The sequence below is a fragment of the Adiantum capillus-veneris genome, chromosome 4, assembly GCF_014529385.1.
Source record: "Adiantum capillus-veneris isolate H3 chromosome 4, ASM1452938v2, whole genome shotgun sequence".
NCBI lineage: Eukaryota > Viridiplantae > Streptophyta > Polypodiopsida > Polypodiales > Pteridaceae > Adiantum > Adiantum capillus-veneris.
The window spans coordinates 56,937,662-57,009,750 of record NC_140934.1 but is presented as its reverse complement, the minus strand read 5'-3'; the positions used below and the strand labels follow the sequence as shown (position 1 = coordinate 57,009,750).

General features: G+C 42.6%; 2 protein-coding genes across 2 annotated transcripts; both read right to left on the bottom strand.

Moving 5' to 3' along the window:
- Positions 1-16,827: 16,827 nt before the first annotated feature.
- Positions 16,828-55,943, bottom strand: LOC147459222 (S-adenosylmethionine decarboxylase proenzyme 3-like; the record flags this gene model as incomplete). Its single annotated transcript, XM_086511562.1, has 2 exons — positions 16,828-17,527; positions 55,855-55,943. Coding segments are annotated over 2 exons (789 nt in total), but the record flags the coding sequence as incomplete, so codon positions are not given.
- Positions 55,944-57,451: 1,508 nt separating this feature from the next.
- LOC147459221 (S-adenosylmethionine decarboxylase proenzyme 3-like) lies at positions 57,452-58,492 on the bottom strand. The gene has a single exon (XM_086511561.1). It carries the CDS (start codon positions 58,490-58,492, stop codon positions 57,452-57,454), a length of 1,041 nt encoding a protein of 346 aa, XP_086367687.1.
- Positions 58,493-72,089: the final 13,597 nt, after the last annotated feature.

The window sequence follows — 72,089 nt, the reverse complement described above, 5'->3', positions numbered from 1 at the left end:
GTGAGCATGTGTTGAATAGCTTAAGCAATCGATCTCCCTCTCTTTTCCCAACATCGTGTGGCTTATCCTCGTTCCCTCCTTGTCCACAACATACATCTCCAGTTGTCTTGCTGACGTGCCTTGTCCTCTTGCCCTCATCGTCGGCACCATCTGCTATCCCTCCCTGGCTTATGCTTGTCGACACCACCAGTTGGCATGTGCTGCCACCTTCCTTGTGTGCCACCTTAATAAACCCCCCCCCCCCCCCCCCCCCCCCCCCCCCCCCCTTCCCCCTTTCATTTCCTTTAGAACTCAGTTAAACGTCCCATAAGTATCTTCTTTGATTCTCTTTAAACAAATGACTCCAGAATCATATAGCATATCGTCCCAACAGTAACTTCTTTGATTCTCTTTAAACAATGACCCTAGAATCGTACCAACATATGTAACATCTTCTTTGATTCTCTTTAAACAAATGACTCCAGAATTGTATGACTCCAAGGAATTGTACCAACATACTAGCTTGGGAGATGTCCCATGAATATTTTCCCTCCTCAAATTTGTCACCTGCATCCACAACCCTCTACCTCTGGCCTTCACCACCTCCCTCTGGCCCCGCCCCATGCACACATACCAACTTCAACCTCCACATCTCCCTTTCTCTCCCGCGTGGGCGGAATCTGCATAGCTTGTCTCAAATTCATTATGGGCAAATCGACACCAATGCCTGGATCTCACAACAATAAGTCAGCGAGAGATGGAGACAAACTTGGCTCGCCCAGACACACACACACACACACACACACACACACACACACACACACACACACACACACACACACACACACACACACACACACACACACACACACACACACACACACACACACACACACACACACACACACACACACACACACACACACACACACACACACACAGAGCTCTGGTGGTGCAACACTAGACATGCTGCACAAAAAAGGCTAGAGTAATAACGCCTCTGAAACCATTCCAAATCAGAGAGGAGATCATCATCCTCTAGATATTGTCTGGTTATGGAGGCCTGCTGATGTCTCAATTGCCTGTTCAGGGTAATAAGCTACAAAGAATGTTGATGATCAACAGCTGATCCCTCATCCTGCACTTTCATTTTCCCTTTAGCATCCCTACTGAGTTGGGACTGATCAGCTGGCTGATTCCCAGTGTGACTGGGCTACTGTTCTTCAGACTGCTGATTACCCGACTGGTGCCCTTCATTCTGGCCTTCCTGCTGGTCTGGCTATGACTGGCCTCCTTCAGTTGGCCCTGTACCCCCAATACCAGATCCTAGAGGTGGAGATGGTGGTGGGGCATCATCATCATCATTTGTATGCCCTTCTTCTTGGTCATCCTCCTCCTTATCAGCTCCGTGATCCTTGTCTTCATCTTCCTTGTCTTCTTCTGCTTCATCCGGAGAAGTCTACTGCTCAATATAATCCAATATTGCTTATTCATTAGAGTAGTATTATACTCGCTCACTGTGTCCTGAAAATCACTCTGCATACTAGACTTCAAATTTTCTAAATAAAAAACAGCATTGCCTGCTGGATTTAGAAGTTCAGCCAAGCTGTTATAAATGTATCTTTCAGTAAGAGAAGCCTTCAGAGATGTATGGCGAATCAACAGGGAGTTGAATTCGACCCGCTTCATTTTGAGCATTGTTTCAGCTAGTTGTATATACAAATTCTAAAAAATTGAGAACAGCCCGTTCTGTAGCTCTCAGTGCTTCATTCCTTTGATTCTTGATTATCATTATCTCAGATTCAGCCTTAGCTAGCATCTTGTTTAATAGCTCAATAACCCTCTCTGAATGAGCTTCCAATACCTTATGTTGTATATTCTGCTCTTCCCGTGCTTTCTGGAGTTTCTGAATCTGATCTTCAGCTTCCTTAAAGTCATCTTTTACCTTTTCCACTTCTTCTGACACGACAGCCTCTAACAGTTGTCCCATACAATTGACAATAGTATTCCAAGAAGAATGTATGAGGACTGAACATTTGTCCTTAACTGTAGCTGGATCAGAAGCAGTAGGCTCATATATTGTTACTGGAGCCATGGAAGGTAAAGTTGCATAATCAACTTTTCGTAGCAGAAGATGCCCTTTCAGTGGATGGGTCTGCATTTGCTGCAACTTGTCTTGTTTCACCAGGTGCAGAATGTGTTCAGTATTTGGAATAGAGACTCCACCTGGAAAAGTTGAAGAAACTGGGCCTTTGCCTTTGTCCACTTGGCCCTTGCCTTTATCCACCGACTGCTCTGCTACCTTCTCAGAAGTTGTTGCCTTGGCCTGATCTTTTCCAGAACTAGTAGCAACTGCACTTTGTCCTACTTACTGGCTAGGCACAGTCTTCTGAGCAGGTTGCTTCTCTGTTTGGCTCACTATAGCTTTCTCAGTATTCACAGTCTTGACTTGGCTCTCTATCTGCCTCAAAAACGCACTGCTCTTCGTCAGTGTAGTCTTTGGCTTCTTTGAACTGCTAGCCTGTTCTTCAGTGGCTTTCCTTTTCAGGTTTGTTGAAGTAGTCTGACTGTCCATTGCTTCGTCATCTGAGGACGGCTCAATGTTCTTGGGCTCAGAAACCGGCTTCCCACTCCAAGCTTTTTTTACCTGCTCATGAACATCTGCAGCAGTGGCCCAATACAAAAATTGCCAAACATACCAAGCTTAAAAAACATTATGGGATTTTACCTTGGCAGTATGCCGGAGCACATTGTGTGACAGGATTTGACAAAGGTTAATAGGAACCTTTGGATCCAATGTCTTGGCCAATAGCATAGCAAAAAGTTTCTCGGATACATACGTTGGATTGTTCTTAAGGCTTATTGCTTCAGCCACAAACCTGTATGCAGTGGAAGCTTCCAGTCCTGCACCTTGACCACTTGCCTTGCGCTTACGTTTAGCCGCTTCATCCTACCTCAGGGCTATACTTATCTGCTGTGGAGTTTCCACAGATGGTTTGGGCTCATTGGGCATCCGGAATGCAAAAGCTATGGTCTCTGATGTAACCGACACCTTTCTACCATTCACCATGGCACTGCCATCTTCAACGTCGAAAGAATCAAGAACCTGCTTATGATATCTGCGTCAAAATCAATTCTTGTAGCTTACAACACAACTCTGAGATCCCATAGTTGTAGCAAAGTCATTTCTTGGTCGATGAATACATAACGCAGGATTTTACTGTACGGTATGATGGGAAGGCTTGTCTTTGCAGCATCAACTATGGCTTGGGTTTCCTCAAGAGACTCCTTCATCTTGTCTGAGCGTTTCCTTCTACCCATACACTGTGAAGACGATGAAACAGGCGTAGGAGAAGAAGACTTACTTGATGTGTCAAAGTCGTACCCTGGTGTCGCTGGCAAGGCTAGCTGACAGTCAAATGTCTCTTCAGAAGTCGAGGTCTGCGGCTGTAGCGAAGAAACCTCCGAGCTTGGTGATGGCGAATGATTAACAGGAGGAAAGAGTCGCGCAGGGGATTTGTGAGGAAAAATGCCAACTCTCCTGACTGTTATACGTGTTCGCGCCATAAAAGCTCCACCACTCGCCGCTCCTAGACTTGTGTGCATCGCTGCTGTCATGGCAGACATGCATTGGACAAGACTGCGACCCATCCTTAAAATGATTACTACTGGCGTGCCATCTGACTGTTGGGCGCTTGAAAATTGAAAAGTGTGTTCCCACTGATACTGGACTGGCTCGATCATACTGGTACTGATTCTAAGATCAGTCTGATCTGGTTCTACTGGTACTGGTTCTGAAATTGGAACTGGTTGCACATGGAAAAGCCCAAAAATATCTGATTCTAGTGACTCTTGCTCAATAGTTCCCAGTTCCTTAGTACCTTGTTCTTGCCCATTTTCTCTAGCCTCTGAATAATAAAGCTTGATATTTTCACCATTATATACTCCTGGCAACAATAATCCAGATAAATCTTTCAGTCTGACTGTACCATTGGAGAAGACCCGGTCTACCTCAAATGGTCCTGCCCAGGCAATCTTCAGGTTTGGCTTCTTTGGACCCAGTCTAGACTGATATAGAAGCACCAAATCTCCTTTTTGAAATTCCCGAACCTTAATTCGGCGATCATGCCAATGCTTCCTTCGTTGTTGAACAATTTCTTGTTCCAGCATAGCCCGTTTCCTGAGTTCATCTAACTGCATCAGTTCATATAGGCAATTTTTCGGATTGTGGTTGAATTCTAAGCCATATTTCATAGCCATTCTCAGACTTGGGATCACAAACTCCATAGGAACCACAACTTCAGTGCCATACACCATTCTGAATGGTGTCATTCCAGTAGTGACCTTATAAGCTGTCCTATACGCCCATAGAGCAGTTTGGAGTTTCAAATCCCACTGGTCTGGTTTCTTTTGCACTACCTTAGTGAGAATAGTCTTGATTGTCTTGTTGCTACTTTCAGCCTGTCCATTGCATCTAGGATAGTAAGGAGTAGATTTTCGATGCTTGACTGAAAGAATATCCAATAGGATTCCCATAGTGTCATTGATAAAATGTGTTCCTTGATCTGACACAATCTCTATTGGACATCCATAGGGGCAGACAATATTCTCAAATAGGAACCTTGCAGTTGACTTGGTGTGTTGTCAGGAAGAGCCTTACCTTCAACCCACTTAGTTACATAACAAGTAGCCATTACTATGTACTTGTTCTTCCTAGGGGTCACCTTCTTAAAAGGTCCCATAAAATCTAGTCCCCATTTCATGAACACTCCCAGTGGTTGTACTGGCGTCAAAGGAGTCATATCTGCAGCTATTGGTCAACCCATTCTTTGGCATATGTCACAAGTTTTACAAAAACTTTCGACATCAGCAATCAGTGTTTGCCACCATAGACCAGCTTGCATAATCTTCTTGTAGGTTACTTCGTTGGAAAAGTGTCCACCAGATTCACCATTATGTGCTCTGAAATCACTTGCATTCTTCCTTCCATAGGGACACAACATCGAAGTATACCATCCACACCCAGTCGATAGAGTAATCCTCCGATGATAGTAAATTTCAGGCTTTTTATGATCATAGCTTTCTTCTGGTTCTGCTTCCAGTCCTCTGCAAAAGCACCTTGGGAAAGAAATTGATAAACATCGTACCATTCAAGATCAACTGATTCTCCTGCTTCTAACTGAAATAATTCAGCGTCCACTGGTTCATCTCTCAAGGGTGATTCTGAGTAACCTTCCGTACTTCTTGAGAGAAAATCAGCTCCACAATGATTCTTGCCAGGCTTATGGAAAATTCTGAATTCAAACTCCATTAGGAACATCATCCATCTTATCAGCCTGCCTTGAATAATGATTTTATTAATCAGAAACAGAAGAGCCTGATGGTCCACATAAAAATGGAACAACTTTCCCAATAGGTAATGCCTAAACTTTGTAGTGCTGAAAACCATTCCAAGGGCTTCTCTCTCAGTAGTTGTATAGCCTTGTTCAGCCTGACTGAATCTGCGACGACTGGAAAAATAAACCGGATAATCAGTCCTTCCGTCTGGCTGAGCTAATATTGTCCCCATTGCCAATCCCGAAGCATCTACATGTACGTGGAAAATAATATCCCAGTTTGGCTGCCTAAGGACTGGTTTACTGATAATGGCCTTTTTCAGATTCTGGAAGCTCTCCTCACATTCAACAGTCCAGTTGAACTTACTGGTCTTCTTTGTAAACTCATATAGTGGTACTGCTTGAGAAGCAAACTTATGTACAAATCTTCTATAGAAATTCACATAACCCAAGAAAGAGCTCAACTCTGAAGCATTTCTGGGTGCTTTAGCTTGCTAAACACACCGAATTTTGTCATTGGCCATCTCTTTTTCATTTCGGGAAACCACATGTCCCAGTAGCTGTCCCTTCCAGACTAGGAAAACAGATCTGAATGGATTCAAACAAATCCGCTTCTCCTGACAGCGTTTGAAAACCATCTCTAGGAATAGTAGGTGTTGTTCCTCATCTGAATAGACAGTAAAGTCATCCATAAAAATGGCAAGGAACCGATGAAGGAATTCATTAAACATCTCCATCATACACCGCTGAAAGGTAGCTGGTGCATTTCACAAGCTAAAAGGCATCACCAGATACATGAAAGCTCCCCACTCGGTGATGAAAGTGGTCTTGGCTCTATCTTCAGGAGTGATCTGTAACTGATTATAGCCACTGTAACCATCCATGAAGCTATACATTTCATATCCTGTGATCTCATCAAGCAACATGTCAGTAAAAGGCAATGGAAATGGATCTTTGATAGTTTGGGCGTTGAGTTTCCTATAGTCGACACAAACTCTCAATTTCCCATTCTTCTTGGGAACGACGACTATGGGAAATAGCCAATCGCTACTGGCCACCTCTGTGATGAACCCAGCCTTGAGAAGATTATTAATCTCCTCCTTGACCTTCTTAGCATAGTTGGGGTTCATTCGGTACCTTTGGAGTCGTACTGGCCTAGCATCTGGCTTCAACGATATTCGGTGCTGACATACCTCAGGATCCACTCCCTTCAGGTTTGTATGTTCCCAGGCAAACACGTCTTTATAGTTCTAAACATCCTGCGTGCCTTCTCCTTCCTTACTGGGTTGAGATGCTTGTTGACCTTGATCATCCTAGGACTATCTTCCGATCCTAGGTTCCACTCTTCCACTTCTTGGTCGTCTGGAAGCAACCAATTAGGCCCGCCTCCTTTTTGTTTGGTCGACTCTTCAGCATAATCCTAGGATGGTCCATTCATTTCTGAATCAGCATCTAATCCATTGGGTGCTCTTCAAAACGTACTGGTTCCTCTACCATACCAGTATCAGCTGATTCCACCAACCTTCCAATTAGCTGCACTGTTCTTTCCCCTGTGTTAATTTCAGTAAACTGATCGGGGAATTGTCTTTTCTGCTTGTCTGCCTACTCTTTATTCAGCAAGACTGCATTCAAGTCAATCTCTGCTACAGGGAATATGTTCATGGCCGCTAACATTCGCTTGATCTTCTTGGCTCTGTACTTCTGACATAACTCCTTCGGCCTCAGTTCCTTTCTATGGTTAATGTTTGGTTTGCATAGTCATGAACATCATGTGTCGTTCTCAACCATGGGCGCCCTAGCAGCATCCCATATGCCCCTTGCACATCCAGAACTAAGAAACTGGTTTTAATTTTTTTCCTCCCAACTCTTATCTGCATATTTTCAATCATACCCGTCGCTTGTACCACTCTATGATCTTCCATTCGCACTTTAAATGGTGCTGGCTTCAGATTAGTGATACCCATTCTCTGCTGGAGATGAACTCCCATTATGTTGACTCCTGCTCCTCCATCCAAGATAACACTTGAGAGAGGTTCCCACTGCTTACTAACCTTGTAGTCCACCTGAATAAGTGGAACTTCATCATCTTGGATGGCTGTTAGGTCCACTGTTCTGGCCTCCGTCTCAGCTTTCCTACGCTGTCTGATAAAGTTGGCCACTTTAGGCAAGGTTAGTCTGATATCCTCCAGCTCTACAGTCAACTTCTGAATCCTATCACAAATTTTCACATAAATTTCTTCTCTCTCTTGGTCAGACTGATTGTCAGAGCTCGAAGAACTGGTATCTTCACACAGCCATTCCTCTTTTGTAGCGCTTCCACTTCTTCCATCAACTCTCAGTTCCACTACAACAAAAAAAGGTGTCATCGACGCAGAGATCGACGCACTGCGTCGATATCTGCGTCCCTGTGAAACTGTCACTATTTGCGTTGATATCTGCGTGGAAAGGCTTTTTTTGCGATGTAGATATGGATGCAAATAGCAACGCAGATAACGACACAGTTATAGACGCAGATAGCGACACAGATATGGACAGATATATAGACGCATATATCGACGACCATAACAGGAAAAAAATTTCTTGGGCAGAGGGCAGGTAGCCTGGCCTGTGCCCATTGAAAAGATGGACACAGCCACAGCCAGACTTCCTGCCCTCTGCCCAAGAAAGCGAGCAACACCAGAATCAACCGTGCTCCCGCGCACAAAAATTTCGGCAGAGTTCCCTTTGTTTTTACATAAACTTTTCAAAAAAAACCATATCATGTATACGCCTCCTACATGCCATCCATGTAGGATCTCACATGAGATTTAAGGCCAATGAAAGAAATGAAATGAACTTTGTGCAAAACCATAATCGTACCAACTTAAAACCATAACCATAACGAACTTAATTTGTGCAAAACCATAACCAAATTAAAACCATAACCGGCCATAACCATATTGATCAAAACCATAATGCAGATAACCATAACCACAAACAAAACAATAACCATAAGCATAACCAGAAAGTTAAACATAACCATAAACAAGCCATCCTTCAGCCATGCTACCCTCAGGACGAGCTCTTTGACGAACGAACCCCTTTAGAGTCTTCATGAATCTCTCCAAGAAGAACATCCATCTGCTGTTGACGGTTCCAGCAACTGCAACTTCATCGACCACAAGCACAAGAAAATGCATTTGGATGGTAAGAATGTTCGTTGGAAAATACTTCTCCACCATACACACTGCTTCGATTGCATTCAAGTGAGCTGCATCTATGCTGTCTTTTCTTATCTCTTTTGATGAGATCCAACGCACTAGCTCACTAATTTTATAAATGGTACATCTGATATCATGTGTCAGACAATCTTTTATGGCAATTGGTAAGATAAACTGTAAAAATTTGTGCCAATCATGCGACTTAAGACCACTAAGATTGTCATCTCTAGTAAAGGTCGTTTTCAAACATTGCATGTACCCAGTAGGAGTTTGGAAAGAAGATATGGTCTTCTTCACTTGTTGCTCTTCAGTACGACTCAAAACCCATGGACCTTTTGGAATAGCATACGCTCCATTGGACTTTAGTCGAGGCCACATCTCTAGCATTCGACCCACCGCCTATAGGTCATCTCTCTGAGCTTTGCTCTCCCTTTTTCTAGTAATGGTCTTCCATATGATCTCTCCCACATTCTTAAAAATGTGCATTGGGTCGAGCAGATGATTAATAAGCAAATCACTCTAGTACGGCAGTTCGTGAAAAATAGACAATCTCTTCATGCCGGGTGGGTTAAAATCTCCACTTTGTATATGCGACGGAAATTGAAATTTGATTTTTTTTAAAAAATCTGAGCTCCCTCCAGTATTGCTGATGCACATACCAACGCCCGCCAATGACGTACCAGTATTGCTGATACACACACACTTCTCTCTCTCTCTCTCTCTCTCCCCCCCCCCTACACACACACACACCTCTCTCTCTCTCTCTCTCTCCCCCCCCCTACACACACACACCTCTCTCTCTCTCTCTCTCTCTCTCTCTCTCTCTCTCTCTCTCTCTCTCTCTCTCTCTCTCTCTCTCTCTCTCTCTGTCTCTCACTTTCTCTCTCTCAGCCGTTTTTTGACCTAGTAGACAGCAGTTCACTCTTTTGACCATAACTTGTTCATCCGAACTCCGATTTAGGTGATCTATAGCCTCAATCGAAGAGCACGAAGCCCTCTACACATTGATGTAAAGAAAGAATTTTTTTGTGTAATGGAAGGCTTTGCTGTAACAGCATCTCAGAACTGAAAAAACTGTCAAAACTTTGCGTTTTTGTTGCCGACTTGAAGGCAATGTCAGACAAAACTCGCAAGGGTGGAAAAGCCACACTCGCCATGGAGAATGATGCAAAATCTCCAAGGAATTTGGATGCTAATCCAACCACATCATCTACAACAACGGAAGCAAGGATCATGGCTTACTTGATCTCGTTACAAGAAACCGTCAACAAACAAGGTGAAGAGTTGCGCGCACTTGCAATGGAGAATGGTACTTTAAGAGTTCTCGTTGTGGAGAATGAGCACCTCAAGAAGGTTCTTGAAATGCAAACAACACACTTGATGCATCTTGAGAATGAAGTTCAAGAATGTAAACGCTCTCTTGTTGACATGAATGTATTGAAAGAGCGCTTGAGCAAAGTTGAGAGTGATCATGTATTGAAAGAGGAAACAATAGATACAATACGACATGATGTATGTGAGATGAGAAATGCATCCAAATCATGGGCTGATATATGTAAGGATAATGTGGTTTCTACATCTCCTATCACGCAAGCCGTTGTCCAAGCAAAGAATGTGGAGAATGTGGACACTCAAGAATTGCACGAACGACAAAAACGCTCAAAGAACATCGTCATTCGTGGAATCAAGGAGGAAAGCATGGAAACACCCCAATCTCTTGCAGTTGCTATTGAAGAGTTTTTTGCTACACACTTTGGCATGTCAGGAATCATGGCTTATGGTGCACATCGAGTTGGAAAACAAGGAGTCCCTCGCTCGGGAGAAAGACCTATTGTATGTACCATGGCTGATGAGGTAAAGAGAAAGATCATCCTTGAAAATGGTTGGATCTACCTCAAAGGAACATGTTGTAATGTATATGAGGATCGCACTATTATGCAACAAAATGTACGTCGCAAAGCATATGAGCAAAAGAAGCAAGAAGGTTAAGGTATCACCTCAAGAAGAAAAGCCACATAAGGAGGATGCAAGTCCACCCAAAAAATAGGGACACATGATCTATGAGACCAACTCACGCTTGCGAATAAGCTTTTGGAATTGTAACGGGTATCCATGGAATGCGGGAATTGGCATTGATGAGCTTACCAATGACTTCGATGTGATACTTCTTGTCGAAACATGGGAGCATGATGCGCAACGAATTCTTGGATTTGACAAATACGATGTGCATTCTTTGATGTGGGCCAAAAATGCAAAGCAACGAAGAGGCCAAGGAGGCGTAGCATGTATGACCAAAAAGGGTTTGAAAGATGTTTCCATTGTCAAAGAAGATAAGTATAAACGCTACTTATGGCTGAAAATCAGCCCACCAAATGGTCAAGTCATGTTTGTGGCCGGTTGCTACATTCCTCACTATGACTCCAACTTTTATGCTTACTTGAATATGGATAGAGATCAGCCCTTTGTTGAACTAGAGGAAGACATTGCTCATTACAAGGATCAAGGTGAAGTCATTGTTTTTGGAGACATGAATGCTCACACAAATATGCTACAACACGACACACAACAAGTAGACATGCCGCATGTCTCAAGAAGAATGGATGACTCATACATGTATAATCGAAGTTCTAATGATGCAAAAGAAGTGGATCACTATGGAAAGTCACTTCTACATATGTGTAATAGTACCGGAATGCTCATTGCAAATGGTGTATCTCTATGGCAAGGCACCAATGACTTTACATGTAGAAAGCACAACGGTGCTAGCGTGATTGACTATATGTTGTTCTCGGAAGCCACTCTAGAATGCATACAAAGCTTTACACTTGGTGAATGGAATCCGGAATCGGATCATAGGATGTTATGTATTGACCTCAAGTGTGGTAAACGGCCCGAGCATGTAGCCTCCAATCATGATGTGAATCATTTGTACCTACGTCTAGACTTCAAACAAGCAGTTATATATGCTGATATGGTGGACCAAATGTTAAGCATGATAGAGAATCAAGAGAGCCCAACATTAGAATGCAAGTGGAAAGTTTTCAAAGAAGTAATTTTCTCTTGCGAAGGAATGCTTTTCTGTGAAACACATGTCTTGCAAAAGGTCTAAGAAGGGTAGCACCAAGAAGAAATGGTTTGACATGGAATGTAGTCAAGCCCGAAAACACTTGCTAAGATTGGATGCAATCAAAGACAAGGAAGTTTACTTGGAATGTTCACACACATACAAAGCAGCTGTTCAAAAGAAGAGGAGAAGGTGGGAAGTCGAAAAACAACTTCTTTTAGCACAAGAGAAAGCACATGCATGTGGCAGGTTTTGGCAAAATTTAAAAGGCAAGCGCGTTGAGAGCTTTGGTGACTTGACTCGTGAGGATATGTATATGCATTGTAAGAATCTCTATGAGCAACCCAATGTTGATAAGATGGAGTGTTGTAGCTCCCTTCCGTTTATGTCTCCCTTCTTTACCATTGAAGATGTATGCCGCGCGCTTGAGAAACTTGCTACTCGTAAGGCAGGTGACCTTCAAGGTGTCAAGGCTGAAATGATTAAATGGACAAGCAAGAAAACACGATATTGGATATGCGATATGTTTAACCTTGCACTTCAGTATGGCATGCCTCATGATTGGAGTGCAAATTGGATCAAACCTTTGCACAAAGGAGGAGATGTAAACAATGTGAACAACTATCGCACTATAATGGTTGGTTCTTTAATGGCAAAGTTATTTGGATATATCATGGAGATGAAGATAAGTGAATGGGCTGAAAAGAATGGCAAACGTGCACTTGGCCAAGCAGGTTTTCGAAAGCATCATAGCACTATTGATCACCTTGTCACTTTTCGAGTTCTTATGGAAGCGTCTCGATTGAAAGGAAAAAAGTTGTATTGTTGCTTTGTGGATTTCAAGAAAGCTTTTGACATGGTACCGCGAGGAAATCTTTGGAGACGTATGCAAAGCCTTCAAGTGCCGAGAGAATTTATGCATGCAGTCTTTCGCATCTACCAAAAAGTGATATGTCAATTACGTATGGGAGATGGAATTTCAGAATTTTTTGCAAGCACTATTGGTGTCAAACAAGGATGCCCACTTTCCCCAACCCTCTTTGGGCTACTCATTGATGAATTGGAATGCATGGTTCTTGACTTTATGCAGCAAGAAGGCATAGAAGAGGTTAAGATTGGAAATGCGGTGATCATGCTTTTGCTTTATGCCGATGATGTAGTGATCTTGGCACATACCTTAGAAGATGCACAAAAGCTTATGAGTGTCTTGGAACGCTTTTGCCTACATAGCGGGCTGATCGTGAATGGATCCAAAACCAAGGTTATGCTTGTAAAGACCCTCAATGATGAAAATCCATGCATTGTATATAACAATGAGAAACTTGAAGTGGTAGATCACTTCAAGTACCTTGGCCTTGAGGTTCCATCCAATCATAAATGGAAGGATTGTGCAATGCGTCGCTTGGAAGCCGGAAAGAGGGCCTATTATGCATTTGAGAACATGTGCAATGCAGGAGAGATCAAGTGTTGGGCTCTCAAAAAGTACCTCTTTGACACATTGGTGACACCGGTGCTTCTTTATGGAGTGGAGGTGTGGGGTGGAAGCATCGGGAAGTCTACTTGGAAAGAGTTTGAGAATGTCCAAAAGCGTTTTCTCACCAACTTTCTCCAAGTCAAGACACAAACACCCTACATGCTCTTACTTCTTGAGTCCGGATTGCTTCCCATTGAGGTCTTGGGCATGCAAAGGGTTGTGGAGTACATGCGTAAGACACAACGTAGCCCTTTGCATCGACTTCCTAGAATCGCATATGAAGCAAGTCAAATGGTTCATGAAAAGACATGCAAGAGCAAAAATACTAAGTTCGGGGTGGATGCTTGATATCAAGAAATGGTTTGGAAGATGGGATGCATGTCACTTGGTCAAGGATGCGTCGATCGACTCCCAAATTAATGAGGCCTTCTTACAACGCCAATGTATCACGGCTTGGGAGAAATCTAGAGGTTCTCACTTCAGCCATTACACCACACACGTTGCCCCAAACTACAAATCTCTCTTCTTCTCGGAACGAGGTAACCGAACCCATTCCTACATCCTTGAGCCCATCCCGTTGAGTGCGATCCGCACCATTGCCTCCATTCGTCTTAGCTCCCATTCTCTACGCTGCGAGACAGGACGTTGGGGCACTGGCGAGGAGTATCATCGACTTTGCACCTTATGCCCTCGTCAAGTGCGAGAGAGTGAGCACCACACACTACTTGAGTGCTCAGCTTTTGACCACATTAGGTCCTCTTTTCCCCATATATTCAGCCATGATCTCTCCCTACATACCTTCCTCTCCCAACCACGATGTGGACTCTCTATTGCGACGCTCATTTCAGCCATTTTTGAGCATCGAGATTCACTTATGAACTCCACTCACACCACGTGACATGTTCATTTGGTCCCATAGGTCATATTTGACCTCCCAGGATGATAATAGAACTATCTATCTATCTATCTATCTCTCTCTCTCTTTCCTACACACACACGCACCGCTCTCTCTCTCTCTCTCTCTCTCTCTCTCTCTCTCTCTCTCTTTCCTACACACACACACACACACACACACATACACACACGATGTAGAGAGAGAGAGAGAGAGAGGGGGGGGGGGGGGGGAGGGGAGAGTGACATAATACCTGCGCAGCAGGTTTCGGCCAAGATTTGAGTAGGCGAAAATGGCCCCTGCACGCAGGTTTCCCTTTTTTCCCCCAATTTTTTTTGCGTCGCAAACTGCGTCGATATACCTGTGGGAATTTGCGTCGATATACGCATGGAAAAAATTGCCTTTCCACGCGTATATCAACGCAGTTTACGATGGGTATATCGACGTGCTCTAATTACGTCGATATACGCGTGGAAAGGCATGGCCGTCGATATATGATGCGTCGATATCTTCATGTTATGTTGTAGTGTTCATTAGCTAGTCCCTGTACCGCAGCGAGCATGGTCTCTGGTATGGCCGGTATTGATTGATCCTTATCAGTTGATTGGGCTGGTATCCTCTGAATGACTCTAGCTTCAGAACTTTCTTGCTGCTCTAGCAGCTTCTTGGCCAAATCCTCCGTGATTTTAGCCGCTAGTTCCCTTTGCTCTTGCCATTCATCTACCACCTTCTCTTTACCTTTGGCCTTCCAAATTTCTCTTTGTTGAGCCCACTTGCTGCTGGTAGGATTGATTGGTGTTTCTGAAGTATCTGGAATTTCTTCAATCACTATACCCTTGCTTCCAGTGACTACCCGTACTGGGACTGGCTCTGGTGCCTTAGCCTCAGTAGTAGTAGTTGCAAGTGCATCTGGGCATTGGGTTGCAAAATGGGCATACTTCCCACAAGTGTAGCAATTCATGCTCCTATTCTGGAAGTTGCCACGTCCTCTACCTCGGCCCATACCCGTTTGGAATCGGCCACGTCCCTGACCATTACCACTGGTACCTGGTCTCCCCTCTTGAGCTACTTTGACGACTTCTACCTTCACTGGTTCAGTGTAGGCGACCACTGACAGATCTTTGCCCTTCTTAAAGTGGTGAATCCTGATGCCACAATTGTTCCATAGATGACCAAAAGCCTTACAGTAGGTACATTGTGGACATTCATTGGAGATATGGTCCTTGGCTTTGCATTTCGAACACCAAGTCTCCATCTTCCGAACTGGCTGTCTTGTGTGGCTAATTTCGGCGATCTGTCTAGCCATTTCTTCAATTTTCTTGGTCCAAGATCCCATCTTTGACTTCTCCTTGAATCGTTCATTAGAGGTGCTCTCGGAGCTACTGGACACCTCACTGGAATCAGAACTTTTAGTAGCAGAGCTACTGCTACTGGTCCTTCGCTTCTTGTGGCTCTTTTCCTTCTTGGCCTGCTGTTCCAGCTTCAATGCCCTTTGGACCAGATCATTGAATTTTTTGGTAGGAATTGGGACCTCTTGCTCCCTAAGATTTTTGCTTCTAAAACCATTCAGAAACCATGCCCTCAACCTCTTCTCATATGGCGGTTCCTGTAACTGCCTGGTTAGCTCCTTGATCTTTTCCACATAACTTCAGACTGATAGATTCCACTGTTTGATTTTATCTAGTTCACAGAGGATATCTTCATCCCCTCTGTTGTCGGAATATTCCAACCTGAAGGCTTTAAGAAATTTGTTGTATGATCTGAGCTGGCAGACAGGGTAATGGTAATACCATTTCCTCGCTGCGTCCTTCAAGGTTTGTGGAAAATATTCCCCCCAATCATCTTCATCAATATTTTTCAGTTCAGCATACTGCTCAAAAGCCTGTATGTGAACGTCTGGATCATCCTTCTTACCTCCCTTGAATATTGGAAAAGAAATTTTTAGGGAAGCTGTGTAATCATTTCGATTACCACTGATCCTGCCACTTCTCTTCTTGGATCCAGAATGGCGCTTGGAAGTCTTCTTGCAATTGTCAGTGTCAGCATCCCAATCAATCTTTGTCTCTGTCTCGATGTCAGTGTCTTCTTTGGCCTGTCTGTTAGAAGTACGGTGACTACCTTTACTTCCCTTGGTACCCTCATCCCCTTGTCGGGACCGAGAACTCTTAGAACTCTTGGCTTTCGGTGCTTCCCAATCCACGCGTCGGCGTCAAGAATAACTGGACTGCTGTGAGTCCTGCGCCTCATCAGCCTAACTATGATCCTCCTGAGCCTCAGTGTCATTTATCTTCTCTTGCTTGGGGTCAGACTCTCTTCCTGACTCCTCAGGAATAGGGTCAACACGAATGGTGGATTTCCGGCCACGACTGGATTTAGGTGCCATTGTTGAAAACTTCCAACTACGAGAAGAGTCTTTCAGTCAACGAGCTTCAGCTCGAGCCACCGTGATCGCCAAAATGGAATTGGAGCTGATCTCTTGAGACAGCTAATTCCAGTGTTAGAAGATTTCAGCTACTAGTGTGAGAAGATTTCAAACAGTAGATTGGACAGAAATCAGAAACTAGACTGGAATTTGGATACTGGAATAAGAATCAGACTTATGTACTAGAAATAATGTTCAGATTCAGATTCACAATATTGGACGAGAAGTAAGTGTAACTGGAATATCTGCCATGATTGGGATTATAGATAAAAGATTACAGGGAATATGATTTACAAAGAGAGTACAACCGACAACAACTGCCAATGATTCTCAAGTACAAGTGTAGCCAAAGTGCTAACACAAATGATAACAATTGCCAACCCGATTACAATGTAATGGGCCCTATTTATACACTTCGGGTTTACTGTAGTAATTACCATAGTAACTACTAAGCAATTCGCTACCCATCTCCTAAGAGAACGTTCCCACATAGTGAAACTATCGAGCCGTCTACACACGGCCGGAAGATGGACAACACTCTATCCACCAGCTCTTGCAGATTGACCAATTGCAAATCATATCCCATCGTCTCAAAGCTCCCATAGCTGTGGGTCTCTTCTGGTGTCACATGTATAGTTGAAAGAGCATCTCCCTCAATCCCATTCATCGAGTATCCACACGGCTCAAACGCAAAGTCGCAAATGGAGGCATTGGTAAAAATCTGCTCAATACCTGAGCTTTCGGTCATTTGTCCGCCGATCTTGAGGTCTGATGCATTGAAGAAATGAGAAGTGAAGCTTTTGCTCAAGTGGCTCATGCCCATCTCTATTGTGTAGATGGGTTTTTGCAGAATGGTGGATGAGCCATAATTGTGCGTTGAAGCTGAGTAGATGTGCCAGTTGGGGTGCCCTTTCTTGCCCATTGTGTGTGCACAGGAGCCCATGTCGCCGAAGAAGGAGTCCAAGTACTTCACCTCCTCTTCAAAGAAAGTGCAAGCGAAGGGCTGATATAGGGGGAAAATGAAGGTTCCATGAGTGTATTTACAGAAGCAAGGTTGCAATGACAAGCCAGATGCATAGCTCAACAACAACGGGATGCATTCAAGAACTTTAGTCCTTCCACAAGTTTTGAGAATAATTCTAAGAGGGTATATAAACAGGCTGTGCGCTCCTTGCCGCACTGTCGAAGCAAGGGACTTGCCTAACACTGTGTGCGAGCCGTAGACGGCTCCAAGCACACAACTAGCTTAACTAGTAAGCTCAAAAGAGGGCAATGGTGTGTCACTCACCGCTCTATGCTCCTGCCATGGAGGATTCCTGGCCACGAAGAAGAAGGAGACGCCGCTACGTCGCGCTCAATCGCTTCACCGCCGTCGTGCCGCCGCAATGCTCGATCACGCTCTCTCTCTCTCTCTCTCTCTCACACACACACACACACACACACACACACACACACACACACACACACACACACACACACACACACACACACACACACACACACACACACACACACACACACACACACACACACACACACAAGGAGGTGAAGAAGAAGAAGATGGAGATGGAGATGGAGCAAGAGCACTCTTCTATTGCACAAATGAGAGAATGAGTGAATTTTAGGTTTAGTTGGCTTTTATATGAGCTCACCCCATTCACACTTGGGCGCCCATGCTTAGCCAACTAATCCCTTGAATGTCCCAGTTAGAGTGCGCCTCTCATCGGCGATCATTCTTACCCTTTTCCTATTGGTCCGACAAGCCCGGTACTTGACTCTACCAAATACATAATACACGTCCGTCGTAGGTGATGGGGTGTCCGTGAGCCGTGAGGGTTAACATGCCCTCCTTCTTGATGTAGATTCCGTCCTCGGAAGCTATTGAGTTGAAGCTCGTTCGTCGAGGTGGAAGAGCATTTGAGATGAATGTTCTTAGCCTTCTTCAGTCACTGCAAAATCAAACAACATTGGCACAGTAATTGCATTCTCATATACAATTAAAAAGCATATGCAGTTTTAGGCAGACAAGTTGATTAGTAGCAGAATTCTAAACCATTTGTCAGTAATAAACATTAAATTGCAATATAATCAAACACATAAACAGTTGGGAAGGTAAAAAACTAAACAAGTTCGGGGTCGCTAATTCAACGGTCAAAAGGCACTAAATATCGATTATTAATACCATGGGTAAGCTTCTTAATTTTCTCTCGGCAATTAAGTTGTTTAATCATGAGAGCCAAGTATTTCATGTTCGTGGGCTGACTAGAGGCTATACCTAGAAGACCTTGTAGTTAAGCTACCATAAAAGGAATTTCTCATGAAATCATCGCCTGACTGATTACTTTTTCTTTGACCCCCCAAAGTCTTTTCACAGTGATTCAATTTGATGTGTGTGCTTATTTTGTATGCCTTGGGTTTTTTGCTTTTCAAGGAAAAGCGCCCACACTGGGAACCTCTAGGGCTCTAGTACCATAGGCAATACATGTGAGTGAAGTACCAAATCAAGCTGAGATTTCTCTTCCAGCTTAAGATTTTACAGTGTGGCACTTTAATTTTTTGTTTGTTGATTTTCAACATTTTAATTTTGTAACTTTGGGGGGTCATATAACACTGATACACCTCCCCAGGCTCATCACACTAGTAAACTCCCTTTATAATACTTAAGCTAAAGGTCAATAGGGTCAAGCCCACTAGAAAGCCCTAGTACATTTCACACAATGCTGCCTAAATCGGATTAAGAACCTAAGTAACCATTGATTATTAGGAAGGCATTCCCCATGGTATTAAGAGAAGATCTCTAACACCTAACTTGGTCAAACTAGCTTAGTCGGACTGCTTGATTTTTAAACCTAGACAAGTGATTATGACAAAAACTTACATTGAATTAAATGTTTGTTACTAAGCAAATGTGTTGGATATTATCCTACCAATCACAATTAAAGCAGACAATCATAGATGCAAAAAAGATAAGGGGCAATGCTAATGGACAAGAAACACCTGTTTGTGTCGATGGTCGCGCTTGATTTGAAGAGTGAGTCGAGATAAAGATTCCATGAAGGTCCAAATCCTATCAATAGCAACACGCTCCTGTACACACGAGGAAACAAAAGGAATACCTCCAGGAGGCACATTAGTGGGAAAAGGTACCAACACTTATTGAACACAACAAAAAACATAAGGAACCCTAACCTAATTATTTGCACTCCCCTAGAGAGTCAAGGGAATAGGATATTGTAGAGGTTGGGGGGAAACCCTAAGGCTAAACCCCTATCCTCGTCGTCGAGATAAACAAAGTCATCATCCATGAGACCATATGTGCCATCCGTGTAGTCCTGTAAATTTTCTTCTTCATCATAGGTGCCCATGTTTACTAAGAAGGTCACTAGACGCCTATAGCCATCTTGCTCAAAAGGGTAGGCTTGTGCAATGGGAGAAACGCTCTCTACTAAGTATGGATCAGACGTGGTCAACAGACGTACCAGCCATTCTAACTCCTCAAAATTCCTCTCACATGCTAGCGTACCTATCAAATCCCATTCACATGCAAGCACTGGAAAGACCATGTGAAATATTTGTGAAAAGTAACGAGGGTACCTCTCACCCAAGGCAGGAGTGGATGACTCTAGCGTACTAGCCATATCTGTACACGCAAATAGATGATGGTTAGAGTGCAAATATTACAAGGGCCGTGTTGTTGTGCATAATTTGTTTTTATGACTTTGTGTTATGGCTCTTGCTCTTTTACTTTTTTATCTTGTTTTTGTGAGTATAAGGCTTTATATATACATTCCCTAAGATTGGAGATTAAGAGGTCAGGGGGAAAGGTTGAGAGGAAAGTGAGTGAGTGATGATTGTCAGCAAACACTCCCCCCTTCCTTGGGTAGATCATACCGTTTGAAATGAGCTCGTCACCCTTTGAAACCAATTGTTCCAGTTGGTAATAGGTGAGGATTTTTGCCAGTAGTCTTCTATTACCCTAGGTGCCTCGTCAAGTTGCAAGGGTGGTAAGGTACTCTCCTAGGATCGAACTAGAAGTGGTTCATCAGGTGATTCTTGAACACTGGGAGGTGTGGATTCTTTTGTAGCTTCATGGAGGTCCACTACTATAGATGGAGGCTGTGTAGGAGCTTTTACCTCTATGGATGTATTACATGAGGAGCTAGAAGCTTCATGGAACTCCCCCCTTCCTGAGCTAGGTGGAATAAATTGGTTTTGCCTTGGAGCCCAAACTAGCTCTGGAATAGGTGTGTAGCATTCTGTGATCTTTCCCTTCCCAAGGTCTGCCATTGGCTTTAGCGTTACACTGTTTGACTCATATGGGTTTGTTGTCGATAGGGAAGGATACATTTTACGTTTAGGTACCCAAATTTGCTCATTTCCATCATAGTAGCCTTGGGCTTCTAATAGTCGTTTTGGAATCCATCGTGATTTGGTCTTGAATCTCCTAGAGCGCGCTCTTGGTTCTCCAGGGAAATTTTTTCTTGAAATGGATGGGAGGTTTGAGGTAGTTGGAAGTAAGGCCTTGGGGACCCATTGATATGTACTCTTAGGTCGTGCAGGTTGAGTACTTGAAATATTACTGCTTGCTGCAACTACAAGTGTTGAAGTGCTAGGTTCATGGGTAGCCGGCAAAGACGAGTTAACCACCTTGGCTTGTGAATGTTGGCTATCCTTCAACTTTGCTAGAGTTTGCAACGTAGGTGACTTTGCTTGAATGATAGGGGTAAGAGTCGGTGGTCGCATCGTGACACTACCAATATCCCAATCAATAGTGCATTTGGTTGCCAACATCCACGTGCGTCCCAGGTTTACGCTGCCTTCCATAGCTCCCGCGGGCATGACTAGAAACCTCTGCACTATGCTTCCATTGTCATAGACAACAGGGGTCTGAAGGACTCCAAGAATAACAATTTTCTTTTTATTAATGCCCTTGACTTGCATCGTACTCGGGGATAGGGTCGGTTTCCCTAATTGACACCAAACTCCATAGGATAACAAATTGTGTTTAGCTCCCGTATCTAATAAGGCATTGTATAGTACTTTCCCATAGGGGCTATTTAGCTCAATTGGGTATCGGAGCGGTGGCTCAGATTCTAATGAGTTGTCATCTGTGTACTCGAAAAATGCTTGCGTGATTCCCAGATTAGCCTTTTGTTGGCGTCTAAGACGTTGTTGTAGTTCTCAAGCCTCAACTCTTACTTGGATTTTTCTAAGCTCTGCTTGTTCCTTGGCAACCTTCTTTTGATGGATGGCTTGCAACTCTTCTTGGCTTAGAGGATCATAATATCTTTTGAATTTACTCCCATTAAGGAATCCAATGGTTTCAACTCCATCTAGAGTCTCCACACGAATGGTCCCTTGCGGGGTAATTTCACACACTCGATATGGTCCCTTACCAGCGTATTTCAATTTCTTCTTTTCATTACGTACCCCGTACATAAGAACTTTATCACCAACCTTGATGTCTTTATCCTTTAAATGGCTATCAAACCACTTCTTTATCCTATCCTTCTCCACTATAGCATTTCGCACAGCTAATTGCCTTTCTTCATCTAGCCTTTCCAAGATATATAAGTGCTCCACTAAGGGGTTACCATCCCAACCTTCTTGAGAAGCTACTCAAAGACTAGGAATGACAAAATCCCATGGCATAACTGCTTCTTGGCCATACAACATCTTAAACGGTGTGCAATTAATAGCAACTTTATACGTAGTACGATAAGCCCATAAAGCTGATGTAAGCTTTAGGTCCCAATCAGTGCGATGAGCCTCAACTGTCTTTGTCAAAATGGAGATGAGAGTTTTGTTGGTACTCTCAGCTTGGCCATTTGCTTGGGGATAATAGGGTGTAGATTTTTGGTGAGATATCATGAAGTTTGATGTGAGTTCTTTTATTACTTCATTTATAAAATGAGTTCCATTGTCACTCACAAGTTCAAAGGGGCATCCAAAACGTGTGATAATGTTCTCAAAGAGGAACTTAGCTGTTGTTTTTGCATCCGCCTTTCGTGTTGCTTTTGCTTCAGCCCATTTGGTTACATAGTCGGTAGCCACAATGATATATCGTGATTGCGTTTTACGTGCAGCCGGACTAATCGGTCCTACAAAGTCTAAGCCCCACTTTTCAAATGGTTGGGTTACCTTGATGGGATGTAGAGGCATCCTATCACTTCTTTGTGGCTTATTGAAGCGTTGGAATTCATCACATCCCTTTGCAAAAAGTGATGCATCCTTAAACAGAGTGGGCCACCAATAGCCTGACTGTAAGATCTTTCGGGCAGTTAACTTTCTTGAAAAGTGACCACCAGCTACGCCCATGTGTGCCTCTTGTAGAATATATAAATACTCATCCTCGTGGGAACAGCGTCTAAGAACATCATATTTTCCTCTCTTATAGAGAGTTCCAGCTAGTAAGCAATAGGGTTCGCATTCCTTGATTAATTTTCGAGCTATATCTTTTCGCAGCTCTTTGGGTGGAAAACCATTAACTAAGAAGTTAACAATCTTTTCACTCCATTCAGGCATTGTCTCAACAATGAACAAAGGAGTATCAGGCAATTCATCATCAACCCTTGTAGGAGCTTCGCCATTAGGGATACGAGATAAAAGATCCTCCATGACATGTTTCCTCCCAGGCCTCACAACAACGGTGAAGTCAAACTCAAGAAGAATTAACAACCATCGTGTAATTCGACCTGTGGAACACGGCTTGTTTACCAAATATAGCAATGCTTGATGATCAACATAAAACACAAACTTGGTAGCAAGAAGGTAATAGCGAAATTTCTTTACTGCGTAAATCATAGCTAGACCTTCGCGCTCTGTAGTAGTGTAGTTCATCTCGGCATCATTTAATTGGCGACTTGCAAAGCTAATAGGGTAGTCCAATTTATGTTCTCCTGGTTGAGTTAGAACACACCCAATAGAAAAATTTGATGCATGAATATGCACATGAAAAGGTACATTCCAATCAGGTGTTCGCAGGATTGGAGCACTTGTTAGGGCCTTCTTTAATAACTCATAAGATTGATGACATTCTTCCGTCCAGTGAAACTCGATAAGAAGCTTGTACAATGGACGCGCTATCTCGGCAAAGTTTAAAATAAACCTTCGATAATAACCAACATGGCCCATAAATCTTTGAACTCCTTTATAGTTAGTAGGTGGTGGCAAATCGGCAATGGCTTTAATCTTACTCTCATCTGTGGATATCCCGTTCTTGGACACTATATGCCCTAGAATGACTCCATGCTTAACCCAAAATTGGCATTTGAAAGGGTTCAATGAGATGCGATAAAATCTGCATCTTTCAAATATTTTTCGTAGATATAACAAATGCTTCACAAAACTCCCTTAGAAATTATTTAAACGCAGTGTTTATTAATCATTGGAATGTAGCAGGGGCATTCGTTAAGCCAAAAGCCATAACACGAAATGCAAACACTCCAAACTCTGTGATAAAAGCAATTTTAGCTTGGTCCTCTAATGCAATTGTGATTTGATTGTAACCAGAGTACCCATCTAAAAAGCTATAAGCTTCCTTGCCCGCAACTCTTTCAAGCACATGTTCTGAATATGGCAAGGGATAATGATCTCTCCTAGTGGCTGCATTAACTTTCTTGAGGTCCACGCACACTCTTAGTTTCCCATTTTTTTTTGGCACAATGACTATTGGAGAAACCCATTCTGAGTGCTCAATACGGTATATGAATCCACATTGGAAAAGTTTTTCAATCTCCTCTTGTACAATTTTGGCGTACTTAGGATTCATTGGATAGGGTCGTTGTTGGACGGGTTTAGCAGTGTTGATCATGGGAATTGTATGTTGCACCACAGAAGGTGGAACGCCCTTCATGTCATGATATGTCCAAGCAAAGATATCCTTATATTCCTTGAGGAGCTCCTTAAGTATAGCCTCTTCAGTTTCGGTAAGGTCTTGAGCAATAAAGACTGGTTTAGACTCCTCACCTGGTTCTGCTAATTCTATCTCTTTAACTACCGTTGGACCATCATAGACTCCACTGCTTCCATTGGTAGGTATTCGTTGGGCTTTGGCATACACAACCTTTCGCTCCCCCGTGGTATAAGATTTAAAATGTTCAGGAGCCGTATGTAAGTCAGCAGGCTCTTGTCCTGACAGAGACCTTTCTTTTAGTTCTGCCTCCTTTTGTTGTTGAACTAACTCTCGGTTTTGACGTCTTCTTATAGTTCGACTCAATTTCGTCTTTGTAACCTCCAATTGAGCGAGGTCAATGGGTCGCGGGCTGCACCACATGACACTCTGGAGATGTTCACCCCAATTGTCTACTAGCTTTCGATGAGCATCACATGCCCCTAGATAGCTAAGCCATTCTGCAGTAGATCTTTCCTTGTTTATCCTAGCTCTCACATTTTCTCGATATCGTCGTCTCTTATATGACCTTTGTTTCTTGTTAAGGTTTTGATTTTGGTAAATGTTTGAACTCGACTCGCCTGATAGGTCTTCGCTTGTATCTTCTTCACTCTCATATAAATTACCATAGACGGTCGTACTAGGCCTTGAGTGTTCAGTTTCTATACTTGGTTCACTCAATGTTTCCTCAGGTTCTGAATCCATTTCTTCCTGAGATTCCGTTTCCGATGTGTATTGGCCTGAAGCCTTTGAGGAATCATCAGTTTCACTCTCAGGTAGGTGTGCCTCTTTCTTATCATCGGATGTTACATGCGCTACACCTAACATGTTTACTGGTGCAATGTGTGGTATCTCTTCCCCATCTGGTGTTACCCAGGCTATTCCTCTAGCTCCCCATGTATCTATAGTTGCCGCTAGGTGTACCCAATCGACATTGTCTGACTCAGCCATTCCGTGTAGGATATCCATATAAGGAGAGTTCTCCCCAATATCCGTGTCTTCGTTACACGTGTAACAATACTGTAATGGAGCTGAGTGAATGGTTGTGTCTGATCGATTATCAATGATGAATTTATTTCCTAGAGGATGGGTTCGACCACTTAAAAGATCAACTCAAATGACAGAGTCTTGGAACTGTAAGTAGACGTGGTTTTTGGACCAGTCATGCACCATTTTTGCTTCCCTCATGAATGGACACCCTAAGATCATCTCAAATGACATAGTATGCTTGGAAAAATCCATAACAATGAAAGTCTGCCTTACCTTGTGTCCCAAGACCTTGATCCTAAGATCCTTTAGCATTCCAATAGGCGTAACAATAGATCCATTAGCCATTTTTACCACTACGCTTGTGGCTTCAAGGTGAGGTCGCCCCATAGACTCCCAACAACTCTTTGTCACCATGATGACTCCCGCACCATCGTCAAGGACCCCCTTTACAGTTAATCCTTTAGTAGTGATTGGTAGAGTAGCATTAGATTCATCACCTTCAAAGTATTGCCCCAACTTGTTAACGGGTACTTCAATTACAGATTCATGTCCCGCTAGGTCAGATGGTGGTGCTAAATGTTCCTCATCATTCATTACCGAGTCAGGTTTGTTCATATGTGCAAACTGTGGTAATCCGGCCTGTAACTCTCCATTGAGGAAGGATCGAAGAGCTGAAACTAGCTCGGGGTCTTTATATAGTTTGGACATGATGGTGGTTCTAACTTCTGAAGACATGAAATCCATCAATTTGGCAACATTTAATGGCATCTTGTGGGACGTAGGACCCTGACAAGAGAATGGTGAAGATGGAATCTCCACTTCCTCAAGGGGGTCAGGCATTCCCTCACCAAACATTCTCTCTAGTAGGAAAGGTGTGTGTCCACTTTCAGATGTCCTACCCTCACTCTCTTCCCGAATGATATTGGGTATAGCTAACGGCCTGTAGTTCTTGTGAGGTTGAACTTGTGTGGGAAACACTGTGTCCGACATCTAGATATGTTTGTGTTCAGGTTCTAATGTTCGTTGAGTTTCTTCCACCAAACCCCTCAGTTGTTGGACTCGTTCAATTTCCACTGTTGGTTTTGGATAGGTTCCAATCTTTCTCTTGCAATCCTCATTTGTTGTCTCTCGTGGCTTATCTTGGGGGTTCGCAACTGGGTGGTTTAACTTTGAATACTCTTTTGGTGTTCATCGTAATTCCCTCTCGTGATCCTCCTCACTGGCTTTTTCCTTTGTAGTAATAGTTTTGGTCTCCGTGGTCTCTATCGAATCTGAGTCATCCTCAGGGTCATTCATATACACGGGATCCTGTCCTGTCCCTATGTTAGTCTTTGAACTAGGTTTTGAGCTAGAAGCATTAAGGGATTTCTTTCTTTGTGTTTTCTTCTTTCTCGCTCGGCCAATGGATGCAGCATCTCTCTCTTCGAGGATGTAATTTTGCTTTTGGAGAATCGACCGTGTGAGTGCATTCATTGGTGCTATGTTTATAGTTGGTGGTGTCCCATCAACAATCTCTATTATGTTCAATGGTGTGATTTTTGGTGCGTTTGGATTGTTAGGACATTGTGCGATCAAATGATCTATGCCACAATGATTACAAGTGAGTATTGGCATTGCTAATGCACTCCCTTGACTTGTTTGCATTAGTGCAGCATTCTTTTGCATTCTAATGGGGCACTCAGCTACTCGATGTGGTCCAGCACATTCGTAGCATTGAAGAGGTGGTCTCCTGGCAAAACTATTAATGTTTTGGCCTCTTGCTGCTAGTGCAGTAGCTTGATATACCGGTTTGATTTGTCCCCAATGGTCTTCCATATAGTACATGGGACACTCCTCAAGCATGTCGACTCCATAGGTAATACTAGAGTCTATGTCCTTTTCGCAATCTACATAAGTACTAGATGACTCGCAACCTATTTGATTCATAGGTGTAACTCTTGGATGAGGGGGTTGCGGTCCTAGCACTGGAGGTAGCAACGGCGTGGTTTGGACCACATTTTGGGTTCTAGGGACCATGTGCTGTAATGGCAACTGTTGCTCCATGGGTGGGGTAGGCATCAATGCAGGAACTCGAGGTGAGTCTGCCCAAGCTATAGGCGGTCTATTTTCCATGATGCGTTTAAGCATTAGGCAATCCTTCGCTTCATGGCCATACCTACCACACGCGTTACAAGTCCCGTTAAACTTTACTCTGAAAGTAGGGAATTCACTCGTAGTATGTGGGCCCAAGAAAATTGAGCACCATTGTTACTCCCTTCTTGGATACATATGAGTGTTTTGTGGAGCACGATTACCCCTAAGGCTTTCTTGGATGGCCTTGGTGAGATCTGCCAAAGTCATCTCAGATATCGTTTGCTCTTTCACGATTGGCTTTATCTTCATTGGCTCATGCCCTGACGCTTGCGAGCTACTAGACTTTGGCTCGGCGGACACTCTTTCTCCTGCAATCATTAAATTATCCTCCAATTTGATTGCATTCATGGTGACTGCTTCCCAAGTAGTGATACCTCTAATGACTAGGCCATTATAGATACTTTCATGTCGTAGTCCCCTAATGAATCTATCGAGCAATTGGTTGTTGTTGAATCGCTCGTTTGGATTGCATCGAGAATTCAAATTCTTTAGGCGACTAATGAAGTCTCTCACTGTTGAGCCAGCAGAGGATCACACCCACATTTTTGCTCACACTCATCATTTTATAACCATTGATTGTAATAAATGTCTTTCCGACATTAATTTTGATTTGAGCCATTCATTAAGTAACGGGACTCAATTGAGTTTCCAGCTTGTAATCCCGAAGTAATTTCACTTGCTGATGTAATTAGTTAGAGATGTTCTCACCTCCAAGGCTGAGGTATATAAGCCAAAGTTTTTGTAACCTAAGGGGATTCAGATTATTAATCAAAGGGAGTTTTTTGGAGCGTCGTGACTGTGTCTGAGAGAGAGAGAGAGAGAGAGTGAGTGAGAGTCTTATCTACTTGCTACGCGAGCTACGGAGCCGCCATTGGAGAAGCGACACTGCCATTGTGTTAGCAACGGCGAGAGCTACGCACAGATACCAAGAGTGCGCGCTATCGGCTTCTATGTGTGGTAAGTTCCTACGAGCTTCGGTGTGAGTTTTCTTCCAACTCGTGTGTCGGAATGGAGCGTGCAGCATATCTATAGAACCACCACGAGTAGAGCTACACATTAGAACCATCGGGGTCAAGTTTCGATCACCTGTATTTTTCGGCCTGTCTTCATACGCGTTTACCGCATGGAGTGGTTATAGGTTGATTTTGCAGTTCAAGTCTTTAGGGTGTTGTTCTTACCTAGTGTATAGACTTCCCCTTGAGTTTGAGATCGATTCAATGATTCTAGATCCTGTTTCGTATAGCATTCGTTCGTAGTACGGATTTCATTCACTTGCGTATTTTAGAACTTAGATTTGATTTCCTTAGTAGTGATTGTCATTAGAAGGTCGAGTAGGTGATTTGACACCCACCTAGTTGTTTCCATGCGCCTGCGGGTCAAGCTCCGTCCTCGTCTGACAAATTCTGTTGTTGGTTGAGTTCTCGCTATTTAGCTTCCGCTAGCGGCGTAACCGCCTTAACATTTGGCGCCGCTGCCGGGGACGAGAGCCCTAAGTAGGTGACCTTAGACTAATCCTACGAGGTGAGTCGTATAAACTACTTTGTATACTTTAGTTAGAAAAGATCTAGGAGTGGTGGACTCCGAAGATCTCGAGAGATACTAGGAAGTGGGGTATTCCTGGGTCTTCCGTGTTGACAGTATTTTTAGTTTAGCTTAGATTTGTTTGTTGTTTTGTTGGTGTTGAGTAGTTGTTGATAGAAGAAGAATTTGCTAGTCCGTGAGTGACAGTGGATCTCTTTAAAATCACAATTACCAAACCCATTTTATGATTAGGAATAGCTTAGGTAGGACTTCATTTGATCCTGATCTAGAGCTAGTAATCATTGGAGTATTTGCTTGATATGGTTGATTGCATGTTAGATCACTAAACCGTCGAGTTAGTAGTGAAACTTACAATAAACAAAAGTCAGAGAAATTTTCTGTGTATCTGGGAGCTGCTGAGCACTTGAGAAAGCTTTAGGAAGGATTTTGTGCCAAAAAACTGGAAATTTGCAACTTTAGACATCATACGCGTATGATGTCTAAATGACCAAACAAAGACCAAAATAGAAATTTTGATTTTACCAGAGTGTTCAAAAGGGGGGTTATACCCTAATTTCAACTTAAAACAAGAGCATTAACACTCAAAGAAACCCAAAAAAGACAAGTCGGAGCCCAAGAAACGCAAAGAATAGGAAATTTTGGATTCAGATCTTGTTTTTACATTCAAACCTGACAAAAACATTTGAAACTCAATTATAAACATTGGAGAAGGCTTAAAACCAAGAATAGTCAAAATCTGGGACAAAAGACATCATACGCGTATAATGTCTTTTAGCACATCCACTGCTTATTTTTGATATCTGACCTGACAAGATTGTTACAAACATTGTAGAAAGCATAAATATCAAGTCTTGACCCAAATTGATGAAAAAGACATCATACGCGTATGATGTATTTGACCTAATTTTGGACATATTTTGATACTTTGCCAACACAGATCCATTGTAATAGCTGTCTAGAGGTTATATTTTAAGTTTCATCCCATTTGGATCACAATTGACCCAAAACAAGTCAAAAGCGGAAAATTGCCAAGAAAAGCCTAAATTAGCCATAACTTGCTCAAACAGAGTTCAAACTGAATTTTGTGAGTGGATAGAGCATATGGGGGCTATTGAGAGTGAGCATAACCAAAATAGTCCAAATCTGTGAAAAAAGACATCATACACGTATAATGTCTTTTTCAGCATAACTGCAACAAAATTCTCACTTGATGAAACAGAAGTTGTCCAACTGACTCTTAAGATTAAACAATTGACCAAGTATCAATCAATTTGGATCAATTCTGACCACAAAAACTTGGGAAAACAAATTGCCGAGACGGAAAAGTTAAAGTCCTTTAGCGGAATTGATCAAATTGAGATCGAGCAGGAATCTCCAGAATAACCAACCAAAACAAGGGGAACAAGCAAGTGTCATATTAACCGAGGGAAGTGTAAACCAAAGTTGGGTGCAGCCATTAGAGCCGATCTTTGAAGGAAGTGTTTCTGATACTTCTTCGGAGAGATCTTACGAGATTTTCACGGAACACTTGAACCTGAACAACAGAGAAAATATGGCAGCACGATCATCAAACCCTTCCGTCACAATGAAGCTATTGTTCATAAAATATCAGTACGACAATGAGCAAGGTGCCAAGATCTACAAAGATGGAATGGACCGCTATTGTGTAAAGATAGAAGAGAGACCTAGTGAGTTCAAGGACTTAGTACCTGTGAGCTATAGCGGAGATAGATATCTAGATGATGAGGGTACCATGTACTTGGTAGTCCTAAACCCTAACATTGTGGACAAGTGGGGATTGATGGGCACCAAAGCCAAAGTAGATGAAGAACTCGAGGAGAAAGCACCAATAATGAACTTCCCTGATGCGAGGTTAATAAGAGAGAATGAAACTACAAGGATCAACACTGATAACATCTATGTGGGGCTATACAAATATAATAATGGGGAGCAAGATCTCTATTATAGATGTGAAGAACCCTACACCGGAGAGTTGACAGACCAAAAAAGACTTTATGTCTTTACCTACACAGAGGGATCATGAGTGAAAATTGCCGCTTACGACAAGTATGGGAGGCAATACTCAACAATGGGCAAGAAAGAATTAGAAGGATATACATACTTTGGGGGACCACTACATCAGTATTATGTTAATTCTAGCTCACAAAGACCAGCACCAACAAATGGAGTGCAAAACCCAATGACAACAGGAGAACAAAGAACTCAGGCTGCTGACTCTTTCAGTCAACCTCAGTACTCGAAGCCCGGACCAATGGGATCATTACATTCCAGAGAGTCAATGGATACGAATCGAGGTAGTGCAGTTCCAATCCCCACGTATACCACTCCAGGTCCAAGGTTCGAAGCGGAACCATCACATTTACCTCCTAGTAGTAGACTCAAGGCAGGGCAACCGACCAGGGTAACCCATGAAGTCCATGATGCTAGAGAAAGCTTTAGCCGGGACACAGGAGCAATGAGATTGGTAGCAGACCATAGACGTATGAGACCATCTCAAGTAGCCAAGTGTGTGCCAAAGAAGAATGGTGGTTCAGGAGATCCGTATGCACATGTGTCACTCTTTAAGCAAGTCTTAAGAGCTGAGCAGATAACAGATTTCCATACACAATACGAGGGATTTGGTCTTACTCTAGAAGGTACGACATTGACATAGTTTCAACCACTGAAAAGAGGGGGATTCCATGACATTGACCATTTGCTAAGAGAGTTTGCTGCGGAATTCTCAAAACGAGGGATTAAGCACAATACGGTCTCACAAATATATGCTTTTAAACAGAGAGAACACGAAAAAGTGAAGGAAGCTTCACTTCGCTTCAAACAATACATTGAGAGATGTCCCATACGTGAACGACCACAAGATGACAGACTATCTGTTCTCTTTATTGAAGGATTGAGAAACGACACTCTCAAGAAGTACTTGCACTTGAAAGCTTGTACAAGTTTCGAGCAAGTAATGAGAGCAGCATTGTACTTAGTGGATAACTGTACGGTTTATGGAGAGGTGTCAGCGGATACAGATTTTGCATCCAGTAGCTCTTCCTCCATAGCGAGCGAAACTACCACTAAAAAGAATGTTCAAACAACAACCATGCCAAATGTAGAGCAAATGATAGAAGATGCTCTAAAAAGGATGGCACCATACCAAAAACCATTGCCAAAACCACTGAAATGGTGTGCTATTGAACAAAAATGGACAAACCATCCAACAGAGGAGTGCTATTACAACAAAGGGTATGTAAGGGAGCTTCAGTATGCACCTCCTGCTCAATTAGCACCACCTCAGGTACATCCAGTACCTCGATATCCAACGGGAAATGTACCAGGACCTATGGGGATAGAAAGACCACAACCGGTATTGGGACAACAACCACCTTTACCAGGAGCAAGACTAGTGGGCATTAGATATGCACCAACCTTAGAGAATCAGGAAGAACAAGCCTTAGTGCCTGTTCAAGCCTATTATGAAGAATCTAGTGCACACATATCTCCAATTGTGTATTACCCACCAGAAGAACCCAAACAACCAGAACCATGGGGCATGATTGGGAATGTTGGAATACCAACAGTTACAAGTGCTTCTGATGAAGAGAGATACAATTTGGACGCAAGAACATTGATGTTCATAGCTCATGGAGGGTTAACAGGACAAAGACCATCCTATCCACAAAGGACGAATCAAGTGGTACCAAGACCAGCACTAGGACCTTGTTACAAGTGTGGAGGTGATCATCTCATGAATGTTTGTCCACATACGGAAATCATTAGAATTAACGCTTATTGCACTGAGTGTGGGGTTACTCACTTCATTGAGGATTGTTCAAAGAATCCAAACAAAGTGCAAAAGACGACATTGAATATGCTAGAAACTATTCCTACCAGCAGTGGGTCTGAAAATGAAACTCTGATACCAACGCAAGTTGTTACTAGAGCTCAAGCTAAGAAAACCACTAGAGAACCTGAGAATGGAAAGTTAGCGACTGAAGTGGTTAGTCAAGGACCGCGGAGTCAGAGAAACACATGGAAAGCTAGAAAAGCACGCATGAAGTTGAGAAAAGAACGTGAAGACGCTATTCTAGCTGAGGAACTAAAGCGAACTAAAGATAGATTAGAAAAACTTGAGAGTCAAAACGGGAAATGAGAGATGAGCCCGAAAAGAACGAAACAAAAGAGTATCAAAGAAACAACGAGCTTAAGCTCAGGGAGATTAGTGCTAGTCGACAAAGTACACGAACCATTGGACGCACTGATGAGAGCTTACGAAGCTAGGTTAAAGAACAACCAAACACAAGAACAGAGGTGGATGACATACCCAAACGCGGAATTGGAAAAGCAGAGACTTGAAATGTGCCAGAGAATGATCGAGACTGCACAAGCCTTATTAGAACCACCAAGAGAAACAATGAATTGTGGAACGGAAAACCCAATTCAGCAAGAGACTATCATTTCACGGGTAGCTGAAAAGACTCCCAGTGCACAAAAGCCTGAAGATACACACAAGGATGACCGCATAGTATTGAACACAACCGATCAGGAGATAGAGAGTTTTCATCCAGTCATACAGAGGATTTACGTAAGAGATGAGGATTACAATGAATTTTGGAAACAAGTGAGAGAGGCAAACTTTGCAAACGAGCTAAGTTGCCAAGCTAATCAGACAAATTGGGAAAAGGACATCAGGAATCCTCCCATAGTGGAATTTGAGGCAGGATCTCAAGTGGACTTGGATCTGCAATCTTACTGGGGAGATGGGGGCTCTGTTAGAACAATGGAGAGCAAACCTCATTCACTGAATACCTTAACTTCATACTTAGGAGAGTATGAAGCAAAATCCGAGATAAGAGCACTTCCCTCACGAAGAATCTCATCAGAAAAAGTCATGGACTCGCAAGGATTGATAGAGATCTTGTCAACACCAGTGACATGCACTATCACTCTAGCTGAGCTTTTGAGGCTAAGACCACATATGTGGACCAATGTAGGAAAATGCTTGAAGAAATTTGGGATAAAAGACCCAACATCGAGACTGCAAGAGGGTATACAAGAGCTGAGCAAACCACAAAAGAACGCTAAGCCTGTACCCTTAAACAAGGTCGGAGAGTATTGCGAAGGTGAAGAGGGGAATACAACCTTACCAGTTGAATTCCAAGGAGTGAACACGATGGCAATACTAGACAGCGGAGCTGGGGTAGCCATTGCTACAAAAGAAATCTGGAAAAAATGGGGGAAACCAGCAATAAGGAAGACTAGGTTGAAACTCCAATTAGCAGATGGACACATGGAGAAACCTATGGGGTTATTAGAGAAAGTCGTAGTGACTTCTTGCGGCATTGAATACGAACATACTTTTGCTTTTGTCGATTTTGGCAAGGAGAATAACTATGATATCATACTGGGAAGACCATTCATGAGACAATTGAAAATGGTCCAGGATTGGGGCTACGATCACATATACCTGAGAAATATGGAAACCACTACACGTGTGAACCTGAAAGACCATAGCTACAAAGATGTGAACCGAACACCGGTAGAGGAGTTTGATTCAGCTACATTGGCGGGATCCGAATTTCCAGCTTGGTTAGGTAAGCCCAAGGAGTTATGGATGTGTGGGGCCTCGAAATGTGGAAGTCTGAGGCGAGAAGAATATGTTTTAGAAAGGGCTATCGAAGAAGAAACTTATATAGGAGAACCCTTTCCAGAGGACACGCTTGAACCATTAGAATGGACACACATTCTAGCAACCCTAGATGTTTGTGCAATTCCGGATGGTCCCACAACAAAATTTTGCGACAAGGACGGGTACGACGTGGTTCCGTACTTCATGTTGAGAACTGTACTCGAAAAAGAAACTGAAAAGAACGATACACTGGAAAAGGAAGATGAAGAAGAGGTGTTTCACGACATTCCCGATCATCCAGAGTGGGGAAATGAAGCAGACAACGAGTCAACGGACAATTCAAGCGGAAACGAAGAAACTATAACGGATGTCCGATTTTATGATTTTCCGAACCAAACTAAACAACGCCAGAAACGCTATAGAGCAAAGAGAAAAACAAAGGGGGTTAGAACCAATCCGATCCCTAGAATAAGAGAAAAAAATCAATTCCTAATGCTAGTAAAGGCAGAAGATTGTGTTAAGGACAAGATTTCTGGAAGAATGAGATGCAATGATCAAAAGAGCTTACGAAAAGACAAAAGAGGCTCAAGAAATCAAGTTCAAAGGAATGGAACGAAAACTGAAACAGAAAAATCAGAAAAGAACAAGCGCAACAGAGAACACACGGAGTCCAAGTTAGAACGTAGAAACAAGTACAGAGAGCTCAAGAAAACTCTGAAAGAAGTTTGGATGATAGAAATTGAGAGTGGAGAGGACGAAAACGCCAAAATCAAGGAAAACATGGATGTTCCCTCTCACTACAGGAAATTCACAATAGAGGATAGGAAGGTGGTATTAACCCAACCTATTCGAGAGAGAAAGGAGAACGAATCTTATGACGGACCAGAGGATGCAAAAAAAGTTGATGTAGCAGCTCCAGGTGAGACACCTAGATCGGTGTACATAGCCACATATTTGTCTCCAGGCGAGGAAGAGAGACTTTTGAGTCTTCTCAGAGAGTACAGGGACGTGTTTGCATGGTCTTATAAGGACTTACAGGGAGTTGACCCATCGATATGCCAACACACAATCCCACTAAAACAAAACGCAAAGCCTAGCAGACAGAGACCATACACACATAATGATACGTTTGCTAAGCGAATCAAAGAAGAGATAGATAAGCTAATGGAAGCTGAATTCATATACGAGATTGAACACACCGATTGGGTATCTCCGATTGTGGTGGTACCCAAGAAGAACGGAAAACTCCGAGTGTGTGTCAACTTAAAGAAAGTGAATGCTGCAACAATCAGGGACAATTATCCCCTGCCGATAACTGATCATGTTCTAGAGCGTGTATCAGGGAAAACAACATACTCCTTTCTTGATGGTTTTTCAGGATATAACCAGCTAGCCATAGCACCGGCAGATCAACATAAAACAGCTTTTGCAACGGAGTGGGGAATTTATGCTTATCGGGTTATGCCTTTTGGTCTAACCAATGCTCCCGCAACCTTCCAGAGGCTGATGACGCATGCTTTCGAAGAATACTTAAGGTTGTTTCTAGAAATATACATGGATGACTTATGTGTACATTCTCTTCTGAGAGATGAGCATCTAGAACACCTAAGAAAAGTATTTGAGAAATGTAGGACATATCGCATTTGTCTCAATCCTGAGAAATGTGTGTTTATGGTCCGACAGGGCCAGAATTCTGGGACATATTGTCTCACAAAACGGAATATCCACGGATTTAGAGAAGATAAAAGTTATAGTGGATATGCCTAACCAACCAATGCGAAACAAGTACAGAGCTTTATGGGACATTGCGGATATTATAGACGATTCATTTACATGTACGCTATAATAGGCCAACCACTTTACAGGCTAATAGTGAACTTTGAATGGACAGAGGAGTGTGAGGAATCATTCAAGAAATTGAAAGAGGCACTCATTACTGCTTCAGTCTTGAAATCACCAGATTGGGAGAAGATATTCCATGTGCATATAGATGCTTCGGCATATGCAATAGGATGCATTCTGGCTCAGCCAGAAGAAGGAAACATGGATTTTCCTATCTGTTACGCCAGTCGACAGCTCAACAATGCAGAGAAGAATTACACCACAACAGAGCGAGAAGGATTAGGAATGATATATGCTGTGAAGAAATTTCGGCATTATCTTCTAGCCAACAAGTTTGTGTTTTTTACGGATCACCAAGCCTTGCTCTACCTAGTGAATAAACCATGCAATACCGGGAGAATAGTGAGATGGTTCATTATCTTACTGGAATTCGACTTCACGGTAGTAGTAAAGAAAGGAAAAACACATCTTAGAGTTGATCATCTTTCGCGATTGACGAATGGAGAAGACCCTATAGGAGTAGATGACGACATGCCAGACGCGTACTTGTTCAACATAGAAATGATACCGAAGTGGTCTCAAAATGTCGTTAGCCTATTAACCTATGGAGGAGAGTTTGATAGAAGAGAATACAACCAGAAACATATTGCTGTTCAGCAATCCAAGAATCTTCAATTGGTTGCAGAAAGGTAGTATCAATTGGGACATGATCATGTTTTACGACTATGCATCAATCCTGAGGAATATAATATATATCTGCGCGAAGCACATGTTCAGGAATGTGCATTTCATTGTTCAAGAAGGAACACGTATAGGAATTTGTTACAATTGGGAGTCTATTGGCCAGGAATGAAAGAAAGCGTACATGAATATGTCACTGTATGTATTGTATGTTCATCAAAACCGCCAGCAGAGTATTCGACATTATATCAAATAATGATAGCTCCGGAATGGAGTCAGTATATTGTTGAATGTCTCACAAATAGAACTTTCCCAGAAGGAACGTCAAAAGCTCGTCAGAAATCTGTAGAGACAAAGCTAGAGATTACGCTTTAATAGGAGATCAACTCTATAAGAGAGGTAAAGACAACCAGCTTAGGATTTGCGCATCAGAGTCTGAGTATGTGATAATCCTGGAGCAAGCTCATGGAGGAGTAGGTGGAGGCCATTTCTCAGGTGATAAGACAACAAAACTTGTCTTAGCCGCAGGAATATGGTGGCCAACATTACATATGGACGCTGAGGAATACGTTAAACGGTGTGATGACTGTCAGCGGACCAAAGTACCACTTAAAAGAGATGATATGCCTGCTTAGACCAATGATGGGGGCAAGAGCTTTTGCAAAATGGGGGATTGATTATGTCGGACCCATTTCACCTCCTGCATATAAGACTCATGCACAATACATCGTTGTGGCTACAGACTATCTAACAAAGTGGGTCGAAGCAAAGGCAACTCAAAAAGCAGATGCCAGGACCACGGCACAATTTCTATATGAATACGTCTTTGTACGATATGGATTGCCAATAGAAATTGTGAGTGATCGAGGCACACATTTTATAAATGAAGTGATAGAGATCCTTCTAGATGAATTCATGGTAATCCATAGGAAATCAGCCCCGTATCATCCACAAGCAAACGGACAAGCTGAAGCAACAAACAAAACCATATGCACGGTCCTTACGAAGATTGTATCTGAGTCGAGAACTGACTGGGACCAGAAGTTGCATTCAACATTATGGGCATATAGGGTAGCATTAAAACATCAATAGGAACGACCCCATATAACATGGTTTTTGGGCTAAATGCTATCTTACCAATAGAATTCTTGATTTCAACCTTAAGGGTGGCTAAGGATCTAGAGTGGACAGGGCACGAGCTTTCTGATAGAATAGATGACCTGGAAAAGCTAGACGAGCTTCGCCTAAAAGCAGTAGCTTCTATCTACGCTCAAAAAAGGCGACAAAAGGAATTTTTTGATAAGCATGTGCGGACTAAAGAGTTTAAGTTGGGGACTATGTCCTAGTTTACACTCTGAAACAGCATGCTAAGAAGCTTAAAAAGCGAGGGATGGGACCTCTGGTGATTAAAGATCTATCACCAAGTGGAGCCGTCAAGCTTGCTACATTAGACAGAGAAGAAATGCCCAATTGGATTAATGGATGCAGAGTGAAAAAGTATCTTTTGCCGCTAACCCAAGACATGCTTCTCAAAATACATCAAGAAAAGCTGCGTGTCCAGAAAAAGAAAAAGATTGTGGAGGAAGCGCAAGCCGAGGCGAAGGAAAGAATGGAGAAAAGAAGACTACTGCGTCAGAAACAGCACAATGAAGGAGCAATACGAATAAACGCAGTCAGTATAACAGAAATGGATAATGACAAAGAAGAACCGATCATTGAATGCAAAGTAGGAACCAACCAAATCAAAGCCAGAGCACTATTGGATTCAGGAGCTCAAACTAACCTACTTTCACTCAGTTTGTATAGACGATTGACAAATGACACTAAATTACAAACTGCCAAGCAAGAGTTAAAGAGTTACTCTGAGAATTCAATCAAAACTGTTGGATGCACAGTTTTACATATACAGATTAACCAGTATGTGTATCCTCATATGTTATACGTGGTTGAAGACCAAGCTACACAACATCCATTATTGCTAGGACAACCATGGCAGAAGCAATACAATGCAATGATTGACTGGAGTTCTAAATCAGTGCTTATCAAATACGAAGGTGAAAGTCAATCAGTTAAGTTCACCAAAGAAGAAGAGCCAACTCCAAAGGAACACTCCAAGAACAAAGGTAAACAACAACCAGAGAAAAAGAAGAACCAATGGCAACCAAAGGTTTCTATACAACTGGATTGCTCTTCGACGAGGAACTCTCAACATTGGATAAGGAAGACAAGCAATAATATAACAGCTCAACCTTGGGAAAAAACGGAGTCAAAGTTGGTATGGCGACCAAAAAAGGTTGTGCCAGAGAACACAAAGGTGGAAAACAGAGTCTTCAATACCAGACAACAGAGTGATTCCAGACAATCAAGGACAGTGAAATAGATCTGGATTCCAAAGAAGTTCATGACGACACAAAGCTATAGCAAGCAAATTTGGATCCCAAGGATTTGTAAATAGGAACTCCCTTCAGTACAATCCACGGAAACTCCTAGGTATTTCAAGGCGAGGAAATCAACACAAAGAACAAAGCAGGTTTGGGTCGCAAAGAGTTTGTAGCAAGCACAAGCGAAGCGGAAGCAGATTTGGATTGTGAAAAAGAACAACAAGGTAAAGAAGAATCCATCTACTGATTCTACTACCGAAGTGCCAAAACCAACCCAAAACCCGACCACCAATCCTTCAATCAAACAAAAAGCAGCTTTATTGGAAAGACTGTTGTATCATCGCTCTACAATTGCATTGGAAACTTATGACCAAAACAACTATAATGCTTCGCCCACAGACACTTCATAGTCAACCAGGAGGACTCAGACTAGGAGGGGGGGAGGTATACAGGTATACAGGAGCTACAAAGCAGCTACAAGCGACAAACACAAAGAAAAACAAAAATTATATTACAAGTTCAATGTCTTACATGATTTTGCAATTTTTATGTTTGATTGCGGATATTGATAATATTTATGCCCTTATATACCTTGTTTTGCAACAAGAAGAGATCAAATGATGAATTTGGGTCTCCAGACGTGTAAATATCACTAAATAAGAGTGTTTTTGGAGCTAAAAAGTGAAAAAAAATGGTAATCCAAGTCCAGAAATCACAAATAAGTGTATATTCATATACACAGGGTTACGAGCTATTTATTGTGTATGTTTGGAATTTTTTGGCTTCAATTTGCTATTTTCCTTTATTTTTTATGATTTTCTTGATAAAAGTAAAAGAGAAATAAAAAAGCAGGTGAAATGAGATTAGAAAAAAGAAAAGAATAGATGGTGATGATCCTAATGACAAGGGCAACCCATGGTAAAAATTGAGTACAATTCGGGAAAAGTTGCGGAAAGCCCGAAATGACAGAATTTTGGCAAAGTGGACAGATTTCTCAGAAACAGGTCAAACGGAGTCCAAATTGAGAAATTTCAAATCCTAAAGTGCATTTCACGACGAGATAGGAGCACACGTCAAATTTGGTAACAAGTGATCCGGGAAGTCCGAAGTTAAGTATTTTTCACATCACTTTCAAGCTCATTTCCACTATTACCTTCTTGGAGAGAGCAAAGAGCACACAGGAGCATCCAACCTTCTACAGCCTTCTACGACTGCTGCGAGAGCTCAGAGGACACCAGACATGAGAGGTAGACTCGTTGCCATAAGCTTTTGATGCTTATCATTAACTTTTGTCGCGAAAACTGACCAAAACCAAGAAACAAGAGCAGACGGGGAATGCAGTAGAATGCTAGGTAGTGGCACAACCGCCTAACCAAACCTTGCAAGAACTTATAGGTGGGTTACCCGAGTATAGAAGATGGGTTTCTAACACTCAAAGCTTGAGAAAGAACGACTGGAAAAACCCTAGGTCAACAGAGCCTGCAAGAGGCAAACAGGAAAAAGTTGTCGAAACGACACAAAACTTCTCAGGAAGCTTAACAACATCAAGGGCAATGCAACCATGGAGTATCTCCAGGTTTGGACCACCAAAAGTAGGTCAACTGATTTGGCTGCGGACACACAAAGCGTCATTTTGGCATAACGAATGAAATTGACGACCGAATGAAATGAAACTTCACAAGCAGCTTCAAATATACATGGATGACTTATGTTTGCAAGCAAAACCCAAAAGAAAGCTGATTCACTTACCGATGGTGAAAAAGACGCTTTCGGGCAACCAAAAGGAGAAAGATGGAGAACGGGGAGCCAAAGTCAAGTTCAACCAAATAGATGGCTTCACAACATGTCCAATGAGCTAGAAATGCAACTCTCGAGAAGAAAAGTTGAAGAAATTCAACTCCAAGGCAAAAAGACGACTTCGGAGACTGAAATTCCTATAAGGGGGCTTTTTAGCTAAACTGATGACTTTTTAAGTTGAAAACTAGTTAGCAGGGCTTAGGGCACTAGCACAAAGCATTCTTTGCACAAAAAGAACAACATTTCAAGAAAAGACATCATACGCGTATGATGTCTCACAGCATGAATTTCACATCCATTTCAACATTTGACTGCATAGCCTCATTCCACATGTTAATCACATCCTATGAACCAAGTATCATGAGAATTGGAGTTAGAAAACCCAAGGAAAACCAAAAAGACACAAAGTAGGCCATAAAATTGATTTTTGGTCCTAATTTTGTCAAAATAACTCCAAACTCATTGAAACTTTGTAGGATTGTTGATTAACACATCTACAAGCTATCTGGAACCAAAAAGCACCATTTTGACACAAAAGACATCATACGCGTATGATGTCTATTTTCACTTACAGAGCCAAAACTGCTCATTTGTCATCATACATCCATTATATATATCTAATACATGCTACATATGAAATTTGGAACCATTTGGTCAAGAGGATCACCCCATTAGCCCAATTGAGGGAAAATCCTTCACCTAAAGCCTATTTTTGGCCCAAATCCAACATACTCAAGTCCAAACCAAGATTTGAGTAGAGACAGTCCTTCACTAGTATAGGGGGAGTCCACAAAACCAATCCCATGCAAAATTGATGAAAAAGACATCATATGCGTATGATGTCTCCAGAGCCATTTTTAGCCCAAAATCTATCCAAACTTCATAAATCCACTGAATAAGCCTATCTAAAGCCAAATCCAAGCTTATAGAGAAATTTGGTCCAAAAATACACTAAAAGACATCATACGCGTATAATGTCTCACTATGTGATTTTGGCACCTCAGGGCTTCAACCACCAAACAGAAGTGATCTACATGCCATTTGAAAGTGAACCACCAAGTTTTATCCAATTTGGATCATAAAATCCAAATCCCTTTCAAAATTTTGCCAAGAGCCGGAACTGGACTAAACTGGCCAAAACTCGACCAAATGGGATTCAAACTCAAATCCAAGCATATGATACTCATGTATACACTATCAGCTACAAGCACAACCAATATGAAGTCATTTTGACACAAAAGACATCATACGCGTATGATGTCTCCAACATGATTTTGAGCCCATTTTGCATATTTTTTCACCTACCTTGCATCCTTAGGCCCTGAATAGCTCATGTTTCAATTTTCAAGTCATTTGAATAGTTAAAAGCTTCATTTCGGCTTTCAATACTAAAAAGACGCTAACTTCTGAAATTGGAGTTACAGGATCCATGGATTCTGCCAAGTCATCGGCAACGAAGAGAAAAAGACCGACAATCAAAGATGCTCTTGCAGAAGCGGAACCCTTTGACATTCCAGCAGAAACCCTCAAGCCAACCAAAACTTGGGTGGAGGAAGCAGTATTGGAGAAAGAGGGAATAAAGATCTACCAAGGGACTTTCAGAGATCCTCAAGGGCAAGCGGTGGATGTACCGATGATCCCACAGGAGTTGGTAGATTATAGCAGGTCAGGAGACATCAGCAGGTACCTGGAAAGGTCGGTCAGGGAAAGAAGGGAGGCCATAGAGGTCTATGGGCCCAAGAAGCAGAATGCAACCTATGGAGATATGGCGGACCCAAGAGCGGCAACCCTTTGCCGACTGTACAACCAATTTCTTCATATTTGCAGTAAAAGACCGCAAAAGTATACAACACCACCCCATGCCATTGCGACCACCATCACATGGGCATTAAAGAGCAATATGCCAAAAGAGGTGAATTATGCTCAACACATCCACGAGCAAGTAATTGCCATGCACAACGAGAAGCCAAAGTACATAGGAGGAGCGGAAATTCTGACAAGAATAGCTTATGAAGCTATTGGAGCTAGAGATCAGTGGACAAAGGTTCCCTCCCAGAATGAGTGGCTTAGAGAAGCCGACGAGGAGGAAGAACAGCCCGAAGTATCCAAGAGGGCATCCACAAGAGCACGCCGGAAACTAGAAGTAGTTTCAGAACCTGAAGAGGATGTGGACGAGCCGCTTAAGAAGAAAGTAAAGAAGAAGGTTGCTCCCAAGCAAACCAAAAGTCAGAAAGCGGCAAGAATGGAAAGACTAGTGGAGCAGTTTAGAGCGGAAAGAGCTCTAAAGGGTGACTTTGAAGAAAAGTGGATGCCAGACCCCACTAAATTCGGAACTAGCTCAGCCAGGCCAATATATTAAAGCTTATGAGGAGTCAGAGGCTATTCTGGAGTAGCAACATGTCGAGCCATACACTGAAGAGGAGGTACAACAATTAAAAGCTGAGCTGAAAAAAGACGACAAGGGGAAAAGGAAAGTAGATGAGTCTACTAAGCCTCAAGAGAAAGATGGGCAAGCCGACAAAGGGAAAGCCAAGGAAGCTGAGGACAGATATCCCTCTATGACTGATGTACCAAGCCCTAAGAAGACGGAAAAAATTGTGGAGGAGACCACAGTAGAGGTGGACACAGATGATTTGGAAAAGCCAGAGGCCGAGACCAAAGAAAAGAAGATAGATCCAGTTCAGCAAAAGAGAAATGATTATGAGGATCTGGTAGAGATAGGATACACCAAAGAAGAGGCCCTTGAGGCAGTTTATGGGATCACCCTACAAAAACAAGATGAACGGAGAGGAACGGAGGAAAAAACAAAGAGTAAAAAAGAAAGTAAAGAGAAACTGGACGAACCGAAAGTACTAGAAGGGCCAAAGCCAGTGGAGGTGGTGGCGGAAAGAACTTTAGAGTTGACAGATGATGATGAAAAAGACATGCACATGGTGCATGAACTGCTCAGCAAGATAAAAGAAAGGTCCAAGGCAAAGGAAGTAGAGATTGAGACAGCCAAACAAAGGGAAGCGGAGTTGCAGAGAAAATTAGAGAATGCTATGACTGAATCTGAAAGTCATAAAGCATCACTCTATGACGTGGAAAACGAGAGAGACGGCTTGATACTCCAGCTAGCCGAGGCTTCAAGAGAAGTAACAAGTGCACAGGAAGCAAGGGAGCGGATAGAGGATGAGTTGGAGGCGGCCAAGGATGAGCTCATTGAGCTAAGGGAGAGAGTCGAGCTCCAAGAAAGAACAATCACTAGACTCAGAACTACCCCTAGAGCTAGCAGAGCAGGAACCGAACAAGAGGGAGCTATCATACTAGCTTTGGAAGACCAGGTCCGAAGCTTACAAAGAGAGCTGAGATTAGAGCAAGTGCAAAGGTTGCACATTGCGGAGGGATCATTGGCCGCAGAGGAGAGGCTCACATTAGAAAATCAAACACTACGGACAGAGAATGAGGCCCTCCGCAAAGAGCTCCAAGATCTACAAGAGCAACAAAGAAGAGAGACAAAGACACCACAAGAAGAATCAGGTGGAGCAGCCATAGAGCTACCAGAAACTGGAGAGGCAACCACAATTGAAGATCCAGCCCCAGCTCAAGAGGTGGCCTCGACTTCAAGAATCTCTGAAGAAGAAGAACAAAGGCTCCATGACCAAATAGAAAAGTCAGCAGAGGAGAGTGCCAAGGCGGAAATGGAATGGGAGAGGAGACTCCTAATCTCCATTAGACTTCAGGGACTAGACACAAAAGTGCTCCATGAACAGTGGATGAAACCCAGCCTGCCTTTCCCTTTGATGAAATTTGAAGTGCTAAAGACGAAAAAGAGAATAGAGGAGGAGCAGTATGTCGCTCTTTACGAAGGCGACATCACAAAGGAGGAACAATCAAAGAAGATAGTAGATTCACAACCTAGATGGAGGAAAGGTTGGCTGAACAAATACCCAGCCTACCTCATCTACTTGGTGGAGGCACCAAAGGAGATTCGGGAGGATGCAACCTTCTGTCCGGTGCCAAGAGTCAGAAACTGGAAAGAGCATGGCAGGATTGCAGAAAAGAAGCCAAATTGGCTTAATTATCCCAGGATGCCAGGACCAAAGGCAGGAGAGAGAATAGGTAAAGCCTACATGGTGAAAACCCTAACGGGCACCATCAAGCTCTTTACTGGCTCTCCTGACCTTTCATGTCAGATGCTCAAGAAAATCTGTAGGACTCTCTTAGCTTGCATTGAAGTGTTCGCGCTAGATAAAGCCACGACCTCGAGTCTACTATCGACGGCCGACACAGTGACTGATATGATGTACGATCTTTCATTGCAGCCTTCTCCAAAAGTGTTGCACCTCCTATACCAAAGGATTATGTTTTTGCCTAGCTTCCACATGCAAACATTCGAAGAAGCTTTCTACACCGGCTTTTTCACCCACGAAAGCAAAATATTCGGCCCAACCTTGACCATCGGCAACCTACGATACGAATCACATTTGCAGATGCTCAAGACGACAGGACTTTATTGACCAAGCATAAAAGTCATGTCAGGGACGACATGAACGCGGAAGGGGGGGAGTGTTGAGCCAGCAGAGGATCACACCCACATTTTTGCTCACACTCATCATTTTATAACCATTGATTGTAATAAATGTCTTTCCGACATTAATTTTGATTTGAGCCATTCATTAAGTAACGGGACTCAATTGAGTTTCCAGCTTGTAATCCCGAAGTAATTTCACTTGCTGATGTAATTAGTTAGAGATGTTCTCACCTCCAAGGCTGAGGTATATAAGCCAAAGTTTTTGTAACCTAAGGGGATTCAGATTATTAATCAAAGGGAGTTTTTTGGAGCGCCGTGACTGTGTCTGAGAGAGTGAGAGAGAGAGAGTGAGTGAGAGTCTTATCTACTTGCTACGCGAGCTACGGAGCCGCCATTGGAGAAGCGACACTGCCATTGTGTTAGCAACGGCGAGAGCTACGCACAGATACCAAGAGTGCGCGCTATCGGCTTCTATGTGTGGTAAGTTCCTACGAGCTTCGGTGTGAGTTTTCTTCCAACTCGTGTGTCGGAATGGAGCGTGCAGCATATCTATAGAACCACCACGAGTAGAGCTACACATTAGAACCATCGGGGTCAAGTTTCGATCACCTGTATTTTTCGGCCTGTCTTCATACGCGTTTACCGCACGGAGTGGTTATAGGTTGATTTTGCAGTTCAAGTCTTTAGGGTGTTGTTCTTACCTAGTGTATAGACTTCCCCTTGAGTTTGAGATCGATTCAATGATTCTAGATCCTGTTTCGTATAGCATTCGTTCGTAGTACGGATTTCATTCACTTGCGTATTTTAGAACTTAGATTTGATTTCCTTAGTAGTGATTGTCATTAGAAGGTCGAGTAGGTGATTTGACACCCACCTAGTTGTTTCCATGTGCCTGCGGGTCAAGCTCCGTCCTCGTCTGACAAATTCTGTTGTTGGTTTGAGTTCTCGCTATTTAGCTTCCGCTAGCGGCGTAACCGCCTTAACACTCACGGATTCACCTTCTTCTCGTTGGGCTTTCTGGAGCTGAGAGGCTACACCCCAAAGTACTCCCTCTCGTATGTATTCTTTTAAGAACAGTCTCCTAAGAGTAGAGTAGATCGTTTTCTCTTCTACTCTTAAGGTTCTATACCAATCTCCAGCCTTTCCGCTTAGGTTCAAACTCAAAGCCTTACACTTATGTAGCTCATTGTGCTCTTCCAAGGAATCGCACACATGTTCAAAGACTTCCATATGCTTTCTAGCATCTCCGTCTCCACTGAATTTTTGTGTGAGCTTAGCTACTTGAACTGCCTTGCTCCTAGGCTCTCTATCAGGTGCACTATGCATGTTTTCCGCAATAGAGCGACCGATAGTTTGAGCAAATGCTGCCAAATCTCCTATTTGAGCAGGTATAATGGGTGTATGTGCTCCTGGAACCACATGTGAGATGGGAGTTGGCCTTGGCCTTGGTATACGTGCGGCTCTTGGGTCCCATATTTCGTATGGTGGTGTACCAGACGGTGGTCCAAAGTTTACAGGCGTGGCCCTAGGCATAGGGGGTGCCTGATATGGCATGTTATTATTAAATGGCATGGCTCCACTTGTATAAGAGCTTGGATAATTCCATTGTGGACTGTAAGCTCTTGGAATAATCGGAGGTGTAGGAGCTACATGAGGCTGAGGTACGACAGGTGCACACGATTGATACATACATGTAGGTATAGCTGGGGGCACTGTGCTACTAGGCATCGGCGAAGTGTTAACAAATGAACTCCATGGTGTACTTCTTGTCATGCTCACCACTGGGATATGCATGGTAGCCGTAGTGTCATGAAGAGAAAGATGAGCTAGATCTGGGAAGGTAAAGCTGCCACTTGTGGGCTCAGATTGTACTGAGGCTCCTGGTGAAACAACATATGGAGGATCAATGGGGCTCACTGAGGGAGTCTCCATTTGTGATAGGGTTGGTTGGTTGGCCTTTCCCGTATCCAAGAATCTCATTAGGCCTGTTGAAGGCATGTTGATCCCTGTGTTCTGTCTTTCTAACTCGACAATCCTATGGAGGACATCACAGACTTTCTGTTGTTGCTCATCTATGCTAGTAGCACCCGATGTGGATTGTAGAACATCTAACCAACCCACATGATAGGTGTGTCCTGTGTAACGATCAGTTAAAGCTTCTGCTTGTACGTCATACTCCCAATTTTCGTTTAGGAATATCCCATCTAGGCCTGGCGTGCTGGAGGTTTCCCTCAAAGTGGAAGCATTATTGCTCCCCATCGTTTGCCCCTCCGTGACTGCTACCTTGGGAGCACTCGGTTGCTCGGCTGGCATGATTGTTGTCATAGGAGCCTTTGCTTTCAGGGCTCGACTTTGTTCTATCCTTCGTAGGTTCTCAATTTCCCTCTCCCTTGTTGCTTGCATATAGCGTTCGATCTCTTGCACTTCGGCAAGACTCCTACCATCGGGTAGTAGAACCTCAGAGGGAGATAGTCCTAAAGGATCAGGAGGTGCAGTGGATGGAACATTCACATGCACACTCTCAAGAAGCATAGGGTCTATTTTAGGCATGAATGACGAATTTACTTCCCCACTCCTTTCATTTATTTCATTAACCGCATGTTCGGAGCGAGTAGCTCTACTAAGGGTCTCTTTTAAGCGGCTAAACACGCTGGACCCGGGCCGTGGGCCCATGGCATGCATGTCTTGACTTGAACTATTAGGGTTTGGTGTAGGATACCCCTCCATGACTTCGTAGTCAGAGGCCGAAGGTCCAGAACCTAGGGTGGAGGAATAATGGGTGCCCGCGTAAATGGAGGCACTACCAATATTCTCTTGCTCTAACACTCGTCCAGAGCGTAGGTTCATATGACTTGGATCCCCTAGAAGTGTCAGTGAGTGCCCGTGAAGGCTGCTCACCTAGTATTTTTGGGTGTTTTGCAACCGAAGTCTTTTCTTAAATTTTTTTATTTTTTGATTTTTTGGTCCTTTTTTTTCTGACCCAGCTATAGAATAGAACGTATGATAGCTCAAAACGAGCGTCTCGGTCAGAGGGACGTGCCGTGCTCTACAGCCCTCCGTTTGGTCACTTTATGCCATCGGAATTGTTGGGGTATAAAGCCCAATGTGGTCGCCCAGGTAAGTGGGCGGGCCGCCAGGTATGTACACATATTCTTTTGTTAAAACCTAATAAGAACTCACTATGCTCTACACATTACAGTAGAGCGAGTTCGCCATATCGTCGTGCTCTTCTTCTCGCACTCTCTCTCGCGTCGCACTTCTGCTCGTATTCCTTCAACTGGTATCAGAGCTCAGATCGAGGCTCGGGGCAGCACTGCAGGAGGCTAGAGTCACCAGCTCAGATTGGAGTGAAATTCGACAGGCAAAGACACGGCCCCAAATCTTGTGGGAAAGCCTGTAGGACTTGGTGTGCTCAGAATTTCATTCTGAGGTCATCTCGGTCACCGTTCGGCTTCGACAAAGGTCTGCGTAGGCCATTTTTGACTACGTGGTCTCAGCGGGTGCAGATCCGACTCTGCAAATTTGGGGTTTTCGGCCTACGACTGCAGGTGCTAAGGATATCGACACTCCCAGAGTGTTGATTTGTGGCTGTCTACACATCGAAGGACGGCTCACAGTTCTTGGAGGCGTGTCACATACGACACGGGCGCATCTACACACAGACTGTAGGCGACATCCACTAGTTCATCAGGTAGCTTGTGTTTGCTGCTTGATATTCCAGATTTCATCCTGACATTGCAGGTACTTCCACATGGGATGTATTGTTAGAGATGATGTATGTTTGTTGAGGGTTTGCTGGCTGTGAGTCACGCAGCAAACAACCGCTACAGTGGTTACAACATATAGTGGGAAATTTGTGGATGTATGACTTTGTGGGAAGTCTATGTACTGTCAGATTTACTGCAGTCTTTGTTGAGGGTTGAGTGAGGTTTTATTGAGCTGGGGGATTCTCGAATGTTGAGATCCTTTCGGTGATACAAGTCTTGGAGCGATCCCTCGAGCACCCTTAGATAGGCAGCTAGGATGTATTGACTGTGAGTTAGACAGTTGGGATTGCATCTTTGCTTTACTGCCGTTGAGGCATTGTCACAGTCTATGCTTACAGAACAGTGATAGGCAATACAGGTGCAGGACAGGTTTACCCGCACCTTACAGTGTCAGAGAGACAGTGTTTTTTGAGCTGTTTTTTGGTCTGTTTTTGAGTACACCAGAGCCATTTCAAAAAGGAGACTCTGTCGAAATTTATGCAGAATCTGAAGCTTTCTTGGTTCATTTGACAGGTTGATATTGGTTCAGAGGTCAGTTTACAAGGGAAATTTTGCCGAATTTTTCCCAGGAAAGTAAACCATTGTGAAGAGTAGCTATGGCTGGATCACAGGACACTGCTCTTTACAATATCAAGAAGCTGGATGGAACCAATTTCCCATTGTGGAAGAAGCAGATTTGGCACGTGTTGGTACAAAAGAAGCAGATAAAACCTATAAAGCTCAAGGGGATAAAACCAGAAGATATGGACGAAGATGAATGGAGCGAAATGGATGAATTGGCACTTTCTACCATTATGCTGACTTTGGCAGAAAGCGTTTACTTCAATGTAGCAGACGAGATGACGGCTTATCAAGCATGGTTAAAGCTGAGTGATCTTTATGAGAAGCAGAGTGCAGCTTCACAGGTATACTGGCTTAAGAAGCTTGTTGACTTGAAGATGAAAGAAGGGACACCTATGTCCAATCATCTGAATGAATTCAACACAATCTATAGTCAGTTGTCAGCTCAAGGTGTCAAGTTTGATGAACCTGTTAGAGCTATGTTCCTGTTGATCACATTGCCGGAAAGTTGGGACACTTTTCGCACAACTTTGAGTAATTTTGCACCTCCAGATGGTTTGAACATAGCAAGTGTAGAAGGAAGTCTGCTTACTGAAGAAACCAATAGAAAGACAATGGACAAAGGCAAAGGAACAGCCTTAGTTGTCAGGAGAAGGACCAAAGAAAAGTACAAAGGTGGAAAGAGGAATCAGTCTCGTAGCAAGTCCCGCAGTGCTAAAGGCAAGAGTGACATAGAATGCTACCATTGTGGCAAGAAGGGTCACATGAAAAGAGACTGTAGAGAATGGAAAGCAGAAAAAGGCAAAGAGAAATCTGAAGACCATAGTGAGAAGAACAAGTCCTCGGTGAAGATTCAAGAAATAAATGTGACAAACACTGTTGCAGAGGATGACAGTCTAGTGTCGGGAGACATCTACTTCTTGAAGAATACAATGGACTCAGCTCTTCTTACAGCATCTGATGGAAATGCACTGAGTGACTGGATTATAGACTCAGGGGCATCACTTCATGTGTCTCCAAACAAGGAGTGGTTTACCTCTTATGTGACCACTAAAGATCATGTTCGGCTAGGCAATGGGCAGACATGTGAGATCTTAGGTGTTGGAGATGTTCAATTGAAGTTTCAGAATGGCTCTTCTTTCACGCTGAAGAATGTGAGACATGTTCCCGCAATTACAAAGAGCTTGATCAGCACAGGTTTACTTGATGATGCTGGCTACGTCACCACTTTTGGACAGAACATGTGGAAGATATCCAAGGGTTCTATGACAGTAGCACATGGAGTAAAGTCTGGAGGACTTTACATGATTTATGTATCAAATGTCTCTAAAAATTTAATAAATGTAACCGAGCAGCCGAAAGTTTCTTTGTGGCATAGCCGGTTAGGACATATGTCCAAGAAGGGAATGGAAATCTTGTCTCGTTCTGGTTATTTGCCTGGCTTTTCATTTAATGATTTTGAATTCTGTGAACATTGTCTGTATGGTAAACAAACACAGCAGCCACATAAGCATAGAAGCAGTAGAAGAGATACACAGTTGGCACTTGTTCATAGTGATTTGTGTGGACCTATGCCTAACCTATCTCTAGGGGGAGCTTCTTACTTTATGACATTTATAGATGATTACTCGAGGAAAATATGGGTTTACTTTCTCAAGCACAAGGATGAAGCGTTTAGTGTTTTCAAAACGTTTGTGACACTTGTGGAGAATCAGAGCGGCAAGAAGCTTAAATGCTTACGCACTGACAATGGTGGAGAGTATGTTTCAAAAGCCTTTCAGGACTTTTGTGAGTCAAAAGGTATAAAACGTGAACTTACTGCTCCTTACAATCCTCCTCAAAATGGTGTTGCTGAGAGGATGAATAGGAACATACAAGAGAAGGTCAGAAGTATGTTGTCTAATGCACAACTGCCAAATGGGTTTTGGGCTGAAGCTGTATCAACAGCTGTTCATCTTGTAAATAGATCTCCTAGCAAGGTTTTGCAGAAGGATTCAGTGCCAGAGATGGTATGGTCAGGCAAAATGCCCTCATACAAGCATCTCAGAGTCTTTGGCTGTGAGGCATATACTCACGTTCCAAAGGAATTTAGGAACAAACTTGAGCCAAAGAGTAGAAAGTGCATCTTTCTAGGCTATGGTAATTCTGGTGAGATGGGGTACAGACTTTGGGATCCCGAATCCAGAAAGGTTGTCCGCAGCAATGATGTTCACTTTAATGAATCCAAATATCATTCTAAACCAGAGAGGGTTGAGGAGATTAGAAGAGTTGTCTTTCAAGAAGATGGACCTGCACGTGCAAGACAAAATGTCAGGGCTCAAGAGGAGCAAGGACAGGATAGAGTGGAACCACAGGTTGTGGCTGATCCTGAGCCACCTATTGTGCGTAGATCTGGACGTGTCACACGACCTCCTCATAGGTTTGTTCCATCTATGAACTATGTCATGTTGACTGATTGCAATGAGCCTTCATGTTACAAGGAAGCAGTGCAAATGAAGGACTCCGGGAATTGGCAATTGGCCATGCAGTCAGAGATGACAGATCTGCATAAAAACCAGAAATGGAAGCTAGTTAAATTACCATGGGGCAAAAAGGCTCTACCTTGTAAATGGGTTTACAGGTATAAGATCACCGCTCATGATAGTCAGCCAAAGTACAAAGCAAGGCTTGTTGCCAAGGGCTTTAAGCAAGAACAAGGCATTGACTTTGATGAAGTCTTCTCTCCGGTGGTCAAGATGACTACATTGAGATGCTTTCTTGCATTGGTTGCCATATTAGATTTGGTGTTGCACCAAATGGATGTCAAGACAGCGTTCTTGCATGGTGATTTAGATGTGGAAATTTACATGCAGCAACCAGAAGGGTTTGTTGAGAAAGGCAAGGAAGATTGGGTATGCCAGTTGTTAAAGAGTCTTTATGGCTTAAAACAATCACCGAGGGCATGGTACCATAAATTCCACAAGTTTATGCTTTCTCAAGGCTACAAACGTAGTGAGTTCGATCACTGTCTATATACAAAGAAGGCTAAGGATGGCAGTTGGCTGATCCTTATTTTGTATGTGGATGACATGTTGATTGCTGGCAAGCACTTGGAAGAAATTTCATCTTTGAAGTCAAAGATGGAAAAATCGTTTGACATGAAAGACATGGGTGAGGCAAGTCATATACTTGGCATGCGCATTGAGAGAGAGAGATCAAAGAAGTTGATTTGGTTATCTCAAACAGAGTATATTGACAAGGTTTTGCAACGTTTCAATATGGAGAAGGGAAAGGCACTGAGTGTTCCATTGCCACCATATGTGAAACTTAGAAAACAAGATTGTCTTGTGTCTAAGGAAGAACAGGCTGAAATGGATAAGATTCCATATGCGTCTGCAGTGGGTAGTTTGATGTATGCAATGATTGCTACTCGCCCAGACATTGCATTTGCAGTGGGAGTAGTAAGTCGATACATGTCAAACCCAGGCAAGAAACATTGGCAGGCAGTGAAAGGAATATTGAGATACCTGAAATCTACAAAGAGTATGCGTATATGCTATGGGAGTCAGGAGCTAAGTGTAAAGGGTTTTACAGACTCAGATTATGCAGGTGACTTAGACAACTGAAGGTCTACGTTAGGGTATGTCTTTACATTGGCTGGTGGAGCAGTATCATGGCGTTCTAGATTACAAGATTGTGTTACTCAGTCTACTACAGAGGCTGAATATGTTGCAGCATCAGAGGCATGCAAAGAATCAATTTGGCTTAATCGACTAGTAATAGATTTGGGAATCAAAGAAGAGATGCCTGTGTTATATTGTGATAGTCAAAGTGCTATACAATTGGCTCGCAATCCAGTTTATCACTCAAAGACAAAGCATGTGGATGTGAAGTATCATTTCATCAGGGAAATGCTCAAGGATAAGCAACTTCAGCTTGTCAAAGTTCACACCACAGAAAATCCTGCTGATCTACTTACAAAAGGACTTCCCTCAGAGAGCTTTGCGCATTTTCGCAAGCAGTTAGGTGTAGGGTAGTACATCACTTCTCTACATCTCTTGTATATTAGCTTGTATAGTAGCTTCTCTCACACTTAAAGTACCACATTGGACTTTAAGTGGGAGGTTGTTGGGGTATAAAGCCCAATGTGGTCGCCCAGGTAAGTGGGCGGGCCGCCAGGTATGTACACATATTCTTTTGTTAAAACCTAATAAGAACTCACTATGCTCTACACATTACAGTAGAGCGAGTTCACCATATCATCGTGCTCTTCTTCTCGCACTCTCTCTCGCGTCGCACTTCCGCTCGTACTCCTTCAGGAATCCCTAAAACCGTCAATTTCTAGTAGGGAACTAGGCCCAAATTAGAAAGTCTAAGGGTGCAAGTGGGAAGAGAAGGGAGGAGAGTGGAGGACTTGCCCCACATGCTCTCATTCCCTCTTGAGGGGGTAGGGTATATATATAAGAGTGAGTCTAGTACATATCATAAGATTGAGGACTGAGGCCTGGGCCTGGGCTTGGGCTTGGGCTAATGATCCCGATCTCGATCAAAATTTTAGTGTAGCCCCCCAGTCACTCACGCTTAAATATTTTCGGTTTTTTTTTAAATTTAATTTAATTTATTTTATTTATTTATTTTTGGGCAACAATCGCGCGCGATTTAGGTGACTCTTTCTTGGCCACACACACTGTCACCACCTACCTAACCTCTCTGTCAGCAGCTCACAGACAGCTCACTACTTTATCTACTTACTAACAGTGCTGCTAACCACTAACTAATCTGTTAACCACTCTGCTAACTGCTTACTGACAATGGGCTAACTGTCCACCTACTTCCTCTCTCACTACCTTACTGTGCAAAGACTGTGTGCAGGCAAACCTTGACAGAAAACTGTGTGCAAACAGAAATTGCTAACTGTCTACCTACTTATTCATTCACTGCAAACAAGCTAACGACTACTAATTGTGCAAAGACTGTGTGCGAACAGAGAACACAACATTATGCAGAAATCACAGAACTTGCAGACAATACAGAAATTAACAACTTGCAGAAAAACAACTCATTCCTCTTCATCTTCCTCTTCTTTCCTACTACAAACAACTCATAGGAGAAGCACAAAGTGCCTCTTGGGCTTAGTGCAGGGCGATTCCCCCGCAGCGGCGCCAAAAATGTGCGCTCCTTGTCGCACTGTCGAAGCAAGGGACTTGCCTAACACTGTGTGCGAGCCATAGACGGCTCCAAGCACACAACTAGCTTAACTAGTAAGCTCAAAAGAGGGCAATGGTGTGTCACTCACCGCTCTATGCTCCTGCCGTGGAGGATTCCTCGCCGCGAAGAAGAAGGAGACACCACTACGTCGCGCTCAATCGCTTCACCGCCATCGTGCCGCCGCAATGCTCGATCGCTCGCTCTCTCTCTCTCTCTCTCTCACACACACACACACACATACACACACACACAAGGAGGTGAAGAAGAAGATGATGGAGATGGAGATGGAGATGGAGATGGAGCAAGAGCACTCTTCTATTGCACAAATGAGAGAATGAGTGAATTTTAGGTTTAGTTGGCTTTTATATGAGCTCACCCCATTCACACTTGGGCGCCCATGCTTAGCCAACTAATCCCTTGAATGTCCCAGTTAGAGTGCGCCTCTCATCGACGATCACTCTTACCCTTTTCCTATTGGTCCGACAAGCCCGGTACCTAACTCTACCAAATACATAATACACGTCCGTCGTAGGTGATGGGGTGTCCGTGAGCCGTGAGGGTTAACACAGGCTAGACTCTGAAAGAATGTAGGAGTCAAAATATCTATTGTGAAGTGCAGAGACTATGGTGCAGCCTGCAAGCTCGAGAAAATTGTTAATTTGTTAATTCTCACAGAGTATGGAGAAGAGAAAGAGAGATCCACAGAGAGAGAAATGTGGACAACACATGCATTTTGCCACAGAATATATGAGAGAGAGAGAGAGAGAAAGAGACATCTCCGTCTGCCTCGCCCCCTCCTGCAGTCCTCTGAAGCTCAACCAGTCCAATGGTCGAGTGCACGTCTGTGTGAAACAGAGGAACAAGTCGGTGCGTCGATTTGAAATTCGTCAGAGAGATGTACATGGGGGCAGGGCTAGAAAAATACATTTTTTCTAGCTGAAGAAAATAAGGGCAAACTTGAAATTCTACCGGTTTCTAGGTCAGAATTTGAAGCTTTTGCCAGTATTTACACTAAAACTTGTGTAAATTTGCAGGTTTTCTTCAAGGAAAGCTCAAAATCTAACAGGGATTTTATCATTTTAGCCGGTTAAAATACACTGTACCCCGGTTTTTTTCTAACACTGCATGGGGGAGACAGAGAGAGCGCATGCCGAAGCTCAAATAGGGAGAGAGTTCTAAAAGCAATTGCGAGAAGAGAGAGAGAGATTAAGAGAAATGTGGACAGCACACGCATTTTACCACACCTTCTCCACCCGCCACCTCAACCTCACTCTTTTCACAAAGTCGTCTTCACATTCCACTTAATTACTTTTTTTTCCTTCAAAATTGACCCTACATACTAGCTAAAGTGAAAATAAATTCATTAGATTGCTAGATTTTCCCTTATCCCCCCTTTCCTTCTGCGCCTCCTCCCGCACTGCCCTCTATGTCTACTCCCCTCTTAGAGCCCCTTCCCTCTTTCTACAGCCGCCCCCGACCCCCTCCTGCCATCTCCTCTAGGATTCTCCTCATCTTCATCTGCTCTTGGATTCTTGCCCATCTCCACTAGCGCAAATGGCACAGAGCAAATGAGAGAGAGAGAGAGAGAGAGAGAGAGAGAGAGAGCTCTGCATGCATGCATAATAAGTCAACCAAGGTTCGAGATCTTTCTTATCTTTTCAACCACTTCTCCTCTCCACACCGAATCTTTATTTTTATTTTTATTTTTGTTGAGAAGAGTAGAAATGATTAGAAAAAAAAGTTAGAGAGAAGCAAAGATCCCATACCGAATCTATTTTGATTTCATTGAAAACAAGATTTTTTTTTTAAATAGCCCTTCGACTAGTTTTACAGAATTGCACCCACTCATCCACACCCACATGTCTCAGGGGTTGACCCATAGTGGGTGCGCTTAAAGCCCCTGGGCCCCCTCAGTGCACTGACATTCACTATGTGAGAACAAGACTTGGGCAGCTTCTTGCCCACACTATTGCACCAACGCTTTGACCAGGGAGTTATTTTCAAAAAACAACACGTCAACGTTGTAGGCTAGGTTTAGTATATAATGTATATCCTTGCGTTACCTAGGGGAAGCGCAAGCACTATCAGTTCCATTAGGCATGCTAACATACAGGAAAGTCTGAGTTAAATTTGCTTCAACAGGCTATTACCCTGCATAACCTCCTCATTTTTTGCTTCTAGCAAATGTATGGAATGTCACAACACTATTATGTGGCAGCACTTGGCTTTCAGTAGAATCACACACATACCCAAGAGGCACTACACTAGAAGAACACCATGACTTCAAGCCATCCACCTCCGACTGATCCATCCTCGACACATAAATCGACATAATCACTCTGCACGGCCGGCGGAAGATGGACAGCACTCTATCCACCAGCTCTTGCAGATTGACCAATTGCAAATCATATCCCATTGCCTCAAAGCTCCCATAGCTGTGGGTCTCTTCTGGTGTCACATGTATAGTTGAAAGAGCATCTCCCTCAATCCCATTCATCGAGTATCCACACGGCTCAAACGCAAAGTCGCAAATGGAGGCATTGGTAAAAATCTGCTCGATACCTGAGCTTTCGGTCATCTGTCCACCGGTCTTGAGGCCTGATGCATTGAAGAAATGAGAAGTGAAGCTTTTGCTCAAGTGGGTCATGCCCATCTCTATTGTGTAGATGGGTTTTTGCAGAACGGTGGATGCGCCATAATTGTGCGTTGAAGCTGAGTAGATGTGCCAGTTGGGGTGCCCTTTCTTGCCCATTGTGTATGCACAGGAGCCCATGTCGCCGAAGAAGGAGTCCAAGTACTTCACCTCCTCTTCAAAGAAAGTGTAAGGGAAGGGCTGATGTAGAGGGAAAATGAAGGTTCCATGAGTGTATTTACAGAAGCAAGGTTGCAATGACAAGCCAGATGCATAGCTCAACAACAAAGGGATGCACTCAAGGACTTTAGTCCTTCCACAAGTTTTGAGAATGATTCTAAGAGGGTATATAAACAAGCTAGACTCTGAGAGAATGTAGGAGTCAAAATATCTGTTGTGAAGTGCAGAGACTATGGTGCAGCCCGCGAGCTCGAGAAAATTGTTAACTTGGGAGAGGCTTAGGAGCCTTAATCCACTTTCACATTTGCTCGAGCTTCGCGGTGTGGGTGTGAAGGCCAATTCCAGCCTCTTTTCTACACCTTCAAAAGCATTGTTGGAAGTATTTTCCTCCATTTTATCCACATGCAATGGGCAACTGCTGGCTTGGAATTCTTTGCCCATAATATTGCTGAGCTTCTCTCTTTGCAAATGGTGTTAATTAAAGTGAGAATTTCCCCATTTTCTGAGGGTCCTTATAATGCAGACATGAAAGGTAGAGGTGGTTATAGTACACGAGGATCGCAGCGATACCGACAAGGTGGATACATTCAGTTCACTGGATGGTAGTTTAGATCAAGCAGCAAGATGATTACATAAAAAGTACAAAATGCTGGGTGATCCTCACATAATAAAGCTTTCAATGTACACTCACCAAATGAGTGTCAACCTTCCCATACCAAGCATGAGGAGATTGCTTCAACCCATACAAAGCTTTCTTATATTTGCACACTTTATCCTCTTGTCCTTTCTTGACAAAATCGCAAGGCTGCGTTACATAAACTTCATCAAATATGTCGCCATTCAAGAAAGTAGTAACAATGTCTGACTACTGTACATGCCAACCAAAATGAGCTTCCAATGCACATAGAAAACACACAATAGTCATATGACAAGTGGGAGCAAAAGTCTCTTCATAATCTATGCCTTTTCTTTTGTGCATAACCCTTTGCAACAAGTCGAGCCTTATAGCGATCAATCTCACCATCCGGCTTGCATTTCAACTTGTAAACACACTTTGTACCAATGGCCTTTTTGCCAGGAGGAAAATCACATAAAGTCCATGTGTCATTTTCTATAAGTGCATCATATTTTGATTGCATGGCAACCATCCAATTTTTTGAATTTTGTGAAAAGACAGAGGTTCCTTAACATCATGTAAGCTAGACATAGCCAAAGCATAACAATATGATGCATAAGATGCATGGCAAGAACCTGAACGAGTAATACTAGACAAACGTGCATCCAATTTGCTGTCATGCAAAGTAATGCACCAACCATTTAGGCATACCTCTAGCCTGCTCATTCTCAGCCCTTTCCTCATCAAGTACATCATGTACATCTGCATCAATAATAGGCTGATACGTAACATTTTTACAAACCCCCATAGTTTAACATGAATTTGGCCTAGTAACTTGTGTATAGCGGAAAATAGCATGAACATAGTGAGCATTTCATTAGAATAGATTCCTAATAAGAATAACAAGAGTGCTTGGGTGGAGAAAGCAACCAAAAGCATAACACCTAGCTAGATAGCATGAACAATACTTCAAAAGATAGAGAAATTAAGCAATTGACAACAGTTGAGGACCGCATTTGCATGGAGCTGGTCCCCCCTCCAAAAGGCTTTGTATTATGGTTTCTCCCATCAAGAGAGACATTTTACAATACAATTCTTTGTGTTCCTTCAATACTAGCTAGTGCAATAAAGATGGAAACTTCAAGCACTAAGCAAAATACTTATCAAACACAACATCAATTCCCTCACGGTCTTAGATCCAAGACCTCACACACCTTTGAAGATGGTGAGAGCTAGCAAGGTATGAGAGTAGATTGAGAGGAAGAAGGAGTAGTCTTACGAGAAGATGTACATTTCCTCACATAATCACTCATATTAGCATAGCTTAGCTTAGTAATTAGCATGGTAGAGGAGATGAGCATGCATTGAAGCTTGGAGCTTGGTTGGATTTGCATCACAAAGCGAGTTGTTGGTGTAGGCCTCCCTTCTCACAAGCTTGGAGTAGGTGATAAGCTTTCCATTAAAGCTTGAGAAGAGAGAGAGAGAGAGAGAGAGAGAGAGAGAGAGAGAGAGAGAGAGAGAGAGTATTAATCTTACTCCACACATAGACTAGTGTGAGTGTGTAATACAATAATGCCTAGAGAAAATCAGCCCCCTCTCTCTCTCTCTCTCGGTCGACCCCTCTTGCTATTTGCTCATGCAGACACCCCATTGGACCTCCCCAGGCCTAGCCAATAGGATTTGAGGAGCATAAGTGATGGCCTTCTAACATGTGTCCCCCTTTCCCCTTTGTGAGAGCTTTAGGTAATTAATTAATGCAACTAAACTCTCATTGGACCCCTTTGTCTTCTGGCCAATAGGAATCAGGCAAGCCATTGGGCTGCTGAATGCTCATTAGACCCCTTGGGAGACTGTCCAATAGTCTTCTAGAGATCTTAATTCTTATTGGCTATTTTATTAAGTGTTTTTAACTTAATTAAACTAGATTTAGCCTAATTCTCATTGGTCCACCTCCAAGGCCATCCAATAGGATTTGAGTACACCTTGTGGGCATCTGGGCTAGGGAGCTGACATGTGTCCCTCATTCCCTTTGTGTAAAGGGAGCTTGTGTGTGTGTGTGTGTATGTGTGTGTGTGTGTGTGTGTGTGTGTGTGTGTGTGTGTGTGTGTGTGTGTGTGTATGTGTGTGTGTGTGTGCGAGTTTCTCTCTCATCTCCTACAACTAGGGCTCGCCCCCTCCCATGTAGCGATGCATGAAGACTTTTTGGGACACACACAAAGCGTCCAATTTCCCTAATGCTTGACCTTTGGGCACAACCTTTGAATTTTGGAACCTTAGCATTTTGGAAGTCTTAATGGGCTACCTTAGTGTCTTTTAAGCCCATTGTTGCACATTTCTCTTTTGCAGATGCCCCCCCCTTTGGATCCCTATTTTCCCTCCTTTGGATCCCTACTGTGGCCGGTCTGTCAACTTAACCAATATTCTATCTTTTTCTCCCCTGGCACTTCCCCATATTAGATCATCAATTTAACATGAGAAAATCATTCAAGAGAATTAGATATTAGTTATGACATTATCTTTCTCTTGAAATCATAGTCATCCTCGACTATGGGGTAGAGAAGATTAAGAATATTCATTAGTCCCTTTCCTAGCGGGTAGAGGATCCCTATGTTACCGTACAACAACGTTCCAAATTGGATGACTAGTTCATTTGGCACTTGAGAGCCTAAGCTACCGCAAGCATGTCTGCACATTAGTCCTATCAATCTTCCATAGTAGAGTGACAAGCTCTACTTGGTGTTTGGGAGACGTGGTCTCCACAAACTTGATCTAAGCATGCATACTTCATTTTTGTGCACAATAAAGAAAAAGAGATTCGTATAAGACAAAAAAACTTTGTTCATTTTTAACATTTGCACATTTCCTTACTCTTGGGAAGCATTGTAAGCATTGACAAGGTTTAAGTTATCCTTTAATTGTATGCCTTGCATCCATCTAGCATCTTCAAAAGGATAATTCTTAAACTTAATAAGATATCGTCAGATAGTCTTATCGCCTCTTAGTACCTTGTCTTCATGTCGGAGGATGGACTCGGGCTGCAGCACCTCTTCTTGGTCCTCAATCTCCGGTGGGTCTTCAATAGTAGGTTCTTGAGGTGGCTCTCCTTTGTAAGGCTTTAATAGGCTCACATGAAAAGCATTGTGTATGAGCCAATGGCTGGGCAACTTGAGTTTATAGGCCATCTCATTGATTGGCCTAAGAATTTGGAAGGGACCATAGTACCTTTTTGCTAACTTAGCATATTACTTTTGGTGTCCCGTAGGATTCGCCCATCGTGTGCCTTAATCGAGCCTTGGGAAATTTGAGTAAGACCCAATCATTTTCTTTAAAGTCTTGGGCTCTTCTGTGCTTGTCAGCAGTAGCCTTTTGCCTTTGCTGTGAGATAGAGATAGCATCTTTAATCTTTTGAAAAGCATTAGGAAAGAAATGGACTCATTTTCGGGCCTTTTAGCTCTAGTGAGAGAATGCTCCTTAGCCAATAGGAAGAAGGCTAACGTTACGTAGAAAAAACCTTTTTTCTCATTTTGAAAATGTCCATGAAAACCATTTTGGTGAAATTGTCACTATCATCAGAAAAGTAAGACGCTTGATAATGACATCTTGCACAAGCGCCGAATGCCTTTTTATGACCCGCTGTTGCTATCCTATAAAGTGAAGTACTTGTATTTGTGCATCTCGCACAAGTATCAATCACCTCTTTATGAAGTACTCACAATTTAAATTCGACAGATCGTACTTGATAGTGATTGATAGGTACTATTTAAGACTATGAAGGAGTCAGAACCAAGCGAATAGAGGCCCTTGAGGGGTCTTTGGGACCTCTATTTGCTTGGTTCTGACCTCATGAAGCCCTAGGATTAAGATATAGTATTTTGTAACCCACGGATGCATTTGCAACGTCCAAAAACCTTAGGATAGCTCTTTAAAATGTTGAAATATGACGTCTCTAGCTCAAGATATAACATTTTTAAGCATAGGGCTCATGAGGTCAGTACCAAGCAAATAGAGGCCCTTGAGGCCCCCATTATGTGTTGCAGAGAATTGCAACTAAAATAATGGGGGCCTCAAGGGCCTCTATTCGCTTGGTACTGACCTCATGAGGCCCTAGGCTTAAAAATGCTATATCTTGAGCTAGAGACGTCAGATTTTAGCGTTTTAAAGAGCTATCTTAAGTTTTTGGACGTTCAGGATGCTTCTTTGGTATTATTTTTGTATTTGAAAACAACTCTTATGTGTTTTCTCTCATGGCACATCACATCACTCATTAAGATTCACAGACATGGATTTTTGTGTACACTTAAGTTGGGCTCTCGAAAAGGATTTTGTACGAGCATACATTTAAGTGATTGGGCAAACTTTTACATATATACTATGAGAAATAGAGTTCCAAAAAAAAACTTTTGCATTTTTCATAATTACCTCTTTCTATGCAGAGTTGGTGTTTCTTACAGGGCCCAAAACTGAGTCCAAGTTTCTCCTAATGATTCTTGTAGGTCTCGGCTATACTCATCTGTAGCGAAGATCTTCCCGTGTACCTTAAGTAGCAGGGGAATTTTTTATCTTCCCTCAATTACCTCAAAAGGTGCTTTTCCCGTGGAAGTATGTACAGTGTTATTGTAGACATACTCCACTAAGGGTAAGTACTTCTCCCATTGGGATCTTTGATCTACTTCCATTACATAGGCTTTTAGTAGATCGAGAATTGTTAGGTTAGCTATTTCACTTTGGCCATCCGTTTGCGGGTGATAGGCTGAAAAGAAGTTTATCTTTGTTCCTAAATTCTCAAAGATACCCTTCTAGAGATTACTGGTCATTCTAGGATCTCTATCCGACACTATGGACATTGGTAAGCCATGGTACTTGAAGATTTGTGATATGAAGAGGGTTGCCATTTGATGGGCTTTGATAGTCTTTTTGACAGGTATCAGATGAGCTTGTTTACTAAACCTATCCACTATCGTCCATATTCCCGTATTCCCATGGGTAGACTTAGGCAATTCAAAGATAAAATCCATTGATATGCTCTCCCATGGTGAATTAGGGATTGGCAAAGGTTGAAGCAATCCAAGTTGCGTCCCTCTATCAAAGTTCGTCTTTTGGCATACCACACATTTAGAAACATACTTTTGTATGTTATATTTCATGGTAGGCCAATAGAAATATGTTTCAATCCCTTTTAGGGTAGACTAAATCCCTCTATACCCTGCATAAGGAGGAGCATGAGATTCGTACATTACTTTCTCACGTAGTGAGCTAGTAACGCATAGTCTATTGCCATAGAGAAGATAACCATCTTGTAAAGTAAATGGTTCCTCTTTCTTCCCTAATGCAAGGGCTGAAATCACATCTCTAAAATAGGGATTAATAGCATACTCATCTATCATAGAAGATAGATCATTGTGAGCTGCTATGGAAACCGCATTCACTCTCAGCCGTCTTGAGAGTGCATCGTCTACTTGATTATGCTTGCCAACAATGTGAGCAATATGAAAATGAAACTGCGAAAGGAAATTTTTCCACCTCATTTGTTTGTCGACGGAGAGCTTGGTCTACATCATGAAGTACTTAAGACTTTGGTGATCCCTTCGCAGAATGAAAGGAGTCCCTAATAAATAGTGCTTCCATGAGTCTAAGGCATCTAGAACTGCGAGGAGTTCCTTTTCATATATGCATAGAGCTTGCTCAATAGGGTCGAGCCTTCGACTTTCATAGCCTATGGCGTGCCCTTCTTGGAGTAAAATAGCTCCAAGGAAATCACCACAAACATCACATTCGACCTCAAATGGCTTTGAGAGATCCGGTAGTGTAAGTAGAGGTTGAGAGAAAAGATTTTCTTTAAGCTTTTTGAAAGCATTGTTCTCCTTGGTAGACCATGTACACCTAATGTTTTTCTTTGTTAGGTCATGTAATGGTCCTGCTATTAGTGAGACTTTTCTATGAAGCCTCTATAGTATGCACACATACCTATAAAGCTTCTTAGTTCATGAAGATTCCTTGGTTTAGGCCATCCTTTTACTACCTCTAATTTTGATGGATCCATTTGGATGCCATCTTGAGAGATAATGTGACCAAAATATTGAATCTCTTGTAAGAAAAATTCACTTTTCTTTCGATTAACATAAAGTTTATTTTCTCTTGGAACTTGAAGTTCTACCTAGAGGTGTTGCTTGTGTTCGTCTAATGAATTAGAGTAGGTGATGATATCATCAAAGAACACCCCAGTAAAGGTTCGGAGAGGCCTGAATAGTTTCTCCATCAAGCGGTTGAATGTGGCTGGTGCATTGGTCAAGCCAAAAGGCATGACAATATATTCAGAAAGACCAAATGTAGTGCGATATGCTATCTTTACAATGTCTTGATCAACTATCCTTATTTGATGATAGTCACTTTTTAGGTCAATCCTACTGAAGTAGGTGGACCCTTGTAGCTTATGAAATAGGTCTTCTACCCGTGGAACGGGAAACCTATTCTTGATAGTGTTCCTATTTATGATCTATAGTTGACACACATACGATATGTGCCATCTTTCTTTTGCATTAATAGCACATGAGAACAAAATGGAGATGAGCTAGGACTAACCATGCCCTTCTCAACTAACTCATGCACTTGCCACATAATCTCCTCTTGTTGAGCTTGAGAAACTCTATAAGGAGGTTTGTTAGGCGGTGACCTTCCTAGAAGAAGTTCAATTGCATGGTCATCATTGCCTCGTTTAGGAGGTAGCTCACAAGGGATGTTGTTAATAAAGACATCTTAAAACCCCTTGAGAAAATTGGATAACTCTAATTCCTTTTTATTGTGTATATTTTCTTTTGCTAAAACATTAGGTTCATTTTGAGAGTCTTTAACAAAAATCATGTACACAAAAATAGAGCTCTTTATTGACTTATTGAAAGCTTGCGTATGTACAATGGGTATGGTGTTACCCATTTCCTTAGCATCTATGTACATATATTTTTCCCTGAACCTAAAGGAGATTCTCCTTTTAGGGAATTTAACATTGGCAACCATGCGATCAAACCATGGTGCCCCTAGGATTACATCCTCATGCTTGAGAGGAGAGATAAAGAAGTCCTCTTTGTCCACATAGCTTTCGACATGGAGCCTCAACTTCCCGATTAAGGGGGTGACTGAAGCTTCTTGCCCCTTGAAAGCACCATTTGCGGGTAGGACATCTCCCATATCGTAAGCTTTTATGCCTAGCTTGGTAGCCAACTCTATAGATATGAAATTGTGAGTAGAACCAGGGTTAAAGAGAATAAAAGCATCATGTTCTCTTACCTTTTCCCAAGCATGGCATAGAGGAGATCCTTTGTGGTGAGTTTCCTCCTCTTGGATTTTGACCAAGGTAGCTCTAGGAGGTTCATGGCGGGTGTTCTTTTGGGGACAAGCAAGGTATGCATGCCCTTGGTCATCGCACTTGAAACGGTGGTTATCCTTGCGATAACGCTCAAGCTCTTCAAGAGAGAGTTTATTTTTGCCTTTGTAAACTCCCTTCTCTTTAGCTTTGTTGGAGCTGCCCTTAGGAGACTTTTGGACATTGTCCTTCCCCTTAGGCTCATTGGAACCCTTGTTTTTTTGTCGGCTTAGAATTTCTTTTAGCCCCCGTATGGAAATTGATTTGAGAAGCCACCATAGTATGGTGTATAACCGCCGATATGGTGCGTGGCCTTTGGGAGTTGACATACTCCACCATTTCTTCAGTTAAGCCCACACAAAATTGTTTATTTTGCTCTCCAAAATCCAACTTTTTGACGACAGTGGCTTTGAGTTGTAAGTCCCAAAACTTGTCTACATATTTGTGAATGGATTTGTAGGGAGAGAGTTTGAAGATTTTCCATTCGGTGAGTACTTTGTCTTTGGCATTGGTGGCCAAAAACTGCTTCATAATGGAAGCTCTTAAAGATTTCCATGTTTGTGGAGCTTCACCTCAGCCCATAGGCTAGACCACCATTGTCTGGTGGACTTTTGAAAGTGCATAGCTACATGGCGTAGCTTAGAGGACTCCGTGAAGCCTTCATCTCCAAACGCCGCATCGAACTGTTGGATAAAGGCCAAGACTTTGTCCATAGCACGAAAGGTGCCATCGTAGGTAAGGAAAGAGATGCTCTTCCCTCCCTTTTTGAACTTCTTGAGCTTGGACGACCGCTTCCATGCGGCATAGGATTTCCTATGGCCTCTTCTTTTTTATGGTTCAAAGGTTGCACCCTCACTTTCTTTAGAAGGTGAAGAATTTGAGGAAGATGGAGAAGAGGGTGACCTCTTTCTCCCCTTTTTCTTTCCTTGATCTTCTTTGTCTTCACCATCACTTTCATAAGAGGAAGAGGATGAAGAGATGGAGAATAGGGTGCCCTCTTTCTCGCCTTTTTCTTCTCTTGCTTTTTGTCATCCCTCTTTGAATTATGGTGTGGAGAAGTGTGCAATGGCCTTCTCCATTTTGGAGGTGATAGAGAGCGTTTAGCCTGCCATCTTTGTGGAGCCATCTCCGTCGGTGGTAGGAGACTCACTTCTTTCTCTTTCCTTCGGTGGGGGCTCTTGAATTCTCCTTTGAGAAGGAGATGCATCATCAAGGAGAAAATTTTTGAGCCCTTCATATGGATCCTCTTCTTCTTCCCGAATCGGAGAGAGACCTCTTTTGGAAGTCTCGCAAGGAAGCTTCCTAGGTGCTCTCTTGTCATGGTGGGGAGCTTGGAGAATCCCATGAGCACGAAGTTGCCATTGCACTTCACTTTGGAGGGATGGATTTCCCATGGCTTGTTGAAACCTAGAAACAAGATAGTTAACAAGCATCAGGGCATCATTAGTAGCCTGCATATCAACAAAATCAAAGTTATCAACATTAATTTCACTCCCTTACTATTGTTAGCCATTCTAACAACTTTTAGGTTTACTTTGGCACTTCGAGCCCTAGTTGCTACTCCTCTTTACCCCTTTATAAAAAGCACTCAAGCTACTGTACCTGTGGCTCGAATACCATTAATTACAAGGAATAGAAGAGAGGGTCGTTCAACACCAAAACACCATGGGCTCCTGTCAAGCTTCTAGTAGCTCAATAATGGTTAAGCCATAGGCAAGCCCCGTAGGACTCCACTATTAAGACCATAGCTCTCGACGGTGATGCCCCGTTAACTGCACAAAGGCAGGCACACTGCAATGCTGAAAAATCCCAATTCTACTTACTCACATGCAATTAATAATACCAACCATTTATAGCTAGCTTGAGGACCTCCCTTCTTGAACAAGAAAAGATAAACCTTGTGCTCTGATGCCAATGTAACATTTAATGGCCTAGTAACTTGTGTGTAGCAGAAAATAGCATGAACATAGTGAGCATTTCATTAGAATAGATTCCTAATAAGAATAGCAAGAGTGCTTGGGTGGAGAGAGCAAAAAAAATCATAACACCTAGCTAGCATGAACAATACTTCAAAAGAGAGAGAAATTAAGCAATTAACAATAGTTGAGGACCGGATTTGCATGGATCCCGGTCCCCCCTCCAAAAGGCTTTGTATTATGGTTTCTCCCATCAAGAGAGACATTTTACAATACAATACTTTGTGTTCCTTCAATACTAGCTAGTGCAATGAAGATGGAAACTTCAAGAACTAAGCAAAACACTTATCAAACACAACATCAATTCCCTAACGGTCTCAAACCCAAGACCTCACACACCTTTGAAGATGGTGAGAGCTAGCAGGGTATGAGAGTAGATTGAGAGGAAGAAGGAGTAGTCTTAGGAGAAAGATGTACATCTCCTCACATAATCACTCATATTAGCATAGATTAGCTTAGTAATTAGCATGGTAGTGGAGATGATCATGCATTGAAGCTTGGCTCTTGGTTGATTTGCATCACAAAGCCAAGAGTTATTGGTGTAGGCCTCCCTTCTCACAAGCTTGGAGTAGGTGATAAGCTTTGAATTAAAACTTGAGAAGAGAGAGAGAGAGTCTTCTTAATCCATAGATAGACTAGTGTGAGAGTGTTATACAATAATGCCTTGAGAAAATCAGCCCCCTCTCTCTCTCAGTTGACCGCTCTTGCTATTTGCTCATGCAGACACCCCATTGAACCTCCACAGGCTTAGCCAATAGGATTTCAGGAGCAGAAGTGATAGCCTTCTAACATGTGTCCCCCTTTTTTCCCTTTTGTGAGAGATTTAGATAATTAATTAATGAAACTAAACTCTCATTGGACCCCTTTGTCTCCTGGCCTATAGGAATCAGGCAAGCCATTGGGCTGTTGAATGCTCATTGGACCCCTCGGGAGACTGTCCAATAGGCTTCTGAAGATCTTAATTCTTATTGGCTCTTTTATTAAGTGTTTTTAAATTAATTAAACTAGATTTACTCTAGCCTAATTCTCATTGGTCCACCTCCAAGGCCATCCAATAGGATTTGAGTACACCTTGTGGGCATCTGGGCTAGGGAGCTGACATGGGTCCCTCATTCCCTTTGTGTAAAGGGAGCTTGTGTGTGTGAGAGAGAGTTTCTCTCTCATCTCCTACAACTAGGGCTCGCCCCCTCCTATGTAGGGATGCATGAAGACTTTTTGGGACACACACAAAGCATCCAATTTCCCTAATGTTTGACCTTTGGACACAACCTTTGAATTTTGGAACCTTAGCATTTTGGAAGTCTTAATGGGCTGAACCTTAGGGTCTTTTAAGCCCATTGTTGCACATTGCTCTTTTGCAGATGGCCCCCCCTTTGGATCCCTAATGTGGCCGGTCTGCCAGCTTAATTAATATTCTAGCTTTTTCTCCCCTGGCACTTCCCCATATTAAATTATCAATTTAACATGAGAAAATCATTTAGGAGAATTAGATATTAGTTATTATGACACATAGGATGTGCATTTGCCTCATTGGAATTTACATTTGAACTTCCACCATTGAAAAGCGGCAACAAAGTGTCATAAATGTCCTGTGAGATGACATTATTGTATCTGTGAGACCAAGATACGCTTTGTTTGCGGATGATACAACTTGTAACCTTTGCTTTCAACACTATAACCGACAAAAATACATTTGACAATCTTATCATCCAAAAAATTTTGGTTGTGTTTGTGGCACCAAAACATATGCCAAACAACCAAAAACACGCATGTGCTGGATAGAAGGCTTTCTATCATGCCATGCTTCATATGGAGTAATAGAATTTAAATCTTTTGTAGGACAATTGTTTAGTACATAAGTGGTACACATGATGTTTTGCATCTGAAATAGCCTTAGAATCTATAACTACATTTGCAAAATTTTGCCCATCCTTGTCATAAAAAGTGAGCTTATACAACCCACGGCATAGAATGCCAGATCCAACAATTTCATCACCAAAACTGCGATCATGTATTGTACATCTATCATCCACAAAATTGACTACAAGACCATGCCAAGCAAGTGTACATATAGAAAAAATATTCTTCTTGATCCCAGGTACAATGCATCAACAATGTAAAAGAACTGCCATGTGCTGCAGTAAGCACAATCTTTCCAACTCCCTAACCAGATAAGAGGTATTGTTGGCACAAGTAAGTGAATTCCCATGAGGGACAAACTCAAGAGATATAATGACATGCATGCATCATGGACAACACGATTAATGGTACATAGTGCACTAAAAGCCCATTCTGCATCAACATCAGCATCACAATCTCCTTTCACAGAAGACTCAATGAAAGCTGCATTTGTAGTGGAATTAGCATTTGCAGTGAAACCACCCTCTTTCTCCTTAGCCTCTTTGGCCTTCAGCTTAGGACACTGCTTGATCAAGTGATCATTAGCTTTACAATTATGGCCATGCATCTTCTTTTTACCCTTATCACTAGAATTCCCAGATGAATTGCTGCCAGCAGAAGCATTAGGAACAGGTGATTTACCTACCACTCACAAAAGAACCATGAGAAGTGATTGCATTGTTGTTACCACCTTTTCTTTGAGCAGCAATAAAAGCCCGTTCAACTGCACGTTGTCTAGTCTTGCAACAATATTGTGCATAATGCATCAAACTTGATAACGTCAAGATTTCCTTGGCTCATAATTCTCCAAGTACTAGCAAAAGTCTGGTAAGAATCTGGCCAAGCATCAAGAATAATCTGGCCAAGCAACAAGAATAGTCTAAAAATGACTTAACATGCACAAATAAGTTTCTCATTTGATAACCTTGACACCACCAAGGAAAGTGTCCATATCATCTCCCTCGTGCATAATCTTTGACTCCAGCTCTTTACACACCAATGCAATTTTTGCCTCATTGCGACTTGCATAAAGACCATGCAGAATATCCCAAGCCTGTTTTGCAGATTTTGCTGAATGAATGTGGGGACTAATAGTGCGCTTCACAAAACATGCAATCAATGTATGAGCCTGTGCATCTTTTAAATCCCAATGATCTTGTTTAGTTGTAGGCAAAACAACTCTAACATCCTTGTAGCAAGACCTGCAACATCCTCAACATTGCATGTATCCTCAGAACCAGGACGTACATCAATGCCCTGCACAATGTTCCAAACACCCTTCGACACAAGAACATGTTGCATCATATAAGCCCACATAAGATAATTCTCCCCATCCAATCTGTCCTCAGTAGCAAACATCTTGAACACATCTGTGTTGTTGTCAACCATGGTATATGTTGCACCTGATGTGAAAAATTCCCAAAAAGAGGACAAGGATGGCGGGAACAACACGTGCTATATATCACAAACCATAGAAGACGGTAAGGGACCTGGTATGCAAAAAACGGCACTGACAAAAATTTTGCACAAAATGACAAAATAGCATGCATAGTACTGCCCATAGTGGAAACGGAAGTCGAAATGAGCCCAAATCAATAATCTACGTAGAATAATCTCTTCCAGCTTACCCAAAATATTTTTCGACCTGAAAGGTCGCCAAAGCTCACAAAACTCAGAGAAAGTGAGTAGGCGTGTGTTGGATCTGCTGGCTAATCTCGGGAGGATGCAACCTATTCTGATAGAAATTGTTGAAATTAGGGTTGTAAGAAAACACACACATTGTAACATTGAATGACCTAAAAACTTGTGTGTAGCGAAAATTAGTATGAACATAGTGGGCATTTCATTAGAATAGATTCCTAATGAGAATTACAAGAGTGCTTGGGTGGAGAGAGCAACAAAAAGCATAACACCTAGTTAGATAGCATCAACAATACTTTCAAAAGAGAGAAATTAAGCTATCGACAACAGTTGAGGACCGGATTTGCATGGAGCCGGTCCCCCCTCCAAAAAGGCTTTGTATTATGGTTTCTCCCATCAAGAGAGACATTGTACAATACAATTCTTTGTGTTCCTTCAAGACTAACTAGTGCAATGAAGATGAAAGCTTCATGCACTAAGCAAAACACTTCGGAAACACAA

Excerpts from the sequence above, each read along its gene's own strand:
- LOC147459221 (XM_086511561.1), bottom strand. The coding sequence starts at position 58,492 with ATGGAGGAAAATACTTCCAACAATGCTTTTGAAGGTGTAGAAAAGAGG.